Source organism: Zea mays, chromosome 6, assembly GCF_902167145.1.
Source record: "Zea mays cultivar B73 chromosome 6, Zm-B73-REFERENCE-NAM-5.0, whole genome shotgun sequence".
Taxonomy (NCBI): domain Eukaryota; kingdom Viridiplantae; phylum Streptophyta; class Magnoliopsida; order Poales; family Poaceae; genus Zea; species Zea mays.
Window position 1 is genome coordinate 60,105,107 of NC_050101.1, and position 72,089 is coordinate 60,177,195.

Below are 72,089 nucleotides of genomic sequence, written 5' to 3' on the forward strand. Positions count from 1 at the left end.
ATTCCGATTTAAGTGTGTTGCTGCCTTCAAGGCGTGACTCGGGCGCTTAAGCTGGAATAATCTGGGTGGTTCTACCACAGATGGTATTGGAGCAAATACCATTACAAAGGAGTCAATAAGTCATGAATACCAATCTTTCAACAATAAAAATTGCTTAGAAACTAGCGTTGGATCGTCAGGACTAGAATGCTAGACCTAGGACGAAAGGCCTTAAGAATAGTGGGGTAGATAGGTGACTAAATAAGTAGGCCATATAGGCCAACACTATGAAAGAAGGGATGACCTAGGAGCACCCCTATGATTGATGAGAAGACGTTCATTCAAGCATGCATGAATTGTAGTTAATCAGCACAAAAAAGGAAAAAGTAATTAATTAAAGGTTCAAGGGAATATATTGACTCATGACCCCTAAAATCATTAGTTAAGAATGGGTAACAGGAAGGTCGTTAAAATAGATTAATCCAAATTAATCATCCTCCTTTAACTTAAGCACGCCTATCTCCTTACCACTACCATAGCACTTACATTTACCCCACTTTCAAAGATAGCTTCACCTACCCCCGCCGATGGAGGAGACACCCGCTTCAGCTTTGACTACCTTTATCGAGAGGGCTTTCCCTCTATCTTGTGGGAGGTACTCTGCGTAGCTGGGTACCCCACACCCCCTCTATACACGGTGCAGTTGTACGAGGAGCACCGGGTGCCATGTTGTCGGGTTTGGCTAACCCTGGAGTCTCACCCTCTGTAGCTTGGGTGGCGTTCACTTGATTCTGAAACTGTCGGATTCAGGGCAGACGACACCACAGAGGCCGCGGCACTAACGGCTTTGACGACTTTCTGAGGATACCACCCACTGGAGATGGTGATGCACCCCACTTGGACTCTTCCCCGCTGAGAAGAGGGATGATCCGATGTGCTGCAACAGAGTGAGCCACGTCAAGGACGTGTGGGCCATGCATCCTGACTAGGTTGGGAGAATCACCGTACAGTGCATGAATGTGATGTACCGCCTATAGGCCCTACAAAGTGATGCCATGACGCACCTCACTGGGCTCGCTCAAACTGCAAAGACCACCCTCGACGATAGGGATGACTTCGTGGTCGATCTGTATTTAGAGTTGGTGGAGAAGGATCTATAGGTTGAATAGATGAGCAACCGCATCCAAGAGTTGGAGCAGTAGGTGGAAATCCAGGACAACACCATTGAGGTCCTGGAAAATCAGCTTCATGATGTGCAAGAGGAGCTTGATGAGGCCAACACTCACATAGAAATGCATCACCAAGACATGAACTGATGAGGACATCACCTGCAACATGAGTACGACTACACCAGCAACACCTCCACATCAAGCACCACTTCCTTCATTAGCTGGGCCAATCACTCGGGCCAGTTCCAGAGATCTTAACTTCGTCATGCTACTGAAGAATGAGGGCCCAGAAGAATAGACGACCAGCCCAACTGCGGCCCATAATGGATGACCTAGGGTTGGCCGCCCCCTAGGGTTGCGTTTCCCCTTTTGGCAGCCACTAGGGGCTGCGCCCCTTCTCTCTATTTATCCAGGAGCTGCGCCTCCCTTGTTCTTCGAGTTTTGTTTTACGTTAGCTTTAGCTACTCTCAAACACACGCAAATTAGTGCTGTCTTCGTGTATTCAGAACTCGACCCTCGAGTAATAAATTAGATTGCTCGCATCTTTTTCTTGTTCGTTCTTCGATTGCGCACAGGAAACGATCTTCGTGATTAGGCCGATCTCGCATCAGCAAGGTCGGTAACCACAGGGAGTTGGTTCAGTGATTGCATTGGCGCCTCGGGCTGAATCGCGAGGGTCATCTTCCGCCAAATCGGAATTATCTCCACTCACCGAAAGATCGGGCACTTCAGCTATATCAAGTGGTATCAGATTTCTAGGTTGATCGGTGAGTTTATCGAGTGTTTTTTTCTCCTACAGTCCACAAAACCACATAAAAATTCAGGTTAGACCTTATCCCAGCACCCTTTTGAGCCTCGCACTTTCTTTCAATAATCTGCATTGTTGAATTTGTGTGCTTGCGCGTCATTTGTTGCTGGTTGCATTGTGTTTTTTTCACCATCCTTCTTTCTTCCACCATTCAAACCCTAGCGCGCTGCCACCATCTCCCGTTTGATCACGCCACAAACCGAGTCAACGCCGCTTCCTTGTTTTTTTCCTTCGGTTACGTAAAAAAAACAGAAACAAAAAAAAAGAAAAAAAAGAAAAAAAGAAAAAAAATAGGAAAAGAAAGAGAAAGAGAAATGATAGAACCAGAGAACAAACAAAAAGAAATTGTCAAAAATATTCGTCAAAGCTCTTACACGCTTTTCAGAGAACTTGCTCTTTTTCTGTAGACCACACCTGATCTCTGTTTTAGGTGAAACTTGGTGTAGCTCCTATTTTCTTGCTTGTTGTGCTGAGAAAAATATCAAAAAATCATACAAAAAAGAAAAACAAAATCACCTGTGATTCCTACTAGTGCCTTTTTGGCCTCGCTAGTACAATATTTACGGTACTGCCATTCTGCTAGTTCCATTGTTCTTTGTTCCACCTTGTTGTGTCCTTTGCACTTGTGGCCAGCAATATAGTTTCGTGTTTTGCTCTATAATTCAACTTTGCATTATTGTTTGATCATGCTAATCCTTGACTTGAGTGCAGCCTACCCAGAACTCCACATATTTCTACGACGAGCAGGTTTCTGTGTCTCCAGGCAATCGCTCATCCAATCTTTCACTAGTTCCACCTGTTGGTTGCAGTTCACCCCTGTGGCTTGGTAAGAACGGATAAGAACTTGATAACAACATTCCATTGAGCGAGTTGTCACCACCATTCCCCTGTTGTCGTCGGTTTTTTTCCTTTTGGTGTTTTGGTGTTTGCGCTAAATATGGCAGGAGCACACGACACGGTGGATGTCCAGTTGCAGGAAGTAAGGGGACAAGTTGATGGACTTGCTGCTGACATTAGGACGATGCATGAACGGCTTGATTCAACGGTCACTTCGACGACCGCACGTTTCAACCAGCTTGACCTTGCTCAAACGGCGACTCGCACCACACTCGACACCATCCTAGCACGCCTTGATGCGTTGACCACAAAGATGGAGCAGGACTACGGCGGTGACACTGAGCAGGACGATTGAGATCGTCGTGGTCGTGCACGCCGTGTGGTTCGTCATTCCCCTAATGACTTATTTGCTAAGATTAAATTTATAATTACATCTTTTAATGGTAAATATGATCCTGCTGCATATCTTGATTGGGAATTGGAGGTAGAACAGAAATTTTCATGCCATGATATTCCTGCTAATAGCCAAGTGAAGCCTGCCATTAGTGAATTTACTGATTTTGCTTTAATTTGGTGGCGTGAGTATAAACAAAAACTTCCCATTAACAGTGTCACTACTTGGACCCAATTAAAAACTGCCATGCGCCACAAATTTGTTCCTTCCTATTATGCCCGTGATTTTCTTAACAAAATGCAGCGTTTTCAACAAGGTTCACAATCTGTTGAGGAATATTACCAGGAGTTACAAAAGGGTATGCTTCGTTGTGGTTTGGTTGAGTCAGATGACGCTGCTATGGCGTGTTTTCGTGGTGGTTTGAACAGGGAAATTCAGGATATACTTGATTATAAGGATTATTTTGATATAACCACATTGTTTGAATATGCTTGCAAAGCTGAACGTGAAGTGCAGGGACGACGATCAAAGACATATACTAACTCTTTTGCAGGCCGAGGTTCGACACACAGCTCAACTCCTTCCAGCCCTGCACCTTCTACGCCTAGCACTACACCGCGCACAAGGACGGCCAAGCCAGCGGCACCCCCTGCCAAAGGCGCCGTTTGATGAGGACATCACTATGAGTACGACTACATTAGCAGCACCTCCACATCAAGCGCCACTTCCTTCATTAGCTGGGCCAATCGCTCGGGCCCGTGCCAGAGATCTTAACTTCGTCATGCTACTGAAGAATGAGGGCCTAGAAGAACAGATGACCAGCCCAACTGCGGCCCATAGTGGACGACCTAGGGTTGGCCGCCCCTAGGGGCTGCGCCCCCTCTCTATTTATCCAGGAGCTGCGCCTCCTTTGTTCTTCGAGTTTTGTTTTACGTTAGCTTTAGCTACTCTCGAACACGCGCAAATCAGCGCTGTCTTCGTGTATTCAGAACTCCACCCTCGATTAATAGATTAGATTGCTCACATCTTTTTCTTGTTTGTTCTTCGATTGCGCACAGGAAACGATCTTCGTGATCAGGCCGATCTCGCATCAGCAAGGTCGGTAACCACAGGGAGTTGGTTCAGCGATTGCATTGGCGCTCGGGCTTGCTCGTCGTAGTCGGATCGCAAGGGTCATCTTCTGCCAAATCGGAATTATCTCCACTCACCGAAAGATCGGGCACCTCAGCTATATCAAGTGGTATCAGATTTTTAGGTTGATCGGTGAGTTTATCGAGTGTTTTTTTCTCCTACGGTCCACAAAACCACATAAAAATTCAGGTTAGACCTTATCCCAGCACCCTTTTAAGCCTCGCACCTTCTTTCAATAATCTGCATTGTTGAATTTGTGTGCTTTCACGTCATTTGTTGCTGGTCGCATTGTGTTTTTTCTCACCATCCTTCTTTCTTCCACCATTCAAACCCTAGCGCACCGCCACCATCTTCCTTGTTTTTCTCCTTCGGTTACGTCAAACCGAGTCAACGCCACAAACCGAGTCAACACCGCTTCCTTGTTTTTCCCCTTCGGTTACGTAAAAAAACAAAAACAAAAGAAAAAAAGAAAAAAAAGAAAACGATAGAGAAAGGATAGAACCAGAGAACAAACAAAAAAGGAACTTGTTGACTCATCTGGGTCATTTTAAACATAACTTGAGGTATCTTCCTTAAACGGGGCATAACTTTTCGCTCGATTGTCCAAAAAATCTGAAACTTTTACAGGAACTTGTTGACACCATTCTGAGGCCGGCCAAACTCGCCTACGGCCTGTTTGGTTTCGATAAAATTGTCAAAAAATTCAGGAAAATAAAGAAAAAAATTCGTCAAAGTTCTTGCACGTTTTTCAGAGAACTTGCTCTTTTTCTGTAGACCACTTCTGATCTCTGTTTTAGGTGAAACATGGTGTAGCTCCTATTTTGTTGCTTCATGTGCTGTGAAAAATATCAAAAAAATCATACAAAAAAGAAAAACAAAATCACCTGTGATTCCTACTAGTGCCTTTTTGGCCTCGCTAGTACAATATTTACGGTACTGCCATTCCGTCCTTTGCACTTGTGGCCAGCAATATAGTTTTGTGTTTTGTACTATAATTCAACTTTTGCATTATTGTTTGATCGTGCTAATCCTTGACTTGAGTGCAGCCTACCCAGAACTCCACATATTTCTACGACGAGCAGGTTTCTGTTTCTCGAGGCAATCGCTCATCCAATCTTTCACCGGTTCCACCTGTTGGTTGCAATTCACCACTGTGGCTTGGTAAGAACGGATAAGAACTTGATAACAGCATTCCATTCAGCGAGTTGTCACCACCATTCCCCTGTTGTCATCGGTTTTTCTCCTTTTGGTGTTTTGGTGTTTGCGCTAACTATGGCAGGAGCACACGACATGGTGGATGTCCAGTTGCAGGAATGGGACAAGTTGATGGACTTGTTGCTGACATTAGGACGATGCATGAACGGCTTGATTCAATGGTCACTTCGACAATCGCGTGTTTCAACCAGCTTGACCTTGCTCAAACGGCGGACTCGCACCACACTCGACACCATCCTGGCACGCCTTGATGCGTTGACCACAAAGATGGAGCAGGACTACAGCGGTGACACTAAGCAGGACGATGGAGATCGCCGTGGTCATGCACGCCGTGTGGTTCGTCATCCTCCTAATGACTCATTTGCTAATATTAAATTTAAAATTCCATCTTTTAATGGTAAATATGATCATGCTGCATATCTTGATTAGGAATTGGAGGTAGAACAGAAATTTTCATGCCATGATATTCCTGCTAATAGCCAAGTAAAGGCTACCATTAGTGAATTTACTGATTTTCTTTAATTTGGTGGCGTGAGTATAAACAAAAACTTCCCATTAACAGTGTCACTACTTGGACCCAATTAAAAACTGTCATGCGCCACAGATTTGTTCCTTCCTACTATGCCCTTGATTTGCTTAACAAAATGCAGCGTTTTCAACAAGGTTCACATTCTGTTGAGAAATATTACCAGGAGTTACAAAGGGGTATGCTTCGTTGTGGTTTGGTTGAGTCAGATGACGCTGCTATGGCACGTTTTCGTGGTGGTTTGAACAGGGAAATTCAGGATATACTTGATTATAAGGATTATTTTGATATAACCACATTGTTTGAATATGCTTGCAAAGCTGAACGTGAAGTGCAGGGACGACGATCAAAGACATATACTAACTCTTTTGTAGGACGGGGTTCGACACACAGCTCAACTCCTTCCAGTTCTGCACCTTCTACGCCTAGCACTACACCGTGCACAGGGACGACCAAGCCAGCGGCGCCCCCTACCAAAGGCGCCATTTCTTCCACAGGACGTACACGGGATATTCAGTGCCATCGTTGCAGAGTGTTTGGGCACATGATTCGGGACTTCCCAAACAAGCGCACCTTGCTTATACGTGACAATGGTGAGTACTCTTCAGCCAGTGATTCCGATGAAACTAGTCATGCTTTGATTGCCACTAACCATGCAGAAAATAAGGATGTCCACGTTGATCCCATCGACGCTGATAGGTATGAGAGTCTTGTTGTGCAGCGTGTTCTTAGCACACAGGTTGCCGAGGCCGAAAAAATCAGCGACACACTCTATTCTATACTAAGGGCGTTGTGCACGAACGATCGATTCGCATCATCATCGATAGTGGCAGCTGCAACAATTTGGCAAGTACAGCTTTGGTAGAGAAATTATCCTTGCCCACTCGTGCACACCCACATCCGTATCACATTCAATGGCTTAATGATGGTGGTAAAATAAAGGTAACACGTTCGGTACGTGTCCCCTTTTCGCTGGGTTCTTATTCTGATTATGCTGATTGCGATGTTATTCCTATGGAAGCATGCTCTTTGTTATTGGGTCGACCTTGGCAATATGATACTGATAGTTTACATCATGGTCATTCAAATCATTATTCTTTCATGTTTAAAGGCCAGAAAATAATTATACATCCAATGACCCCTGACCAAATTTTGAAAGATGATCTTACTAGGGCTGCTAAAACTACACAATAAGTCAAATCGACATCAGCCGCACCTATTAAATCTGAAATCAAGCTGCACTCTCCTGTTTTACTTACTACACGTGCTGATTTTGATGATCTCCATGAAGCTCATATGCCCTGTTATGCACTTGTATGCTCGCGCATGCTTGTTCCACTTGATGATGCACCGTCTTTGGATATACCCCCTGCTGTTGTTAACCTTTTGCACGAGTATGCTGATGTTTTTCCTACGGACTTACCACCGGGTCTTCCTCCGCTCCGTGGCATTGAGCATCAGATTGATCTCATCCCCGGCGCTTCTCTTCCGAACCGTGCCCCGTACCGTACAAATCTAGATGAGACAAAGGAGGTCCAGCGCTAGGTGTAGACATTGCTTGATAAAGGTTACATTCGTGAGTCTCTTAGCCTTTGCTCGGTTCCTGTTTTACTCGTTCCAAAGAAAGATGGGTCATGGCGTATGTGTGTAGATTGTCATGCTATTAATAACATCACAGTTCGTTATTGATATCCTATTCCACGCCTTGATGATATGTTAGATGAGCATAGTGGTGCCGTTATTTTCTCTAAGGTTTATTTGCGTAGCGGTTACCATCAGATTAGAATGAAACTCGGTGATGAATGGAAAACGACTTTTAAAACGAAATCTGGTTTATATGAATGGTTGGTTATGCCATTTGGATTGACTAATGCTCCCAGCACCTTTATGCGTTTAATGAACGAAGTTCTACGGGCCTTCATAGGTTTTTTTGTTGTTGTTTATTTTGATGATATCCTTATTTACAGCAAGTCTATAGAGGAGCATTTAGAACATTTGCGTGCTGTTTTTGATGCTTTACGTGCTGCTCGCTTGTTTGGTAACATGGAAAAGTGCACATTTTGCACGCAACGTGTCTCGTTTCTTGGTTATGTGGTTACTCTACAGGGCATTGAGGTGGATAGCAGCAAGGTTGAAGCCATTCAGGACTGGCCTACACCAACGACGGTCACCCAAATTCGGAGTTTTCTTAGACTTGCAGGATTTTACCGCTGTTTTGTGCGTGATTTTAGCTCCATCGCTGCCCCTTTGCACGAACTCACAAAGAAAGGTGTGTCTTTTGCTTGGGACCCCCCACAAGAAGAGGCATTCAACACTTTGAAAGATAAGTTAACCCATGCTCCACTCTTACAATTGCCCGACTTTCAGAAAGTGTTTGAACTTGAATGTGATGCTAGTGGTATTGGGTTAGGTGCTGTTTTGTTACAAGAAGGAAAACCGGTTGCATATTTCAATGAAAAATTAAGCGGTGCTAGCTTGAGATATTCTACTTATGATAAGAAACTTTATGCTTTAGTTCGCACTTTGCAAACATGGCAGCACTAGCTTTGGCCTCGTGAGTTTATAATTCATTCTGATCATGAGGCTTTAAAACATATTCGTACCCAAACAAATCTGAACAGTCGTCAAGCTAGTTGGGTAGAATTCATCGAGTCCTTTCCTTACATCATTAAACACAAGAACGGGAAGGAAAACATCATTGCTGATGTGTTGTCCCGTAGATATACCATGCTTTCACAGTTAGAATTCAGAATCTTTGGATTGCAAACTATGAAAGATCAATATGTGGATGATGCTGATTTTAAAGATTTCTATGTACATTGTAAGGATGGCAAACCCTGGGGAAAATTTCACATACAGGATGGATTTTTGTTCCGCGCTAACAAGTTGTGTATTCCAGCAAGCTCGGTTCGTCTTTTGCTTTTGTAGGAAGCTCATGGAGGCGGTCTCATGGGGCACTTTGGCGTTTACAAGACACATGAGGTGCTAGCCGCACACTTCTTTTGGCCTCGGATGCGCCGTGATGTTGAGCGTCTTGTTGCACGTTGCACTACTTGCCAGAAAGCTAAGTCACGTCTAGGCAACCATGGTTTGTATATGCCTTTGCCTGTCCCTTCTTCTCCTTGGCTTGCTATTTCTATGGACTTTGTTTTGGGCTTGCCTAGAACTAAGAAGGGGAGGGATAGTATTTTTGTGGTTGTTGATAGATTCTCTAAAATGGCTCACTTTATACCTTGTCATAAAACTGATGATGCTAGCATTGTTGCTGAATTGTTCTTTAGAGAAATTATTCGTTTACATGGTATTCCAAAACCAATAGTCTCTGATCACGATGCTAAGTTTCTAAGCCATTTTTGGAGATCTCTTTGGAATAAATTGGGAACTAAATTGCTGTTTAGCACTACTTGTCACCCTCAAACTGATGGACAAACTGAGGTAGTAAATAGAACTTTTTATACCATGCTTAGGGCTGTTTTAGACAAGAATTTGAGATGTTGGGAGGATTGCTTGCCTCATGTTGAATTTGCTTACAATCATGCCACACATTCTTCTACAAAGATGTGCCCTTTCCAGATTGTTTATGGTTACATCCCTAGGGCACCTATTGATATGATTTCACTTAATGCTGTGAACGCCCCACATGTAGATGCTGCTGCACGTGTTGAACAAATGATTACCATACATGAACAAACAAAACAGAACATTGCTGCTACTAATGCAAAAAATCAGGTTGCTGGTAGTAAAGGAAGAAAACTTGTTACTTTTGAGCCAGGTGATATGGTTTGGTTGCACTTGAGAAAGGATCGGTTTCCTACTTTGCGCCGTTCTAAATTAATGCCTCGTGTTGCTGGTCCTTTTAAGGTGCTAACAAAGATTAATGATAATGCTTATATCCTTGACCTGCCTACGGAATTTGGTGTTTCCACTAGTTTTAATGTTGCAGATTTGAAACCATATATGGCCGAGGATGAGAAGTTGCCGTCGAGGACGACTTCACTTCAAGAAGGGGAGGATGATGAGGACATCAGCTGCAACATGAGTACGACTATACCAGCAGCACCTCCACATCAAGCGCCACTTCCTTCATTAGCTAGGCCAATCACTTGGGCCCATGCCAGAGATCTTAACTTCATCATGCTACTGAAGAATGAGGGCCCAGAAGAATAGATGACCAGCCCAACTACGGCCCATAGTGGACGACCTAGGGTTGGCCGCCCCTAGGGTTGCGTTTTCCCCCTTTGGCCGCCACTAGGTGCTGCGCCCCCTCTCTCTATTTATCCAGGAGCTGCGCCTCCCTTGTTCTTCGAGTTTTGTTTTATGTTAGCTTTAGCTACTCTCGAACACGCACAAATCAGCACTGTCTTCATGTATTTAGAACTCCACCCTCGAGTAATAAATTAGATTGGTTGCATTTTTTCTTGTTCGTTCTTCGATTGTGCACAGGAAACGATCTTCGTGATCGGGCCGATCTCGCATCAGCAAGGTCGGTAACCACAGGGAGTTGGTTCAGCGATTGCATTGGCGCCTCAGGCTTGATCATCGTAGTCAGATCGCGAGGGTCATCTTCCGCCAAATCGGAATTATCTCCACTCACCGAAAGATCGGGCACTTGAGCTATATCATGAACACAATGGAGGCAGGCAGTGAAGAAGAGGAGGATCCCGAGGAGATTGAGCCAGCTTCCAGTCTGGACACGGCCTACTCCGGAGGGCCCCCTACACCTGGGGCCAGTGCTACCTCTGCTACTCAGGGTTAGATGGGTTAAAACTAAGCATGTTAGGAGAATGGAAAGACCACATAAGCTTAGCTTTTGGCACAAACATTTGAACTAGGATATAGGGTGGATCTCCTAGTATGTTGTAACCCGGGAAAAACCTGTATGAGCAATGCAATGAATGAACGATTATTTTCGTTTGGTTCGATATAATTTTGTGTCATTATTCCCCTCATGATAGGAAGTCACTACAAATCATGGGTCGAAGTAACAACGACAGAATTTCTGTTTTCAAATGGCAGCTAGACCGGTACCTCGTCGTGGACAAAACGAGCAAGTTCCCCCACCACCTCCCCCAGCTCCAACGATGCAGGAATTAATGGCTCAACATAATGAAATCCTGCGGCAGCTGGTGCAACGCCAGCCCTACCCTCAGCTGTTTGGTGGAGGGCAGCAACAACGCTCACAGGCTGCAGCTACTTATTAGGAATTCTTGAGCACACAACCGCCGCTGTTCACCAAGGCGGAAGACCCACTAGACGCCGATGTGTGGCTCAGGGTCGTGGAGTCTAAGTTTCCCCTTCTCACAGGAGCTTTCCCTGATGCCGGAAAGACTCGCTTCGCCGTGCAGCAGCTCCCTGGACCTGTAAGGACATGGTGGGACCATTTCCTCGCCATGCTGCCTTAGTAGGGAGATGGGTAATCAGGCTGCCTTAGCAGTAGCAAGCACCCAACCGTTTCCTCGCTCCCGCTCCAAGAAATAATCAGCCTCCGCGATAGCAACAACAGCAGCAGTTCTGACAAGGGAACAAAAACAGATGCTTCACGTGTGGTAACCCTGGCCACTACGCCAAGGATTGCCCACAAAATGAACCTAGACATGTGCCAGCTGCTAACCAAGAGAAAGGAAAGAAGCAAAAGGTACAAGTCAAGCAAGGGAGGCTCAATTTCACTACTTTGGAGGAGCTACCCGAAGGGGCACCTGTCATGATTGGTACCTTCTCAGTTTTTCATCAACCAACTTTAATTATTTTTTACTCCAGTGCATCACATAGTTTCATTAGTCAAAAATTCAGTGTCATATGCCAAATGCCCTTCTACCATACCCAAGGGGCTTTTATGATAGCAGCGCAGGAGGAAAAATTGCAACCAATCAATTAAATCGAAATGTCCCTATCCAATTGGGGAGCAAAACGGTCAAAACCACCCTCCTCATTTTGGGGATGGATAATGTGGATATCATTTTGGGAACTGATTGGATGACCCAAAACAAAGTAATACTACACATCACAAACCGCATCGTTGAAGTCCATTCCCCGACTTGCGGGAAATTTACCTTATATCTTCCTAGTCAAGAAACAACTCGGTCATTTGCTTTTTCCATGATAGAGCTACCTTTGGAGAAAATCCCAGTAGCCTGTGAGTATGCAGATGTCTTCCCAGACGAGTTGTCGGGAATTCCACCAGACCAGGATATCGAGTTTGCCATAGAATTACATCCAGGAACTGCACCTATATCCAAGAGGCCCTACAGAATGCCACTAGCCAAGCTTGCAGAATTGAAGAAACAATTACAAGAATTACTGGACAAGGGATTTATTCGACCAAGTATTTCACCTTGGGGATGTCCAGCCTTGTTCGTAAAGAAGGACGAGAGCTTAAGATTGTGCATAGATTACCGCCCACTCAACTCGGTGACTATGAAAAACAAGTATCCTTTGCCTCGTATTGATGTTCTTTTTGACCAATTGGTTGGAGCTAAGGTGTTTTCCAAACTAGATCTACGCTCCGACTATCACCAAATTAAGATATGGGCAAGTGATATTCCGAAGACGGCCTTCTCAACCAGATATGGGCTGTATGAATATCTGGTGCGGTCGTTCGGGTTAACAAATGCGCTCGCATACTTCATGTACCTTATGAATTCGGTCTTCATGTCCGAGCTAGACATGTTCGTGGTGGTCTTCATTGACGATATCTTGGTATACTCGAAAAACGAAGCAGAGCATGCCAAACATTTGCACACGGTACTCCAACGCCTGAGAGACCACCGCCTTTATGCCAAATTATCTAAATGTGATTTTTGGCTAAAGGAAATTAAATTCTTGGGTCACACCATCTCGCGAGAAGGAATAGCAGTTGATCCAGATAAAGTGCAAGAGGTGATTGATTGGAAGCCACCCACCACTGTCCGTCAAGGGATTGGCAGGGTATTATCAACGATTCATTTTGGATTTCTCTCGAATTGCTAAACCCATGATAGAACTATTGAATAAGGGAGCAAAGTTTGAGTGGGGTCAGAAATGTGAAAATGCCTTTCACACCTTGAGGCAGCATCTGACAACAGCACCCGTGTTAGCGCAACCTGACAACAGCAAGCAATTTGATGTGTATTGTGATGCCTCTGGCACTGGACTAGGTTGTGTTCTAATGCAAGACAACAGAGTCATTGCCTACGCATCAAGAGCACTCAGACCACATGAGCAGAATTATCCTATTCATGACTTAGAGTTAGCAGTCATCGTCCACACCTTGAAAATTTGGAGGCATTACTTGATGGGAGGTCGCTGCAATATCAATACAGACCACAAGAGCCTCAAGTACATCTTCACTCAGGCCGACCTCAACATGAGACAGAGAAGATGGCTGGAATTGATCAAGGATTATGACTTGGAAGTGCATTACCACCCTGGAAAAGCCAATGTGGTAGCAGATGCCCTAAGTCAGAAGTCGCAATGCAATTGTATAACAATGGATCCTCGCATCAATACCCTATGTGACGAGTTGAGTAAGATGAGGATTGAAGTAATTCCTTCTGGTATCTTGAACTACATCTCCATCGAACCAACCCTGTTAGACCAAATTATTATGGCCCAACTCGGTGACAAGGGAGTGCAAATCATTAAGGAAATCTTAACCAGAAAATTGAGAAGTATAAGTGCTTCCGCCAGGACAGTTTGGGAATATTATGGTTCGAAGACCGACTGGTAGTTCCTAAAAATGGGGACCTCAGGAAGAAAATTTTGGATGAGGCTCACCTCTCCAAATTCTCCATGCACCCAGGGAGCACCAATGCAATGCCCAAATTATAAAAGAGATGATCTTGTTACATGTGTGGCCATCTACTCATTATATCATGAGAATAACCATATTTAAAGTAAACAAATAAATAATGGCACATCAATAAGCTATGCATCATGTTGGAATTTTTTGTTTGCTTGTGCATTCAAATAACAATAACAATAATAGTAGAAATAAAAGAATGACTTGAAATGTGGAATTAACCCTAATTTGAACTTAGGGTTAAAATTAGAGAGGGAAGAGAGAAATACTATATAAATATAAGGAAAAGATATATAAATAAATAAATAAATGCACCTGTTCATAATGGTGCTTGAATTTGAGCAATTCACTTAAGCATGAACTTCACAACAACATTTGAATTGAAATTGAAATTGGAAATAAAGAAAAAAAGAAAAAGGGATAAAAACCATTTTTGGCCCGACTCCCTCCTTTTCAGCCCACTCCACCTTCTCCGTGTGGCCCAACTAGGTGAAGGGTTCACCGAAAGGAGGGCCCATGTCTCTAGTCTCGTGCGCGCCTGGTGTCCTCGCTCTGACTAGGGTGCCCCACTTATCAATCGCGTGTCATGCGCCACGCATTGCGCTCCTGCGCTGACTGCTGGGGCACTTACATCCAGGGCCTACCTGTCAGTCTGCACCACCTCAACAAACTCACGCATATGCCAGCGATGTGGAGCTCGGGTGGGTCCGTTTCTTCCTCCTCCCCTCTTTCCTCTCGCCTTACATAAGGACCTAGCCGCCAAGGAAGACCATTGTTTCCGTCGTCCCGTGTTCCACCAGAAGGACCGCTATGGGGTGTGGGAGAGAGGAGTTTGTGTGCGATTTGGGCCACCGTGGGTGATTCCCGTCGCTGCGAGGTGTCCGTCCTCGGTGAAGGGCCGAGGAGGGACGTCATCATCCAGGGTAGCCGGGCGTAACCACAATTGGGAGGCGAAGCCACTGAACCAGAAGCAATTCCTCGCCGTTGATCGATTTCCGCCGCGAGCAACTTCGCCCCGTGACCGGGTACTTCTACGACGTCAAGGCTGGTATGTCACCCATCCATGAGCTCACCATAGTCTTCGCATTGTGTCGATGTTGTCAAATTTGGGAATGGTTCCCGTGGGCGTGGGCGCGCTGCTCACCGGCGAAATCGTCGCCACGGTGGAGGCCTTGGCTGCTGTTCGCCCAATGTAGGGAGGAAGACGAGGTGATTTCCATTGATCAAGAGGTGTGCGGCCACGATTAGACCTCAGGTACCCCTTCGAGTTTTAAATCTGAACCGTCGATGAAGTAACGAGCGATGCAGATTAGATCTGGGCTTCATTAAATTGTGGGCATAGGATCTAGATCCTGTGGACATCGTCGCGTACCGGTTCAATGTAATGTGGATCTAATCTAGGTCGAAGAAACCAGATCGGACGGCTTAGATTGAAAGATACCCCTTCGGCCTGTCTGTTTCTCAAAAGAGTCCCTATTCTTTATTTAAATCAACCCGCCGTCCATGTACGACTGTTTCCTGAGTCTAGAAAGTTTTACCCCGAGGCCCTTGTCTTCCCTAGTAAATGAGGCCCAGTCCAGAGCCTATTTAAAATGAATGAATGAATTAGTAAATGCATTTTTAATACAAAAACAATTCCTAGAACTCCAAAATTCATAAAACCTTTGGAAATTCATATCTTAAAATCTATAACTCCAAAATTAACGAGTCCTGTTCTAAGGTTCTTATTTTAATGTGTAGATTTTTATTGTGTATTTTATTTACATGTTTGGTGTGATGTTAATTTTTGCTATACTATGTATGTATTGTGTTGATGCGAGTAGACGAGCAAGCTACTGTGGATCCTGAGGTTCAGCAGATAGAAGTTGCTGAGCAGGAGCTCATTGAAGGCAAGTTGTGCCCTTGACCACTTTCGTTGCCCAATAATGTTCTATATTATCACTTATTCATGCATAGGTTTAATATTGATGGGAGCCAATAGGTCACCCTAGACTGTTTATCTTTTTACCTTGTTTACCCCTCAATCATTGGGTAGTTATGTTATTGCTTACACAATTTTTGGGTTAATATTTCATTATATCCATGTTCCTATTATTCTGTTATGTTATTTATGTTCATGATAAGATCATTATGTTAATGGAAACATGGAGCGACCACCCAGGAAAACAGTGCTACCACAAGGGTAGTATGGAATGCCCTTGGCTGATTAACTAGGAAAGCTAGTGGATGACTACTTTACCCGAAAGGGGCAAGGGCAGTAGGGGAATGGTCAGTGTAGGGAGGTCCTTGGGTTGATTTTGCTGCGATGGCGGTCAGGCGAGGGATCCCTGCATTGGAGCTTCCTAGAAACTGTAGCGGGTTTTCTGAAGCTAGTGGAACTTTGTAAAGGCCTCATAGTGTTACCCTGCCTCGCCTCCTCGGTAGAGGTGTATGGGATTGGCCGTCTCTTGGCAGATGGGTAACATGACTTGTGGGTAAAGATGTGCAACCTCTACAGAGTGTAAAACTGGTATACTAGCCGTGCTCACGATCATGAGTTGCTCGGACCCTCACATGATTAATCTATGGAATTAAAACTCAATTTGTCATTTGCATCGCATTTGGGATTATTTTATTATTACTTTTACTTATTATTACTAAGGTTTGGTATTTACTTACACTTAGTAACTACTAATAAAATTTTGACCAACTTATAAAAGCAATGCTCAGCTTCAGCCTTTATTTTGTTGATCAGCCTTACACTTCACATGAACTCCCACCTTTGGTGAGTTCATGCACATTATTCCCCACGACTTGTTGAGCTATGAACTTATGTGAGCTCACTCTTGCTGTCTCACACCCCCCCATAGGAGAAGAACAAGTGGTCGAAGAGGAGCCGCCTAACACTGAGGCTTTCGACTTGATCTAGGTGGCGTCTCCGAGTCAGCTTTGTGGCGCCAGGGAATAATATTTAGTTCGCTTTATTTTATCATTTATTTTTGTAAGACTTCCGCTATGTAATAAGTACATTTATGATAATTATGACATTTATTTCTATGCATTCTGATATTATATGTGTTGTCTTCTCTGGCGCATATATGAGATGCTGTCACACCCGGGTTTCAGGGCACCAAGACCCGGGCGCGAACATAATCACCAGGTGTGCTGGGACCAAGTCTCACACATATGATGAATCATGGCATAGGATCGAATGTCACATCTTTACTATATAATAGGAGTTCTATACAAAATAAATAAGTAATTACATTATAATGAGACAACGGTCCAGCAACCCAAAGTTGACTGGGAGACGACGGCCTAGATCTCTCACGAACACATCACAACATCCTCCATGCGCCTCATCCTGTGGTACCTGTTCTTGACCTGTGGTGGTGTGAGACAGCAAGAGTGAGCTCACATACGTTCATCGCTCAACAAGTTGTGGGGAATAATGTGCATGAACTCGCCAAAGGTGGGAGCTCACGTGAAGTGTAAGGCTTACCAAAGAGAATGGTTAGACTGAGCATTGCTTTTAAAGTTGGTCAAAATTTTATTAGCAGTTACTAAGTATAAGTAATTACCAACCCAATTAAGAAAAGTAATAACATCACCTGCGATGCAATGCATATGACAAATTGAATTTAGTTCCATAGATTAATCATGTGAGGGTCCGAGCTGCTCATGACCGTGAGCACGGCTAGTATACCAGTTTTACACTCTGCAGAGGTTGCACATCTTTACCCACAAGTCATGTTACCCATCTGCCAAGGGATCGCGACTTCCCATACACCTCTACCGAGGAGGCGAGGCAGGGTAACACTACGAGGCCTTTACAAAGTTTCACTAGCTTCAGAAAACCCGCTACAGTTTATAGGAAGCTCCAATGCAGGTATCCCTCGCATGATCGCCATCGCAGCAAAATCATCCCAAGGACCTCCCTACACTGACCACTCCCCTACTGCCCTTGCCCCTTTCGGGTAAGGTAGTCTTCCACTAGCTTTCCTAATTAATCAGCCAAGGGCGTCCCATTAAACCCTTGTGGTAGCACTTTTTTCCCGGGTGGTCGCTCCATGTTCCAATTAACATAATGATCTTATCATGAACAGTAATAATAAATAGATAATAAAAGTGTGATCATGAATAATGTATCTTCATACCCAAAACCACATAAAGCACTAGCAAGTACTACCCAAAAAGTTCAGTGGTAAACAAGGTATAAAGATAATCAAACTAGGGTAACCTATTGGGTCCCATCAAAATTAACCTATGCAGATCATTATGATTAATTAGAACATGAGTGGGTAAAAAGAAGTGATCAAGGGCACAACTTGCCTGGGACTTGAGGTTCCAGGTACCAGGATGATCTTCATATGACACGTGTCCTCACTACTAGTCGTAGCAATACAAACAAACATGACATAGGCAAAATTAACATTACATCAAACATAAGTACAAACTGAATAATAATGATCTACACGTCGTAACGAGATCGGAGAAACAAGAACCACTAAATTCGGAGCTACGGTTATTAAGTTATGAATTTACGAAATTATTTAGTGCTTAGAATAGATAAATCCTAATGAACAATTTTAATTCAAGTTTCATGGCTAAACAGTGTTACTGGTTGGTAGAATATATTAATACAAAATTAATGCCACAAGAATGGACCAAAAAAAATTAAAATGAATTTTCTATGAATTTATTAAGTTTCTAGGTTTATTTATGTACTAAAAAGTATTTACTATATTATTTTTACTATTTTCTTGGTTCACTGGACCGGGCATCAAATTCCAGAAAGGTTAGGGGCTAAGATATAAATTTTCCCAGACACAGCTTTAACTCGCGGTGGACGGCAGGTTTATTTTTCAAAAACCAGAGGGCTCTTTAGCAATTAGGCCACGACGAAGGGGTATCTTCGATCGCCAGCCATCCGATCCCGATCCAAAGGCTCAGAATAGATCGTGAAGCGATACACGGCAGGCACCACAGGATCCAAGATCCCCGGTCCAAAATCTCTCCCTTGCATTAAACCGTTCTAGCCTTTGGATTTTCAATCTACGGCCGATACAACCCCTCTTACCTCAATCCTTCATCGCGGATCCAACGGTCCTCCACCATCTTCTTCACACGAGGCATCAGGCAACTGCGTTGTAGCTGTTCCCAGCCCGCGACGGTGTCCGCCGGCCAGGAGTCCGTGCAGCACCTGCGCCAGAGCTCCCAGTCGATCGTTGAGTCCACGGCAAAGTCTTCCCCCGTCGATCAACGAACCGAGGCCAACCATGTCACGCTCGTTGAGGATCCGCACTGGCGCACATTATCTCTCTCCATCACGGCGCCTGGATCTTTGGATTAGTATTACCAGCGCCGGATGCACCTGGGAATGGTGGGTGAACGGTGGCCAACCAACCCGTACTCCAGTCCATGGCGGCAACCCACAACCGAGCTCAATGGTGGCGGCGGATCCCGAGGTGGAGTAGGTACTCCGGCGAGCAGTTCTGTGATCTCCCACCGTCGAAGCCACCCACAGAGATCTCGGCCATCCCCCAGGCGCCACAGGGAGCACTTCTAGTTGTCGTAGGGGTCATGCCGTCGGAGTACGAGCACGCCAACGGCGGTGGATTTCTCTGCCATGGCGACGGCGACCAGAACCACTGCGGCGGTACCCCCCAGTACGCTGTTTGCCCATGGCGATGGTGGCTCGAAGGTGCGGCACATGGCTTTATATAGGGGCGGTTAGTGCCCATGCTTAAGAATCGCGAAGACTCGTAACCACATCAGCCAGCACAGATCATGGAGCCCCGCCGCGACCTTTGGTTCCAGCTTCTGCGCGATTCTGTTTTAGGCTGGAAGAAGCCTCCGACCGATTAGTCCCACACATCAGTGAGAGTGAGGGTTTGGGTGAGCGAGGCCCACCAGTCATCCACGAGGCGATGGAGCAAGGCAAGGCTGAGGAGCGCGCACGCCAGGGGAGATGGGCCGCACGGGGAGAACGCGGTGTGGCAGACATGGAGGAATCCTGGGCCGAGGAGAAAATCGGCCCAAGCATAGGTTTTTTTTATTTTCACTTTGAACTCAAATTTGAATTCTTATTTGAGTTTAGCACTTCAAATATAAATGAAACAAACAATTAATCCCAACATTATATGCAATATATATTTATGAATATATTTTTTACTATTTATTCCTTGTTTTATTTAGGTAAATGTTTTAGTTATGCAGCACAAATAATCTTAAAGTTAAGAGTTTAATCCAAATAAACATTGATTAAAGATTTCATTTTTTAAAAAGCAATGTTTAATATAAAGAATCACTTTAACTTGGATTTTGGAAGCATTTCTAACTTTATAGTTTATTCAAACAGTAAGTCAAGTCATATGATTATGGTTTATCAATTCTCGCATTTTATATATTTTTTTCTTCTCTCTAAATCCCCAAAGACAAGATTTACGGTGTTACAAATTCTACCCCACTTAACAGAAATCTCGTCCTCGAGATTTGTAAGGACAGGGATGTAAAAAGCTCTATTTATAGTTTAGCCTTTAACTTCTAATTAGTTTTAGAATTAATAAGTTTCATGTTATTTAGATAGTGGTTATGAAAGCATGGGTATGTATATCCACTTTATTATGTAGGATAATAAGATGTCTTTAAAGTATATATAGGTTTGGGTAAAAAGAGTAGGGTAAGGAAAGACTCCATCCAAGATTTGTGGATCTTGATTCATCTGATGATCTAGCTTGATCTTTGAAGGCTTGAGTTGATGCTTATCCTTCTTTGACGTGGTTGGTCTTCTTTGGTCTTTCTTCTTGGAGTTTCCATCCGAGTTAAGGACATATAGTTAGGATAGTCGGGGTACACGAGGTAGGTAGGTTTGAATAGAGTTGTATTTTGCTTTTCGAACAAATGGACTAGGCAGCCTGTGATGTAGGTTATATTGTTGTTTACGGACAAGTTGGTATATGACATTAATTTAGGTTAGGTTATGTTTGTTGAAGCAGTGTCTAACCCATATCACTAGATTAACTAACCTGTTAATAACTCACTTTAGATTGGATAATATTAGACTAGATGGGATCTAGATTATATCGGTTAAGATATGAGGTCAGTTAGATCTATTAGGATAAGATAACATCTTTTCAAGATAAGATTAATTTATTAAGGTGAGAGGGTACCTTTTAGGATAAGATGAAGCTATTAGGCTTGTTATATTTTAATGTGGGTATTCTTAGTTGGTCTACTTTATCTCATAAACCAATTATGAGAATAAAATATTTTTTTATAAGATGAACATGTTAGGATAGGATGGAATCCTTTAAGTTAAGAAGGATCTATTTAAAATAGATACATTTTAATGAAGGATAATTTAGGTTGTTTAGTTATCTTATCAATTTTATTTATTTATCTTTATGCCTATATGCAGATGCAATTGTGGAGATTACTCCACAACTCATCACACTCAATCAAAGATCCAAATCAGACAAGTTTCATAAGAACAAACACTCAAGCATATAAATACCTATAAAAAATAGTTTTGTTTTTGTTCCTAAGATTTGGTCTCCTATTCCTAAAGGTCACTTAAGGCACATGATTTCAAAGCGTGAAATCCACTTTTGTCTTTAGAAGTGAAAAGGTAAGAATAATCAGAGTAAAGCGGAAATAGATGAGAAAAGATTAAGATGAATTTAGAAAAGAATCAGAGTAAGGTAACTAAGTATTGGTTGTCCAGTTCTATCTAGGTTTCGTCCTACAGTCAATATTCCTCTGATACCACTTCTGTCACACCCGGGTTTCGGGGCACCAAGACCCGGGCGCGAACATAATCACCAGGTGTGCTGGGACCAAGTCTCACACATATGATGAATCATGGCACATGATCGAATGTCACATCTTTACTATATAATAGGAGTTCTATACAAAATAAATAAGTAATTACATTATAAGGACACAACGGTCCAGCAACCCAAAGTTGACTGGGAGACGACGACCTAGATCTCTCACGAACACATCACAGCATCATCCATGCGCCTCATCCTGTAGTACCTGTTCTTGACCTGTGGGGGTGTGAGATAGCAAGAGTGAGCTCACATACGTTCATCGCTCAACAAGTTGTGGGGAATAATGTGCATGAACTCGCCAAAGGTGGGAGCTCACGTGAAGTGTAAGGCTTACCAAAGAGGATGGTTAGAGCGGAGCATTGCTTTTAAAGTTGGTCAAAATTTTATTAGCAGTTACTAAGTATAAGTAAATACCAACCCAATTAAGAAAAGTAATAACATCACCTGCGATGCAATGCATATGACAAATTGAATTTAGTTCCATAGATTAATCATGTGAGGGTCCGAGCTGCTCATGACCGTGAGCACGGCTAGTATACCAGTTTTACACTCTGCAGAGGTCGCGCATCTTTACCCACAAGTCATGTTACCCATCTGCCAAAGGATCGCGACTTCCCATACACCTCTACCGAGGAGGCGAGGCAGGGTAACACTACGAGGCCTTTACAAAGTTCCACTAGCTTTAGAAAACCCGCTACAGTTTATAGGAAGCTCCAATGCAGGGATCCCTCGCATGATCGCCATCGCAGCAAAATCATCCTAAGGACCTCCCTACACTGACCACTCCCCTACTGCCCTTGCCCCTTTCGGGTAAGGTAGTCTTCCACTAGCTTTCCTAATTAACCAGCCAAGGGCGTCCCATTAAACCCTTGTGGTAGCACTGTTTTCCCGGGTGGTCGCTCCATGTTCCAATTAACATAATGATCTTATCATGAACAGTAATAATAAATAGATAATAAAAGTGTGATCATGAATAATGTATCTTCATACCCAAAACCACATAAAGCACTAGCAAGTACTACCCAAAAAGTTCAGTGGTAAACAAGGTATAAAGATAATCAAACTAGGGTAACCTATTGGGTCCCATCAAAATTAACCTATGCAGATCATTGTGATTAATTAGAACATGAGTGGGTAAAAAGAAGTGATCAAGGGCACAACTTGCCTGGTACTTGAGGTTCCAGGTACCATGATGATCTTCATATGACACGTGTCCTCACTGCTAGTCGTAGCAATACAAACAAACATGGCATAGGCAAAATTAACATTATATCAAACATAAGTACAAACTGAATAATAATGATGTACACGTCGTAACGAGATCGGAGAAACAAGAACCACTAAATTCGGAGCTACGGTTATTAAGTTATGAATTTACGAAATTATTTAGTGCTTACAATAGATAAATCCTAATGAACAATTTTAATTCAAGTTTCATGGCTAAACAGTGTTACTGGTTGGTAGAATATATTAATACAAAATTAATGCCACAAGAATGGACCAAAAAGAATTTAAAATGAATTTTCTCTGAATTTATTGAGTTTCTAGGTTTATTTATGTACTAAAAAGTATTTACTATATTATTTTTACTATTTTCTTGGTTCACTGGACCGGGCGTCAAATTCCAGAAAGGTTAGGGGCTAAGATATAAATTTTCCCAGACACAGCTTTAACCCGCGGTGGACGGCGGGTTTATTTTTCAAAAACCAGAGGGCTCTTTAGCAATTAGGCCACGACGAAGGGGTATCTTCGATCGCCAGCCATCCGATACCGATCCAAAGGCTCAGAATAGATCGTGAAGCGATACACGGCAGGCACCACAGGATCCAAGATCCATAGTCCAAAATCTCTCCCTTGCATTAAACCGTTCTAGCCTTTGGATTTTCAATCTACGGCCGATACAACCCCTCTTACCTCAATCCTTCATCGCGGATCCAACGGTCCTCCACCATCTTCTTCACGCGAGGCATCAGGCAACTGCGTTGTGGCTGTTCCTAGCCCGCGACGGTGTCTGCCGGCCAGGAGTCCGAGCAGCACCTGCGCCAGAGCCCCTAGCCGATCGTTGACTCCACGGCAAAGTCTTCCCCCGTCGATCAACGAACCGAGGCCAACCATGTCACGCTCGTTGAGGATCCGCACATGCGCACATTATCTCTCTCCACCACGGCGCCTGGATCTTTGGATTACTATTACCAGCGTTGGATGCACCTAGGAATGGTGGGTGAACGGTGGCCAACCAACCCATACTCCAGTCCATGGCGGCAACCCACAACCGAGCTCAATGGTGGCGGCAGATCCCGCGGTAGAGTAGGTACTTCGGCGAGCAGTTCTGTGATCTCCCACCGTCGAAGCCACCCACAGAGATCTCGGTCATCCCCCAGGCGCCACAGGGAGCACTTCTAGTTGCCGTAGGGGTCATGCCGTCAGAGTACGCGCACGCCAACGGCGGCGGATTTCTCTACCATGGCGACGGCGAGCAGAACCACTGCGGCGGTACCCCCCAGTACGCTGTTTGCCCATGGCGATGGTGGCTCGAAGGTGTGGCACATGGCTTTATATAGGGGCGGTTAGAGCCCGTGCTTAAGAATCGCGAAGACTCGTAACCACATCAGCCAGCGCAGATCACGGAGCCCCGCCGCGACCTTCGGTTCTAGCTTCTGCGCGATTCTGTTTCAGGCTGGAAGAAGCATCCGACCGATTGGTCCCACACATTAGTGAGAGTGAGGGTTTGGGTGAGCGAGGCCCACCAGTCATCCACGAGGCGATGGAGCAAGGCAAGGCTGAGGAGCGCGCACGCCAGGGGAGATGGGCCGCACGGGGTGAACGCGGTGTGGCAGACATGGTGGAATCTTGGGCCGAGGAGAAAATCGGCCCAAGCGTAGGTTTTTTTATTTTCACTTTGAACTCAAATTTGAATTCTTATTTCAGTTTAGCACTTCAAATATAAATGAAACAAACAATTAATCCCAACATTATATGCAATATATATTTATGAATATATTTTTACTACTTATTCCTTGTTTTATTTAGGTAAATGTTTTAGTTATGCAGCACAAAAATAATCTTAAAGTTAGGAGTTTAATCCAAATAAACATTGATTAAAGTTTTCATTTTAAAAAAAACAATGTTTAATATAAATAATCACTTTAACTTGGATTTTGGAAGCATTTCTAACTTTATAGTTTATTCAAAAAGTAAGTCAAGTCATATGATTATGGTTTATCAATTCTCGCATTTTATATATTTTTTTCTTCTCTCTAAATCCCCAAAGACAAGATTTACGGTGTTACAGATGCACTTGCTTTGTTCCTTAAATCCAGGTGTGACGGAAGTGGTATTAGACAAAATGTTGACTGTAGGACGAAACCTAGATAGAAATGGACAAAACCCTTACCTACTTACCTTACTCTGATTCATTCTATACTTATCTCACTCTGATTCTTTCTATACTTATCTTGATCCTGTCTCACCTTCTACTGTTCTACTCTGATTATTCTTACCTTCTCTACTATGAGACAAGATGGATTACACACTTTGGAATCCTACATTTATGACCTTTTTAAGAGATAGGAGGCCTAAGACAAAATTATTACTATTTTCTATATTTTAAAAAAAATGTTGGTTGATTGTTTTGATGATCAATGCCTGATTTGCTTCTTTGATTGATTGAAATAGTATAGACGGACATCTTAGCATGTACCACCATAAGGTAATAAGTTAGCTTTAGTAGGTGACACGCTTAGCTAATAAATCCCCCAAAGTAACATGCTTCGTAATTACTGTCTTGTCTACAATCCTTCCTTTCTTACCCTGTGTTTCTAACCTAGATGGGCTACCCCTATAGTGTTAGAATAGAGCAGTATAGACGTGATCCTTGGTATGTCATGGTTAAGAAAGGCAAAGGCAGTTTATACACTGTGCTAAAGGAACCATAGAACTCACCAGTTCCAAAGGAGAAAGATTTGAAGTTGGAATTGCAGTAACTACCGCCACCAGACTAGCGACATTCTTAGTAGATGGGAAGTTTGTTGGTGACAACATCCGTGTGGTTAAGGAATTTCCGGATGTCTTTCCAGAGGAGTTACCAGGGATGCCACCAGATAGGGAAGTTGAGTTTGTCATTGATCTCTTACCTGGGACTACTCCTACTTCCAAACGGCCATACATGATGTCTATAGAAGAGTTAAAAGAACTTAAGAAGTAGTTAACGGAATTGCAAGAGGCTGGGTACATTCGACCGAGTTCTTCACCTTGGGGAGCGCCGGTTCTGTTTGTACAAAAGAAGGATGGATCACAGCGGATGTGTGTGAATTATAGGTCCTTTAATGATGTTACCGTGAAGAACAAGTACCCATTACCCTGCATTGAGGATTTATTTGACCAGATGAGAGGTGCTAGGGTATTCTCGAAGATTGATCTCCGATCGGGTTATCACGAAGTGAAGATTAGGCCATCGGATATTTCCAAGACAACTTTCTCAACCCGATATGGTTTATATGAGTTCACAGTTATGTCATTTGGACTAACTAGTGCACCAGCCTATTTTATGAATATGAAGAATAAGGTGTTCATGATCTGGACAGATTCATCGTGGTTTTCATCGACGATATTCTTATTTATTCCAAGAGTGACGGTGATCATGAGGAACATCTGAGATTGGTGCTACAGAAGCTATGAGATAATCAACTCTACGCCAAGTATAGCAAATGCGAGTTCTGGATTGACGAGGTGCCATTCCTTGGACATATCATTTCTAATGGGGGGATATCAGTGGATCCTGCTAAAGTCAAGGAGATAGTGGCGTGGAGCATACCCACTATAGTTACTAAGGTTCGGAGTTTCTTGGGACTTGCAAGATATTATTGGAGATTTATTGAAGGATTTTCTAAGATTGCTAAGCCTATGACCTCACTTCTGGAGAAGGGAAGAGAGTTTAAGTGGGACGAGAAGTGCCAAGATAGTTTTAGCCAACTGAAGTTGAGATTGATGTCACCCCTAGTATTGGTTATGCCAGATCTACAGAAGGGACTTGACATATATTGTGATGCATGCGACCAAGGCATGGGATGTGTACTTATGCAAGAAGGACATGTGATTGCCTACGTGTCTCATCAGTTGCGGAAACATGAGTTGAACTACCCCACTCAAGACTTAGAACTGGTAGTCGTAGTGCATGCGCTAAAGATATGGAGGCATTATATCATGGGAACCAGGTGCCAAGTGTACACGGATTATAAGAGTTTGTAGTACATATTCACTTATAAGGATCTCAATCTTAGGCAACGCCGATGGTTGGAGCTTATTAAGGGTTATGATTTGGAAATTCACTATCACCCGGGCAAGGCGAATTTGGTTGCAGATGCCTTGAGTCGAAAGGAGCACCTTCATTCAGCTATTGTTGCCCAGCTACCCGATGAGATTGTTGAGGATTTCAGGAGACTTAACTTGGGGATAGTTACTCACATTGAAGGAGTTACTATTGATGTGGAACCTACCTTGGAACAAGAAATCCGCAAAGGACAGACTAGCGATGCTAGGATACAAGAGATCAAGAATCTTATTACTGAAGGTAGATGTCCGGAATTCATGGAGGATGAGCAAGGCACCGTATGGTTCAAGGACAGGATATGTGTTCCTGAGATTGATAACCTTCGTGAGACTATACTAAAGGAAGCCCATGACTCAGATTATTCTATTCATCCTGGGAGTACCAAGATGTATCAGGATTTGAAGCAGAAATACTGGTCGTATGGATTGAAGAGAGATGTGGCTGCACATGTGGCTATGTGCGATGTGTGTCAAAGAGTTAAGGCTGAACACTAGAGGCCAACTGGACTACTGCATCCACTAAAGATACCCGAGTGGAAGTGGGAAGAGATTGGTATGAACTTCATTACTGGATTGCCTCGCACCTCGAAAGGATATGATTCTATATGGGTTATTGTGGATAGACTGACCAAAGTGGCTCATTTCATTCCGGTCAAGACTACTTATAAGGGATCTCAATTGGCAGAGTATATATGGCTCGGATTGTGTCTCTACACGGTGTACCGAAGAAGATCGTTTCGGATAGAGGATCACAGTTTACCTCCAGATTTTGGAAAAGTTTTCATGAGAATATGGATATGAAGTTGAATTTTAGTTCGGCCTACCATCCTCACACTAATGGACAGACTGAAAGGACTAATCAAGTATTGGAGCACGTGTTGAGAGCTTGTGCCCTTCAGCATGGTAGTAGTTGGGACAAGAGTCTACCTTATGCTGAGTTCTCATATAATAATAGTTACCAGGCCAGTCTGAAGATGTCACCGTTCGAGGCTCTATATGGCAGGAAGTGCAGGACTCCTCTATATTAGGACCAGATTGGAGGAAGACAGTTCTTTGGACCTGAACTTATTCAAGAGGCAGAAGAACAAGTATGTATAATCAGGGAGAACTTGAGGGTAGCTCAGACCAGCCAAAAGAGCTACGCTGATAATAGAAGAAGACCACTGGAGTTTGAGGAAGGTGATCATGTGTACCTCGAGGTGTCACCACTTCGTGGAATGAGGAGATTTAAAGTCAAGGGCAAATTGTCCCCTCGCTTTGTTGGACCATTCAGAGTTTTTAAGCGAGTTGGAGAGATGGCCTATCAACTCGAGCTACCTGATAATCTATCTGATGTGCATAATGTATTCCATGTATCTCAGCTGAAGAAATGTCTCAGGGTACCTGAAGAGCAGCTGCTAATGGAGGATCTTAGTGTTCAAGATGATCTTACTTATGCTGAGTACCCTATCAAGATTCTTGATACACTGACTCATGTCACAAGAAATAAGGTGATAAATATGTGCAAAGTACAATGGAGTCACCATGGAGAAGATGAAGCTACTTGGGAGAGAGAAGAAGAGCTTCACATAGATTTTGCCCATCTTTTCCCTAGTCCTTCCTAAATCTCGAGGACGAGATTCTTTGTAAGAGGGTAGGATTTGTAATGCCCAAATTATAAAAGCGTCGATCTTGTTACATGTGTGGCCATCTACTCATTATATCATGAGAATAACCATATTTAAAGTAAACAAATAAATAATGGCACATCAATAAGCTATGCATCATGTTGGAAATTTTTGTTTGCTTGTGCATTCAAATAACAATAACAATAATAGTAGAAATAAAAGAATGACTTGGAATGTGGAATTATCCCCAATTTGAAATTAGGGTTAAAATTAGAGAGGGAAGAGAGAAATACTATATAAATATAAGGAAAAGATATATAAATAAATAAATGCACATGTTCATAATGGTGCTTGAATTTGAGCAATTCACTTAAGCATGAACTTCACAACAACATTTGAATTCAAATTGAAATTGGAAATAAAGAAAAAAAGAAAAAAAAAGGGTAAAAACCATACTTGGGCCGACTCCCTCCTTTTCAGCCCACTCCACCACCTTCTCTGTGCGGCCGAACCAGGTGAAGGGATCACCGATAGGGAGGCCCATGTCTCCAGTCTCGTGCGCGCCTGGTGTCCTCGCTCTGACTGGGGTACCCCACTTGTCAATCGCGCGTCATGCGCCACGCACCACGCTCCTGCACCGACTGCTGGGGCCCACGATTCCATCACCACCACATAGGGGCACTTACATCTGGGGCCTACCTGTCAGCCTACACCACCTCAACTAACCCGCGCATATGCCGGTGATGTGGAGCTCAGGCGGGTCCATTTCTTCCTCCTCCCCTCTTTCCTCTCACCTTACTTAAGGACCTAGCTGCCAGGGAAGACCATTGTTTCCGTCGTCCCGTGTTCCACCAGAAGGACCGTTACGAGGTGAGGGAGAGAGGAGTTTGTGTGTGATTTGGGCTGCCCTGGGTGATTCCCATCGCTGTGAGGTGTCTATCCTAGGTGAAGGGCCGAGGAGGATCGTCATCATCCAGGGTAGCGGTGCGTAACCGCAATTGGGAGGTGAAGCCGCGGAACCGAAGGCAATTCCTCACCGTTGATCGATTTCCGCCGCGGGCAACTTTGCCCCATGACCGGGTACTTCTATGGCGTCAAGGCCGGTATGTCACCCATCCATGAGCTCACCATAGTCTTCGCATTGTGTCGATGCTATAAAATTTGGGAATGGTTCCTGTGGGCGTGGGCGCGCACTCACCGCGAAATCGCCACCGCGGTGGAGGCCTGTGCTACTCTGCGCCCAACATAGGGAGGAAGACGAGGTGATTGCCATTGATCCAGAGGTGTGCAGCCACGATTAGACCTCGGGTACCCCTTTGAGTTTTAGATCTGAATCGTCGATGAAGTAACGAGCGATGCATAATAGATCTGGGCTTCATTAAATCGTAGGCGTAGGATCTAGATCCTGTGGACATCGTCGCGTACCAATTCAATGTAATGTGGATCTAATCTAGGTCGTAGAAAGCAGATCAGACGGCTCAGATTGGAGGATACCCCTTCGGCCTGTATGTTTTGCAAAAGAGTCCCTGTTCTTTATTTAAATCAACCCACCGTCCATGTACGACTGTTCCTTGAGTCTAGGAAGTTTTACCCCGAGGCCCCTATCTTTCCTGGTAAATGAGGCCCAGTCCAGAGCCTATTTAAAATGAATAAATGAAATAGTAAATGCATTTTTAATCCAAAAACAATTCCTAGAACTTATTTAATTCATAGAAAATTCATACGAGCTCCAAATTGATTAATTCCAATTTCTAAAATTTTGTAATATTATTGTTTATCACCTAGAGTCTCTGTTTTGGCATGAAAACAGTAAGAAAAATAATTTCTCAATTAATTCTATTTCAAGCACATAAAACCTTTGGAAATTCATATCTTAAAATCTATAACTCCAAAATTAATGAGTCCTATTCCTAGGTTCTTATTTTAATGTGTAGAGTTTTATTGTGTATTTTATTTATATGTTTGGTGTGATGTTAATTTTTGCTATACTATGTATGTATTGTGTTGATGCGAGTAGACGAGCAAGCTATTGTGGATCCTAAGGTTCAGCAGATAGAAGTTGCTGAGCAGGAGCTTATTGAAGGCAAGTTGTGCCCTTGACCACTTTCGTTACCCAATAATGTTCTATATTATCACTTATTCATGCATAGGTTTAATTTTGATGGGACCCAATAGGTCAACCTAGACTGTTTATCTTTTTACCTTGTTTACCCCTGAATCATTGGGTAGTTTTGCTATTGCTTACACGGTTTTTGGGTTAATATTTCATTATATCCATGTTCCTATTATTCTGTTATGTTATTTATGTTCATGATAAGATCATTATGTTAATGGGAACATGGAGCAACCACCCGGGAAAACAGTGCTACCACAAGGGTAGTATGGGATGCCCTTGGCTGATTAACTAGGAAAGCTAGTGGATGACAACCTTACCCGAAAGGGGCAAGGGCAGTGGGGGAGTGGTCAGTGTAGGGAGGTCCTTGGGTTGATTTTTCTGCGATGGTGGTAAGGCAAGGGATCCCTGCATTGGAGCTTCCTAGAAACTGTAGCGGGTTTTCTGAAGCTAGTGGAACTTTGTAAAGGCCTCGTAGTGTTACCCTGCCTCGCCTCCTCGGTAGAGGTGTATGGGATTGGCCGTCTCTTGGCAGATGGGTAACATGACTTGTGTGTAAAGATGTGCAACCTCTGCAGAGTGTAAAACTAGTATACTAGCCATGCTCACGGTCATGAGCAGCTCGGACCCTCACATGATTAATCTATGGAATTAAAACTCAATTTGTCACTTGCATCGCATTTGGGATTATTTTATTATTAGTTTTACTTATTATTACTAAGGTTTGGTATTTACTTACACTTAGTAACTGCTAATAAAATTTTGACCAACTTATAAAAGCAATGCTCAGCTTCAGCCTTTATTTTATTGATCAGCCTTACACTTCACATGAACTCCCACCTTTGGTGAGTTCATGCACATTATTCCCCACGACTTGTTGAGCTATGAACATATGTGAGCTCACTCTTGCTATCTCACACCCCCCAAAGGAGAAGAACAGGTGGTCGAAGACGAGTCGCCTAACACCGAGGCTTTCAACTTGATCTAGGTAGCGTCTCCCAGTCAGCTTTGTGGCGCCAGGGAATAATATTTAGTTCGCTTTATTTTATCATTTATTTTTGTAAGACTTCCGCTATGTAATAAGTACATTTATGATAATTATGACATTTATCTCTATGCACTCTGTTATTATATGTGTTGTCTTCTCTAGCGCATATATGAGATGCACCCTGCTTTGTTCCTTAAATTCAGGTGTGACAACCAAGATGTACCATGACCTAAAACCCCTATATTGGTGGACAAGGATGAAGAGGTAAATAGCCAAGTATGTGTCCGAATGTGATACATGTTAGAGGATAAAGGCAAGTCACCTAAAGTCGGCCGGTGCCTTGCAACCCCTATTGATACCTTCATGGAAATGGGATGACGTCATCATGGATTTTATTGTGGGTCTACCCAACACCTCTCGACATCACGATTCAATCTGGGTTATTGTGGACCGATTAACGAAAGTGGCCCATTTTCTTCCAGTGCACACCACAGATAAGGCACAAAAGTATGTGGAATTGTATATTGACCAAATTGTGTGTTTGCATAGATTACCCAGACAATCATCTCTGACCGAAGAGCTCAATTCGTAGCCAGATTTTAGGAACCATTGCAAGAGTCCTTGGGAACCAAGCTGGTAAGAAGTTCGACGTACCACCCACAAACCGATGGTCAAATAGAAAGGGTAAATCAGATCCTTGATGATATGCTGAGAGCTTATGCAATCGACTATGGCAAGAATTGGGACAAGTGTCTCTCCTTGGCAGAACTTGCCTACAACAACAGCTATCAATCTAGCCTGAAGATGGCACCCTTTGAGGACCTATGTGAAAGGAGGTGTCGAACACCCTTAAACTGGTCACAACCAGGGGAGAGAGAAATTTTTGGACCCGACCTAGTGTTGGAAGCCAAAAGAAAAGTCAAGATAACCAGGAAGAACCTAGAGGCTGCTCAGGCCAGGCAAAAGAGTTATCACGACAAAAGAAGGAAACCCCTACAGTTTGAAGTGGGAGATCACGCGTATCTAAAAGTATCAGCCACAAAAGGAGTGCAAAGATTTGGGATCAAAGGCAAGCTAGCCCCTCGCTACATTGGACCTTACGAGATCATAGAGGCATGTGGACCTGTGGCATACAATGTGGAGTTACCACCGAAAATGTCTATCATACACAATGTGTTCCATGTGTCCCAACTGAAGAAGTGTATTCGGTTACCAATGGAAGTCATAACCGAGCCAAATATAGAGATAGAACCGGATCTATTGTCTCAGCCGGGTTTTAGGGACCCGGGCGTGCACACAATCACCAGGTGTGCTGGGACCAAGTCTCACACAAATCATGAGTCATGGTATAGAAACGAATGCCACATCTTTACTATATAATAGGAGTTCTATACAAAATAAATAAATAATTACATCGTAATGAGACAAGGATCCAGCAACCCAACGTAGACTGGGAGCCGATGGCCTAGACCTCTCACGAACACATCACATCATCCTCCATGCGCCTCATCCTGTGGTACCTGTTCTTGACCTGTGGGGGGTGTGAGACAGCAAGGGTGAGCTCACATACGTTCATAGCTCAACAAGTTGTGGGGAATAATGTGCATGAACTCGCCAAAGGTGGGAGATCATGTGAAGTGTAAGGCTTACCAAAGAAAATGGTTAAATCTGAGCATTGCTTTTAAAGTTGGTCAAAATTTTATTAGCAGTTACTAAGTGTAAGTAGATACCAAACCAGAGTAATAATAGAATAGAATTAATAAGAAATCCCATGCAATGCAAATGACAAATTGAATTTAGTTCCATAATTTAATCCTGCGAGAGTCCTGAGCTGCTCATGACCGCGAGCACGGCTAGTATACCAGTTTTACACTCTGTAGAGGTTGTACCCTGTACCCACAAGTCATGTATGTCATGTCGCCACGGTTAGCTAGACCCTTAGACACTTCTGAGGTGAATGGCTAGGGATCCTCTATGAGGCCTTTATAAAGTTCCACTAGCTTCCGAAAACCCGCTAAAGTTTCTAGGAAGAGCAATGCAGGAATCCCTCGTCTGACTGTCATCACAGCAAAATCAACCCGAGAACCTCCCTACATGCCTACTCCCCTACTGTCGTTGCCCCTTTCAGGTAAGGTAGTCTTCCACTAGCTTTCCTAATTAGTCAGCCAAGGGCGTCCCATTAAAATGTGTTATAACTTGGTTAGTGTAAATCATATGAGAGATTATTTTATAAATAATAAACTCAACTTTAATTTTAATTATACTTAACTAGAGATCATGTTTTAACCAAATTATAATTATGATCAGGTTGGTTTTGATTTAGAAGAGCTAATCTAGTAGATATAGGATAAATAAATATCTAACTATATAAGTATGCGACATGGTATAATTTATGGTATACTGTGTAGTAAATATTTATACGAAGCTAACACAACTAAAACGAGTCAATTCGGAATTAAAACAGAGGAGTTATGAATTTCCGATGTTTTCAGTGTTTGGTATGGAATAAACTACGTGGACAATTTTAATCTATGTTTCATGATAAAACAGATTTACCTGGTGATAAACAATATTAAAGTAAAATTATTGCAACTGGAATGGGTCATAAAGGAATTAAAATGGTCAAGTTATGAATTTTCTAAACTCCTTAAATTTGTTTTTATACTAAATCAGTTTTCTCTATTTATTTTTACATTTAACTGATTTTTTTGGACCGAGGGCATTAATTCCAGAGAGTACAAGGGTGGCTTTATAAAATTCTAGGGCTTATCCTGTATTATTCTCCACTGCATACGGATGGCAGCTTAATATGACAAAAGGACAGTGGTTCATATGTAAGTATGCTCAGCCGAAGGGGTATCTTTGGTTTCTGGCCGCCAGATCACGCGTGGACGACCACGATTAAATCGGCGAGGTTATGAATAAGTGTGCGTTTTCGGCCATCCGATCCTACGTGGGTGGTTCATTTCAAAATGCAAGGGCGACGAAACGGTACGCCCCATGGTTCATTGGATCGCAAATCAGTGATCCACATCAACCGTGACCATGTAAGCGATCAGGGTCGTCTATCTCTAGATCAATGCCCCGGTATGATTAAGCCGGAAGGGTATTCGAAGATCTAATCCTGGCCGCCCCATCTAAATCCAACGACTCAAGATACTCCTACCCAATTTGCCACCGGCGACGACGATGAGACACGCGCCCATGGTGGCGCCATTGATGTGCACGGCGCGCCGACATCCTGATGCCAAATTTCTTTCCTGATAGTAATAGAAATCGTTTAGGAGACCCTTACAGACCAGGGGCACGGCTGGTTACCCCGTATTATTGTGGCTATGACCCGATCCAGGCGACACCGCGGCACAGCGACAGTGGCCGAGCGCCGATGAGAAATTCCCGCCATCTAGGGTCACGATTACGGGTGTTGGTCGGTGCAACACAAGGCGAGGCCCTTAATTTCATATTGGGATGAGGATTACCTGGTTAAGATAGCGTAGAGGCTCTAGACCACGGTGACACGCGGCCGCGGCCAAAATCCCGCACCGCCGATGTGCTTCAACCGGCCACGCGTGGTTGCCTCCATTGGTTGGGAAAATGGCAGGCCCCCAGAGCAACCCGAGCACCCCAGAGTCGCACACGAACAATTGGTCATGAATTTGGCAAGCGGCTGCGGCAATGGCTCCGTGCGGTAGCAGCGGCACCCAACTTCCGAGGTGACCCGAGGACTATGGGGGATGAAGAAGGGGTGAGGGACGCCGGGCGTAGGGTTTTATGCCCCGGAGGGGTCGGTGGCATCTGGCCAGAAGGGAGCGCACAACGCGGCACGTTCAGCCGAGATTGTCGCGAGGTGGTTGAGAGGATGGAGCTGACGGGAGTGGTCCACCCGGTAGCGAGAGTGTAAGAGTCACGCAGTGCGCAGATAGCAGGTGGAGCCCATCAATCGTGATTGAGAGCGATCTAGCGCGCGCGAAGCAATCGCAGGTAAGTGGGTCCGATGTGACAGTCCATGGTGGCGCGCGGGCGAGCGGCTGACCGGGGCGGCCCACATGTCGGCGCCACCCAACCGCTGGGCTGACACGCAGTGGAGCGTTAGTGGGCCGATTTCCTTATCTCTGGCCCAATAAGATTTTCTTTCTTCTTTTCTTTTTATTTTCCTTTATTTTCTTTTTCTTTTATTTTTGAATCTACATTTTTGAATTCAAATTCAATTGAGCACTTGCACTTATTTTAATTATAAAGGCTGAGCATACTAGTAGGGAAGGGTTTTGCCCATTTATATAATTTTTTTCTTTGTTTTGTATAGTATTATCCTTCTCTTGCTCAAAATTCTAAATTGTATATTTCATCCTAAATTCCAATTTGGATAATAATGTGTTCCCATTAATAGGATTATTATTAGTATTAAATGCGCACATGAATAAAATCCAACATGATGCACAAATTAGTCATGTGTCATATGTTAATTATTTAATTTTAGATGTCGGTGTTCACATGTGCTAATAGGAGTCACTCAAATATGGAGATCAACTCCATTCTCATTATTTACAACTAGGTATGTGCCCGTGCGTTGCCACATACGCACAATTACATAAAAACAAACATATATATCCTCGGCATCAATATACCACAAATCATTTGCACAAATGAATACCACCACAACTATAGATAAGCCAAATCACACACTACAATCCACTGGATTTTTGTCGCCCCTTGCAACAATACAAAAGTTGTTTGATAAAATTATAGTGTGCAACGATTACATAGAAATAAACAACATATATATTCTCGACATCAATATATCAAAATCATTTGCACAAATGAATGCCACCACATGTATAGGCAGACAGATCACACCCTACAATTCACCGGATTTTTTTCCCTTCCCTATGTGTCCAATGTAATACAACAATAATATAGGCTTGATATGGCAAGACACCTATGCGACCTATGCGATGGCCGATTCGATCGATCAGATGGTCACCTTAGTCCAGAGAGCTCCATGGCTTCTACACCAAGCGAGCATTCGTCCGCTGCAAAATCCATGTACTTTTGAAGTAGGAGCTCCGATGAGACGAACTCTGGCGTGTCCACGTTCTGCGACACCTCCCATCTCTCTGTGAGCCTGTCTCCTTCCAGCATCCTGATCACCTCGAACATTCTAGGCCTGTGAGACAGGTGGTACTGACTCAACCCTGTCCTAGTTGCTACCCAGGCCTTTGTCCACCATCATGCCTAGCTGCTTTTCTTGATGGAGTTTCTTAACCTGGAAACATGGTCATGGCAATGACAAAAGCTTGCAATTCTCAAAGAACTCTCAAGAGACTGAACTGAAGGGCAAAGCAAAACAAGGTATAAAATATAATAAAGGAAACATAGGCGATTTTCATCTATAAGTTTTAAAGAAAATCTGAAATTGGATAAATAAACACAAGATGCATGCTTACCGAGTCGAGCACTATACCTTTCTGTTTTGCTACTCTTCCAAAATCCAACGCCTTCTAACCAGTGATCAACTTGACTAACAGAACCCCAAATCCAAACACATCAGACTTCTTTGATGACTGGCCGTATCTGGGATGCTGAGGTGAGATGGGTCACAATGATGCTTATGGTTTGTTGTTTTCAGGGGCCAATAATCATGGCTATTTTTTTCTTATGATGCAAAAGCAGCATGATCTAATTTCTAAATAAGAATATGAAAAAGACAAGTATTTTTTGGAAGCATGTTGTAATGGCCTGTTTGGTTTGAGGAATGGAGTGGGCCATCCATCGTCTTCTCGCTCCTTCTTGTTTGGTCTGTGGGATATTCACTCCTTGAGACCGTTGCAGAATGTGATCTGTTAGTGTTCAAGATGCCACTTGTCGACTCTTCCCTCTTTGCTCATCTTTGAATGAGGAAACCAGAATATGAACCAAGTCAAGATAATTGCTCTGAAGTTTTATTTTAACTGTATCAATAGTCTGAAGTTGTGTCGTTCTGTTAGACCACACCAGTTTGAGCTTTATTGCTGCTTTGCTGGTGACAGATCTGACCAAACCAGGTGTAGATACACGGTTGCACCCCATTTGTTTCTTGTAAGACTGTTACTTTTACGTCCACATAAATCAATTGACACTCTAGTTGAATGGTGATAATTGCGTGTTCTGAAGCTTTCTTGTACTATCTAAACTCTGAATTCACGATATTGCATAATGCAGTCTGAAACATGGAATGGATACAGAAAGCCACCATCAGAACAAAAGTACTCTGAGGATGTCAGTCATATTCACCAAGGACTCAATTTCGAGCCCACCAGGGAGGAGCTGAATAGCTTATCGAAAGCGTGTAGCCGACTTTGGGAGCTCGATATGAACCGTATCGTTCCTGGTAGGACTACAGAATCGACTGTGGAGAGGGGAAGAAAGTTTATCAGAAGGGTGATATGGCATCTGAAAGCTTGTTCACCTGGCTAGGCGACGATGTGCTAAGAAAACCCACCTACTCACGTTTCTGCGTAGCTCTGGATAACTATAACCCCCACCAGGATAAGCACGAGGAAATAGCTTTTGTTGAAGAGATCGCCAGAACATCGCCAATTAAGTACTTGCACCGGTACTTAGTGCAGAAGGGGGTTGTGCCTCAGGACTACGAGGACTTCAAGAGAATGCTGACATCCCTATGGTTTGATTTGTATGGAAGAGGTGGCAACTCTAGCTGCTCTACTGCCTTTGAGCATGTGTTTGTTGGTGAGATCAAAGGACGGGGACAAGGGGAGAGTGAGGTATTAGGCTTCCATAACTGGATACAGGCAAGTTCTCGTGTTGTTAATGAAATCTAATTTCCTCATTTGGACATTTCTAACAGGTATTCTGTGACTAATTTGCAGTTTTACCTGGAAGAAGCCAAGGGAAATGTGGATTACCAAGGTTATATATTTCCAAGGCGCCGTGGTGAATCGTTGAGTATATTACTATGTAGCTAAGAATTGATGCAACGCTGCTGTGCATACGAATAATGTTAGCTAAAATGTTCTACCTTGGTCTTGGCAGCCTGATTCAGAGATACACCCACATCGGCCGTGGTTAGAGTCGCCCTAGAAGAAGAGCCCCAGAAGAAGAGCCACTTCCCGTCAAGGCACCGCCACGACGCATCGGCCACAAAGAGCTTGAAGGAGCAGTGCGCCGAGTACACCCACCCGTTGCTCTCCAGCGCGCCGAGCGGCCCGTCGCACCATGGTGCCTCGCACGGGTGGTCCAACTCCAAGCACCGGTACCGCCCCGCTGCGTCTGACGCCCAACCACCGGATACGGTCACCAGATGCCAATGGGAAATTTCTAGGATCCGGCTAGGTTCTAGAATTCGGCTGGGTTCTGCGCCAGGTACCTTGCTGGTGAATAGATAGAAGATGCGACACAAGCTGTGGAGGAAGGGGGCGGATCCGAGAATTTTAGGAAGATGTTGGGATGGGGTGCTGGATCCGCTTTGAGCATGGCAACGACTACCGCAGCAGGCCAGGCGGGCACCGCGGAGGCCGAGGTCGAGAAGGCGGAGTAGTACCTGGCGCCGCGCGTCGCGGGGAGTGGGGCGAGGATGGCAGGGGCGACACCTTCCATCGATGGAGTGCGGGCGCGGTGATGGCGGGAGCGGCGATGGAGGATCCCTTGAAGGGCGCGACGAAGAGCAGGGTGGGCGGGGCACGGTGCACCAGGGGAGGGGTCGCTTGCGCGAGGGCACACGGGGGCACAGCTCCATGGAGAGGGCGGACGCGGAGAGTGCTGAGCGCGGCGATCCAGGGCGGAGGATGTCGCGGACGCGGGATCTGGGCGGATTGCGGGAGAGAGCGGCGATTGCGGGAGACAGGCGGGGGCGGTTGCCGCGGGGCGAGCAGGCAGAACCGTGCTGAATGTGGACGCCTACAATAGAGGCTTAAGGGGTAGTAGAGATTTGGGTGCTACAAATTCTACTTTTCAAACTTAAGCTTGTCTCAAAAATTTTAGCACAAAGGTAAAAATGCAAGAACTCCATCATAAGGTGCATAAATCTATATCTTTTTATTTTGTTATTTGGTTAGCTTAATTCCATTCCATTAGACATTCAAAAGCATGAGAGTCCCAATATTATCCAAAGGTTTCAAAAATTTCTAAAACACTATCTTAAATATATTCATTTATTTATTTCATCATTATTATTTTTTTCTCATACCAATTTTGGGCATTACAAATCCTACCCCCTTAACAGAAATCTCGTCCTCGAGATTTGTAAGAAAAATAATGTATAAACATATTGTCTCAGAACATATGCACAAACAAAAAAAAAATCTTGGCATGATGCGTAACTTATTAGCACCACATAGGGTCAATTAGACCTTATTATTACTCCTAAAATAGTAAAGTACTAGCTACTAAATAATATTTAGGTCTTACAAATAGTTATATATATATATATATATATTTATTTATTTATGTAGCTTGGTGGAGATGCTGGTGGTGGTGGAGGTAGTGGGTGTTGTTGTTGTCTTTCCAACCGTGCTTGCCTCATTTATTGACGCATCTCCAGCCGGTCTTGATGCATTTCCTGGCGTTCTTGCCTTATCTGATTTTGCATTTCGTTAACCATGTTCGTCATTTGTTGTAGTACCAACATTTGGGCGGCAACCACTAGATCTGTTCCAGTCGGTGGAGGATTTGGAGGATTCATTTCTATTTGCTGTTGCCTGATAATCTTCCTGTTGTGGGGGTTGGCTGGTGGATCAATTCTTTTTCCCTTCCTAGTATTGACCACCTGAGTTAGAAGCATATGATAAGATAGTTTTGCAAGGAAAATTATTTGGTAGGCAGAATGAATAGGCTAATAGCTGGTTATGAACTGAAGATTCTTTGGCAGGACTTAATATGTTGTTTTATGTCTAGATTGGGGTAACTAGTCGTATAACAGAAATATCCAAAGGTAAGATAGAATCTCTCAAGATGAGATAGACTACATGATGTAGGTCAAGAGTTTGTTTGATGTTAGGTGAGGATAGACAGATTATACAATCCATCACGACTCTATTGGTTGGGTTAGTTCCTTTGCTCATGGTTGAGTTGGTCTAATGTGCTAAGTTAAGTTAACACCTGGCTAGTAGGGTCTAATCTCTTCTACCAGTATCACTAATCTGTTTAAGTAGAGCACCTTAGATTAGATCACATTAGATTAGATCGCAGTACATTCTAAAATCCCATTTAAGAATATCATTTGGTTAAGCATATCAAGCTGACTTTATCTTTATGAAATTCTAGTATCTTTTTATCTAAGTGGAACTCCCAATTAGTTTTTTATACACCTAAAATTTTCATGCCATTAGCAGGTGTGGCATAGAAAACAAGGGTACATCAGATTTTAGCTATTAGGTGAGTGTAGAGAGGATTTGGGGGATGAGGAAAAGATAGGTAAGGGAGACTTTTATTCCGGCTGGTGGATCTTGATTCATCTGAAGATCTGTTTGTACTCATATCCTTCATTGCCGAAGTTAACCTTCTTCTTGGGTCTGATTTAGAGACCATCGGTCGTGGTGTTAGATGCCATTATCTGAGTTGGGATAACAATTGCGGGTACATGTGATAGGTAGATTAAGCAGAGTTTTACTTTGCTTTTGGGATAAATGGGTTTGGTAACCTTTAACATAGGCTAGGTCGTTGTTTCACGGATGAGTTGGTCTAAGACACCAATTTAGGTTTTAAAACCCATTTATAGGAATATGGTCTAATCTGTGTTACCAGTATTAACTAACTTGTTTAAGTAACTTCCTATAGATTGGATATGACTAGATTAGACTAGTTTCAGTTAGATAGATCTACCAGGGTAGGATATATATTATTAGGATATGTTAGAATCTTTTTGAGATAAGATGGATTATATGGTGTAGGTAATTTAGAATCTCTGTTAGATTAAAACAGAGGGGTTATACATCCATCGGATGGTTAAGGTAGTTGCATGAGGCCGAGTTGGTCTGTCATTCTTAATTTAGTGTAGAGTGAATTAAGTTAAAACATATTTTATAGGAGTAGAGTCTCATTTATTTCATCAGTATTATCCTTCTTGTTAAGCAACTTACATTAGATTAGCCCAACTTGAGGTTAACATTTGTTAGGTTAGATTAATCTATCACATTAGATCAGATCTAAGTTATATTTTTGTGACTAGATTAGACTAGATAAGATCCTATTATTTTGGATTAGATCCTAGTTGTTACTTTAGGATGAGAGAGTCTTTCAAGATAAGATTAATCTATTAAGATAAGAGAGAGCCTTTTAAGATAAGATGGATCTATTAGGCTTGATATATTCTAATGGGGGTATTCTTAGTTGGTCTAGTTTATCTTATAAACAATTTATGAGAATAAGATAATTTTTTTCTTTTTAACATAAGATCAACATTTTAGGATAAGATAGAATTTTTTTCTCAACTTAAAGGATTCTATCTAAAATAGATACACTTTAGTGGAGGATAATCTAGGTTTTTTAGATATCTTATAAATTTTATTTATTTATATTTATGCCTATATATATGTAGATGTAATTGTGGATATTACTCCACAACTCATCACACTCAATCAAAGATCCAAATCAGACATGTATCACAAGAACAAACTTTCAAGCATACAAATATTTACAAAAATAGTTTTGATTTTATTCCTAAGAGTAGGTCTCCTATTCCTAAAGGTCATTTTAGGCACAAGATTTCAAAGTGTGAAATCCACATTTGTCTTTAGAATGAAAAGGTAAGAATAATCAGAGTAAAGCGGAAATAGATGAGAAAAGATTAAGAAATGTTTAGAAAGGATCAGAGTAGCAAAGGAAAGTAGACAATGGTTGTCCAGTTCTATCTAGGCTTCGTCCAACAGTCAACATTGCTCTGATACCACTCATGTCACACCCGGGTTTTAGGGACCTGGGCGTGTACGCAATCGCCAGGTGTGCTGGGACCAAGTCTCACACATATAATGAATCATGGTACAGAAACGAATGTCACATCTTTACTATATAATAGGAGTTATGTACAAAATAAATAAATAATTACATCATAATGTGACAACGATCCAGCAACACAAAGTAGACTGGGAGACGATGGCTTAGACCTCTCACGAACACATCGCAGCATCCTCCATGCGACTCATCTTGTGGTACCTGTTCTTGACCTGTGAGGAGTGTGAGACAGCAAGGGTGAGCTCACATACGTTCATAGCTCAACAAGTTGTGGAGGATAATGTGCATGAACTCGCCAAAGGTGGGAGATCAAGTGAAGTGTAAGGCTTACCAAAGAAAATGGTTAAACCTGAGCATTGCTTTTAAAGTTGGTCAAAATTTTATTAGCAGTTACTAAGTGTAAGTAGATACCAAACCAGAGTAATATTAGAACAAAATTAATAATAAATTCCATGCAATGCAAATTACAAATTGAATTTAGTTCTATAATTTAATCATGCGAGAGTCCTGAGCTACTCATGACCGCGAGCACGGCTAGTATACCAGTTTTACACTCTGCAGAGGTTGTACCTTGTACCCACAAGTCATGTATCCCATGTCGCGAGGGTTAGCTAGACCCTTAGACACTTCTGAGGTGAATGGCTAGGGATCCACTACGAGGCCTTTATAAAGTTCCACTAGCTTCCGAAAACACGCTACAGTTTCTATGAAGAGCAATGTTCGAATCCCTTGTCTGACCGCCATCGCAGCAAAATCAACCCGAGAACCTCCCTACAGGCCTACTCCCCTACTGCCCTTGCCCCTTTCGAGTAAGGTAGTCTTCCACTAGCTTTCCTAATTAGCCAGCCAAGGGCGTCCCATTCCACCCTTGTGGTGGCACGTGTTTCTCAAGTTAAGCTCCATGTTCCAATTTAAAATAATGATCTTGACATACATAAATAAAATAATAGTTTAATTGGAACATGAAGATAATGTAATATTAACCCAAAACCATAGAGAGCAATAGCAAAGACTACCCAAATAGTTCAGAGGTAAACAAGGTATAAAGATAATCAGACTAGAGTGACCTATTGGGTCCCATCAAAATTAAGCCTATGCATGATAAAAATGATTACAAAGAGCATTATTGGGTAATAAAAGTGGTCAAGGGCACAACTTGCCTGGAACTTGAGATTCTAGGTGTCAGGATGATCTTCAAGTGACTCGCAACCTCGCGCTAGTCGTAGCAATACAAATAAACATGGTATAGACAAAATTGAAATCACACCAAACATCAAAACAAACTGCATAATAATAATCTACGCGTTGCTACGAGATCGTGGGTTCAAAAAACTACCAAAATCGGAATTATGGTTATAAAGTTATGATTTATGGGAGATCTATGTGATTTATCCATTCAACTGTGTTATAACTTGGTTAGTGTAAATCATATGAGAGATTATTCTATAAATAATTAACTCAACTTTAGTTTTAATTATACTTAACTAGAGATCATGTTTTAACCAAATTATAATTATGGTTAGGTTGGTTTTGATTAAGAAGAGCTAATCTAACTATAAAAGCATGCAACGTGGTATAATTTATGTTGTTACTGCGTAGTAAATATTTATACGAAGCTAACACAACTGGAACGAGTCAATTCGGAATTAAAACAGAGGAGTTTTGAATTTCCGAAGTTTTCAATGTTTGGTATGGAATAAACTACGTGGATAATTTTAATCTATAATTCATAATAAAACAGATTTACCAGTTGATGAACAATATTAAAACAAAATTATTGCAACTGGAATGGATCAAAAAGGAGTTAAAATGGTCAAGTTATGAATTTTCTAAACTCCTTAAATTTGTTTTTATACTAAATCAGTTTTCTCTATTTATTTTTACATTTAACTGATTTTTTTACCAAGGGCATTAATTCCAGAGAGTACAAGGGTCGCTTTATAAAATTCCAGGGCTTATCTTGTATTATTCTCCACTGCATACCAACGGCGGCTTAATATGTCAAAAGGACTGGGGTTCATATGTAATTATGCTCGGCCGAATGGCTATCTTTGGTTTCTGGCTGCCAGATCAGCGTGGACGACCACGATTAAATCGGCGAGGGTATGAATAAGTGTGCGTTTTCGGCCGTCAGATCCTACGTGGGTGGTTCAGTTCAAAAAGCAAGGGCGACGAAATGGTACGCCCCATGGGTCATCGGATCGCAGATCAGCGGTCCACATCAACCGTGACCATGTAAGCGATGAGGGTCGTCTCTCTCTAGATCAACGCCCGGTTCGATTAAGCCGAAAGGGTATTCGAAGATCTAATACTAGCTGCCCCATCTAAATCCAACGACTCAAGATACTCCTACCCAATTCACCGCCGGTGACGACGTTGAGACACGCACCCACGACGGCGCCATTGATGCGCACGACCAGAAGGGAGCGCACGGTGCGACACGTTTAGCCGCGATTGTCGCGAGGTGGTTGAGAGGACGGAGCTAACGGGAGTGGTCCACCCGGCAGCGAGAGTGTAAGAGTCACGCAGTGCGTGGATGACAGGTAGAGCCCATCAATCGGGATTGAGAGCGATCTGGCGCGCGCGAAGCAGTCGTAGGTAAGTGGGTCCGATGTGACAGTCCATGGTGGCGCGCGGGTGAGCGGCTGACCAGGGTGGCCGACCTGTCGGCGCCACCCAACCGCTGGGCTGACGCGCACTGGAGCATTAGTAGGCCGATTTCCTTATCTCTACCTAGTAAGATTTTCTTTCTTCTTTTCTTTTTATTTTCCTTTCTTTTCTTTTTCTTTTATTTTTGAATCTACATTTTTGAATTCAAATTCAATTGAGCACTTGCACTTATTTTAATTATAAAGGTTGATCATACTAGTAGGGAAGGGTTTTGCCCATTTATATAATTATTTTCTTTGTTTTGTATAGTATTATCCTTCTCTTGCTCAAAATTCTGAATTTTATATTATATCCTAAATTCCAATTTGGATATTAATGTGTTCCCATTAATAGGATTATTATTAGTATTAAATGCGCACACAAATAAAATCCAACATGATGCACAAATTAGTCATGTGTCATATGTTAGTTATTTACTTTTAAATGTCGGTGTTCACATGTGCTAATAGAAGTCACTCAAATATGGAGATCAACTCTATTCTCATTATTTACAATTTGGATGCTATAAATTCTACTTTTCAAACTTAAGCTTGTCTCAAAATTTTTAGCACAATGGTAAAAATGCAAGAACTCCATCATGAGGTGCATAATTCTATATCCTTTTATTTTGTTATTTGGTTAGCTTAATTCCATTCCATTAGACATTCAAAAGTATGAGAGTCCCAATATTATCCAAAGATTTCAAAAATTCCTAAAACACTATCTTAAATATATTCATTTATTTATTACATCATTATTATTATTATTTTTCTCATACCAATTTTGGGCTTTACATCTATCATACCAAGAACACCCTTCCAAGATTCTGGACTGGAAGGAAAGATCCACTCGTGCGAAGACAGTCAAGATGTATAAGATCCAATGGAGCAACCATACGGAAGAAGAGGATACATGGGAAATTGAGGATGACCTACGCAAATACTACCCCGATTGTCTACCTAAGGAAGTTGGTACGTAACCAACCCCCCGTGCCATTCGATTCCAGACATAGGAAAGATACTCCTAAGGAAAACCGAATTAAGAAATGAAATTAATCAAAAAGGGCTTCCTTCTGAAGTTGCAAAGAGGATGACATTCGAAGAGCAGAAATTCTCATAAACTTTTAAGGGTTAACTAGTATTAGGCAAGCAAGCTATGACCCCTTTCTCACCCTTGGAGGATCTCGGCTCGAATCTCGAGACGAGATTCTTTTAAGGGGGAGGGCTATAACACCCCTAATGTTACTTAGGGTTTTCCCTCAGTACCCCCTGTGACCTATTATCACATGTGGTTTGGACTGAGAAAAAGGCACCAAAATCTAGGAGCCAAGCCCTAACTAGGTTGCACCACCCTAAGAGATCAAACCTTAACCATACCAAGCTTAGAGAAGGAGGTGAAGTGCTAAAACCCTAGATTTCCCCTCTTGAGTACATTAGAGCACCAAAGAAAAGCTCAGTGAAAAGAACAAGTAAATCACATTGTCATGACTTGGGCTAATTATAAAAGTTGTAATACACTTAATAACCTACAAAAGATAGTAAGAAAGTTGGCTCAAAAAGATTTTGCAAAATCACTAAATAAGCCACTCAAGTTGAGAGCCCCAAGAAAAATCAGGATTCCCTAACTCAAATTTTAGCCCCTCTTGCAAAGATCACCCACGTTCATGGAGATTTCGAATTCAAAACCATGGGCTCCCATTGACAAAGTTGTAATAAACTAACCCCTCTACAACATAAATAGAGATGCATCGAGATTTGGAATTTTGACACGACAAAACCAGAGATTTGCCTCGGGTTTGGGCTGTGTGACAGATCCCACTTGAGTGCACCATATCTCAGGATTTAGTCAGCAAAATCCCTTGACCACCACACAAGATCGGTTGCTTGAGCGGAGGGGAAGAGGTCTTGTGCACTAACCAAGGCAAGAGTAGGCCTGGACGAGTGACTACACGCGCGAGAACTCGGGTAGAAACAACGCCACCACGTGTTCGACCCTGGTCGGCAGGCCATAGTTCACCCAACCTGCGCGCGCTCGGCCCCGCGCACGGTCAGTCCGCCCACGCGCCCTTGCCGCTCGTGCACCTATAAAAGCCCCTGAGGCCCCTCAGGCATCCTTGCCTCAGCCCCTTACACTCGCCCGCGCTCGATCACCGGAGTTCTGCCCGTGAACCGAGAGCTCCGCCGCCCGCTAGAAGCCACTCGAGCACGACCACCGTGGACTGGCCACTCCGGCCCATCCTGCCCCAAACCCGCTTCTCGGCCGACCTTCCCAGGGTTACGTGAAGCTTCCCGACACCTCAAACCGAGCGTTACCTCACCGGAAACGCTAGATCGCCCTCGCCGGAATCCTTCCGCCCACCAGAGCACATGAACCGGGCCAAGCTCCTCGCCGTCGACGAGCTCATCCGCCCTCGCTCCTAGCCAGGACGACTTCGACAACCACCGACCGCCATGCAACCATCGACAGGTTCACCAGGACCTCCCCAATCTCCACGACCACTTCACCGCAGCTAGACCGCCGCCATTAAGTCCTGCCGCCCTTTTCGCTACCACGGCTATTGTTCTGATGGGGTGGGAGCGCGGGTTGGAATGTTCACAAGCCTAGGGGGGTTTCGCAAGGTCAGTGACTCGTATGAATAGTTGCCTAAGGACTCGTTTGTAAGAGCGCAGGGGAAAATAAGCTAGGGATCCGAGAGCAAGATTGATTTTCTTTTCCATTTTGAAATTCTAATTCATTGTAATTTATAGCAAACTTAGAAAAACATAACTTAAATAATATTCATCCAAATTTGGTCAAACCAATTTTGATAGACTCTGCATAATATAATCTACCAAGCAAAATTAGTAGACCCCATATTTCCTATGTTACTTTTTAGAGTTTTGATTTAAATGAGAAAACTACTTAAAACTTAAAATAGGGAAAATGGTAGGAAAACTTTTAGACTGAGGTTGGGAAATTTAAGGAGATACTTGACCAGTAGTTGCAATGTTTAAAAATGATAAGCACCCCAGTACCTAAGATTAAGCAAATTTTATTCCCTAAAACTTGTTTTTACTCAAACTTGGAAAAAATGGAAAAGGACACCAAAACTAGAAACCAGAGAGCAATATTATTTTTCCTAGCATGCCTAAGTGATAAAGTTCAAGGGAAAATATATGGAACCCTAGTCTAGTCCTGTTCTAGAATTTGTGATTTAATTTAGGTATTGACTATTTAAGTAAGATAATGATTAAAAATAATAGTACATATGCAATAATATTAAGAAAAATTTAGTAGACCCTTGACTACTAATGTACCACTACAAAAATAGTAACCACCCCAGACTATCAGATTAAGTGGGTTAAACAAATAAAACTAGGATTTTGCCAATACCTGTAGAAGATAAAAAGGGACCAAAAGTAGAAAACATTAAGCAACCTTATTTTTCCCTAAGCACTTGAGATATGTGTTATAAGGGAAAAATATAAAAACGAGGTAGTTACACAGTAGAATATACCCCACCCCTGCCCCATGAGAAAGCTTATAGATTTTAAGAAATCATACAACCCATCCCCTATAAGTAAAAATAACCAACTTTAGGAATGATTGCTCTTGCGCAAAGAAGAAACTAGAAAAAATGGAAAATCTGTTGTTTGACATTTTTTTCAAATAGAGTGTTAGTAGAAAGCACCCACTAAGCTCCCAAACTTTAGAAAATAACCATTAAATAACCATTAGGTATCTTTGGTTGCAATTTGGCACAGGAGTATAATATTACCCATAAACATCAGCAAAAATAAGTTATAGGGCAGAAGCCACTTCTACACAAGGGTTGTAGTTTAAAGTGCCCTCTCTGCCCTAAAGCTTGTCATTTTTACAAAGATAACCACTCCCACTTTACACCCCAAATCTTGAGAAAAACTTTAGTATGTCAATAAGAAGCCACTGTAATTTTTATAGGATTTTTAGAAATTTGTAGAACATAAGCGCAGTTCAACCTACCCCATAAAAGCCCTAAAAAATAAAAGATGACAAATCCTTGAATCCTAGTATGCACCATGGACATGTACAAATATATATATATAAATATGTTGCATTCATACTCATGCATTTGCATTCATTAGATAACAATCTTGCGGATGGAGAGTACGTCTTGATCCAAGAGCAAGAGGCACGACAGGAAGAAGCCCAGGAACCAGCTCCCGAAGTCGTCACCGAAGAACCCTCCGCCGCACCCGCATTTGAAGGCAAGCCCCGGTTTATGCATAACCGTTATATATACTATTTTACTGCACTTAATGTTTGTAGGCTTGTATTGTGCACTTAAGTGTAGGAATTACTTGGAAACCCTAGTTGCATGAACTCAGGATTCCTGTGAGATGGATACTAGTATGTTAGGTCGAGTAGCTGCTATGCTAATTGAGGTTCTCGATAGAAGTTGAGTGATTTTTCTAGCACTCGTGAGAGGTCAGGAATTTATTGTATTCATCTTGATAACAGGATCTATGATGGTCTATGGACATGGATCCAGGGTCGATGCCTTGTCTATGAGACAGGAATGGACTTAAGGATTAATGTGCGGATACCTGAGTCAAGCATTTGAACGTACTAGACACATGTTGGGAAAAATGGTAACCGAGAAGCCTAGTACCTGATTGAACCTGCCCACAGACTTTGCTCCTCACTGGACCTGAGACGTAGTCTCCCATGCTAGCTATGGTGGGTACAAGTGCGGCCGTTGCACGACGGTGGCTGGGGACAATTGGAGCATTGTACGCCATGGCCGTGAGCCCTGATCTATTACTAGGGAATCGATGGGGACGGCTGACGTGTGTGGGGACAGAATGCCCCTACATGTCGTGTGTTTAGGTTTACCTTGCAAGGTTAAAACTCGATTCGAATCATCTGCTTCTCGCAGCCAATGAGACTACTTGACCCCTTGTACTACATCGAGTAAGAAGTGAAATGAGGTTTCTTGAGATAATATGTTGATTGCACTAAATGATTGTTACCATGTATGCTTAGAAAGGAGCAAACCTAGTGTTGGATATGCTAGAACTTGAAAAGCTAAAACTGGTTCTAGACTCAGCTAGTGCTTATGGCAAACCAAACCCCATCAGCCAAACAACTTCATGGTCTAGAGGTAGAGGAGTAGACTTGATATAGCTGAGGTGCCCGATCTTTCGGCGAGTAGAGATAATTCCGATTTGGCAGAAGATGACCCTTGCGATCCGACTACGACGAGCAAGCCCGAGGCGCCAATGCAATCTCTGAACCAACTCCTTGTGGTTACCGACCTTGCTGATGCGAGATCGGCCTGATCACGAAGATCGTTTCCTGTGCGCAATCGAAGAACGAACAAGAAAAAGATGCGAGCAATCTAATCTATTACTCGAGGGTGGAGTTCTGAATACATGAAGATAGCGTTGATTTGCACGTGTTCGAGAGTAGCTAAAGCTAACGTTAAACAAAACTCGAAGAACAAAGGAGGCGCAACTCCTGGATAAATAGAGAGGGGGCGCAGCCCCTAGGGGCGGCCAACCCTAGGTCGTCCACTATGGGCCGTAGTTGGGCTGGTCATCTATTCTTCTGTGCCCTCATTCTTCAGTAGCATGACGTAGTTAAGATCTCTGGCACGGGCCCGAGTGATTGGCCCTTGATGTGGAGGTGCTGCTGGTGTAGTCGTACTCATAGTGATGTCCTCATCATCCTCCCCTTCTTGAAGTGAAGTCGTCCTCGACGGCAACTCCTCATCCTCGGCAATATATGGTTTCAAATCTGCAACATTAAAACTAGTGGAAACACCAATTTCCGCAGGCAGGTCAAGGATATAAGCATTATCATTAATCTTTGTTAGCACCTTAAAAGGACCAGCAGCACGAGGCATTAATTTAGAACGGCGCAAAGTAGGAAACCGGTCCTTTCTCAAGTGCAACCAAACCATATCACCTGGCTCAAAAGTAACAAGTTTTCTTCCTTTACTACCAGCAACCTGATTTTTTGCATTAGTAGTAGCAATGTTCTGTTTTGTTTGTTCATGTATGGTAATCATTTGTTCAACATGTGCAGCAGCATCTACATGTGGGGCGTTCGCAGCATTAAGTGAAATCAAATCAATAGGTGCCCTAGGGATGTAACCATAAATAATCTGGAAAGGGCACATCTTTGTAGAAGAACGTGTGACATGATTGTAAGCAAATTCAACATGAGGCAAACAATCCTCCCAACGTCTCAAATTCTTGTCTAAAACAGCCCTAAGCATGGTAGATAAAGTTCTATTTACTACCTCAGTTTGTCCATCAGTCTGAGGGTGACAAGTAGTGCTAAACAGCAATTTAGTTCCCAATTTATTCCAAAGAGATCTTCAAAAATGGATTAGAAACTTAGCATCGCGATCAGAGACTATTGTTTTTGGAATACCATGTAAACGAATAATTTCTCTAAAGAACAATTCAGCAACAATGCTAGCATTATCAGTTTTATGACAAGGTATAAAGTGAGCCATTTTAGAGAATCTATCAACAACCACAAAAATACTATCCCTCCCCTTCTTAGTTCTAGGCAAGCCCAAAACAAAGTGCATAGAAATATCAAGCCAAGGAGAAGAAGGGACAGGCAAAGGCATATACAAACCATGGTTGCCCAAACGTGACTTAGCTTTCTGGCAAGTAGTGCAACGTGCAACAAGACGCTCAACATCATGGCGCATCCAAGGCCAAAAGAAGTGTGCGGCCAGCACCTCATGTGTCTTGTAAACGCCAAAGTTCCCCATGAAACCGCCTCCATGAGCTTCCAGCAGCAACAAAAGACGAACCGAGCTTGCTGTAATACACAGCTTGTTAGCGTGGAACAAAAATCCATCCTGTATGTGAAATTTTCCCCAGGGTTTGCCATCCTTACAATGTATATAGAAATCTTTAAAATCAGCATCGTCCACATATTGATCTTTCACAGTTTGCAAGCCAAAGATTCTAAATTCTAACTGTGAAAGCATGGTATATCTACGGGACAATGCATCAGCAATGATGTTTTCCTTCCCGTTCTTGTGTTTAATGATGTAAGGAAAGGACTCGATGAATTCTACCCAACTAGCATGACGACGGTTTAGATTTGTTTGTGTATGAATATGTTTTAAAGCCTCATGATCAGAATGAATTATAAACTCACGAGGCCAAAGGTAGTGCTGCCATGTTTGCAAAGTGCGAACTAAAGCATAAAGTTCCTTATCATAAGTAGAATATCTCAAGCTAGCACTGCTTAATTTTCACTGAAATAAGCAACCGATTTTCCTTCTTGTAACAAAACAGCACCTAACCCAATACCACTAGCATCACATTCAAGTTCAAACACTTTCTGAAAGTCGGGCAATTGTAAGAGTGGAGCATGGGTTAACTTATCTTTCAAAGTGTTGAACGCCTCTTCTTGTGGGGGGGTCCCAAGCAAAAGACACACCTTTCTTTGTGAGTTCGTGCAAAGGGGCAGCGATGGAGCCAAAATCACGCACAAAATGACGGTAAAATCCTGCAAGTCCAAGAAAACACCGAATTTGGGTGACCGTCGTTGGTGTAGGCCAGTCCTGAATGGCTTCAACCTTGCTGCTATCCACCTCAATGCCCTGCGGAGTAACCACATAACCAAGAAACGAGACACGTTGCGTGCAAAATGTGCACTTTTCCATGTTACCAAACAAGTGAGCAGCACGCAAAGAATCAAAAACAGCACGCAAATGTTCTAAATGCTCCTCTATAGACTTGCTGTAAATAAGGATATCATCTAAATAAACAACAACAAAACAAACCTATGAAGTCCCATAGAACTTCGTTCATTAAACGCATAAAGGTGCTGGGAGCATTAGTCAATCCAAATGGAATCACCAACCATTCATATAAACCAAATTTCATTTTAAAAGCCATTTTCCATTCATCACCAAGTTTCATTCTAATCTGATGGTAACCGCTACGCAAATCAACCTTAGAAAAAATAACGGCACCACTAAGCTCATCTAACATATCATCAAGGCGTGGAATAGGATATCAATAACGAACTGTGATGTTATTAATAGCACGACAATCTACGCACATATGCCATAACCCATCTTTCTTTGGAACGAGTAAAACAGGAACCGAGAAGGGATAAGAGACTCACGAATTTAACCTTTATCAAGCAACGTCTGCACCTCGCGCTGGATCTCCTTCGTCTCATCTAGATTTGTACGGTACGGGGCGCGGTTCGGAAGAGAAGCGCTGGGGATGAGATCGATCTGATGCTCAATGCCACGGAGCGGAGGAAGACCTGGTGGTATGTCCGTAGGGAAAACATCAGCATACTCCTACAAAAGGTTAACAACAGCATGGGGTATATCCAAACACGGTGCATCATCAAGCGGAACAAGCATGCGCGAGCATACAAGTGCATAACAGGGCATATGAGCTGCATGGAGATCATCAAAATCAGCATGTGTAGCAAGTAAAACAGGAGAGTGCAACTTGATTTAATAGGTGCGGCTGATGTCGATTTGACTTGTTGTGCAGTTTTAGTAGCCCTAGTAAGATCATCTTTCAAAATTTGGTCAGGGGTCATTGGATGTATAATTATTTTCTGGACTTTAACCATGAAAGAATAATGATTTGAACGACCATGATGTAAACTATCAGTATCATATTGCCAAGGTCGACCCAATAACAAAGAGCATGCTTCCATAGGAATAACATCGCAATCAGCATAATCAGAATAAGAACCCAGCGAAAAGGGGACACATACCGAACGTGTTATCTTTATTTTACCACCATCATTAAGCCATTGAATGTGATACGGATGTGGGTGTGCGCGAGTGGGCAAGGATAGTTTCTCTACCAAAGCTGTACTTGCCAAATTGTTGCAGCTGCCACTATCGATGATGATGCGAATCGACAGTTCGTGCACAATGCCCTTGGTATGGAATAGAGTGTGTCGCTGATTTTTTTCGGCCTCGGCAACCTGTGTGCTGAGAACACGCTGCACAACAAGACTCTCATACCTATCGGCGTCGATGGGATCAACGTGGACTTCGTCATTTTCTGCATGGTTAGTGGCAATCATAGCATGACTAGTTTCCTCGGAATCACTGGCTGAAGAGTACTCACCATTGTCACGTATAAGCAAGGTACGCTTGTTTGGCCAGTCCTGAATCATGTGCCCAAACCCTCTGCAACGATGGCACTGGATATCCCGTGTACGTCCTGTGGAAGAAACGGTGCCTTTGGCAGGGGGCGCCGCTGGCTTGGCCGTCCCTGTGCGCGGTGTAGTGCTAGGCGTAGAAGGTGCAGGGCTGGAAGGAGTTGAGCTGTGTGTCGAACCCCGGCCTGCAAAAGAGTTAGTATATGTCTTTGATGATTGTCCCTGCACTTCACGTTCAGCTTTGCAAGCATATTCAAACAATGTGGTTATATCAAAATAATCCTTATAATCAAGTATATCCTGAATTTCCCTGTTCAAACCACCACGAAAACGCGCCATAGCAGCGTCATCCGACTCAACCAAACCACAACAAAGCATACCCTTTTGTAACTCCTGGTAATATTCCTCAACAGATTGTGAACCTTGTTGAAAATGCTGCATTTTATTAAGCAAATCACGGGCATAATAGGAAGGAACAAATCTGTGGCGCATGGCAGTTTTTAATTGGGTCCAAGTAGTGACACTGTTAATGGGAAGTTTTTGTTTATACTCACGCCACCAAATTAAAGCAAAATCAGTAAATTCACTAATGGCAGCCTTCACTTGGCTATTAGCAGGAATATCATGGCATGAAAATTTCTATTCTACCTCCAATTCCCAATCAAGATATGCAGCAGGATCATATTTACCATTAAAAGATGGAATTTTAAATTTAATCTTAGCAAATAAGTCATTATGGGGATGACGAACCACACGGCGTGCACGACCACGGCGATCTCCATCTTCCTGCTCAGTGTCACCACCGTAGTCCTGCTCCATCCTTGTGGTCAACGCATCAAGGCGTGCCAGGATGGTGTCGAGTGTGGTGCGAGTCGCCGTTTGAGCAAGGTCAAGCTGGTTGAAACGCGCGGTCGTCGATGTGACCGTTGAATCAAGCCATTAATGCATCATCCTAATGTCAGCAGCAAGTCCATCAACTTGTCCCCTTACTTCCTGCAACTGGGCATCCACCGTGTCGTGTGCTCCTGCAGTAGTTAGCGCAAACACCAAAACACCAAAAAGAGAAAAACCGACGACAACAGGGGAATGGTGGTGACAACTCGCTCAATGGAATGCTGTTATCAAGTTCTTATCCGTTCTTACCAAGCCACAGTGGTGAACTGCAACCAACAGATGGAACCGGTGAAAGATTGGATGAGCGATTGCCTGGAGAAACAGAAACCTGCTCGTCGTAGAAATATGTGGAGTTCTGGGTAGGCTGCACTCAAGTCAAGGATTAGCATGATCAAACAATAATGCAAAGTTGAATTATATTGCAAAACACGAAACTATATTGCTGGCCACAAATGCAAAGGACGGATGGAACTAGCAGAATGGCAGTACCATAAATATTGTACTAGCGAGGCCAAAAAGGCACTAGTAGGAATTACAGGTGATTTTGTTTTTCTTTTTTGTATGATATTTTTGGTATTTTTCTCAGCACAAGAAGCAACAAAATAGGAGCTACACCAAGTTTCACCTAAAACAGAGATCAGATGTGGTCTACAGAAAAAGAACAAGTTCTCTAAAAAGCGTGCAAGAGCTTTGACGAATTTTTTTCTTTATTTTCCTGAATTTTTTTGACAATTTTATCGAAACCAAACAGGCCGAGGGAAAAGTTATGCCCGGTTTAAGGAAGGTACCTCAAGTTATGGTTAAAAACAACCGAGATGAGACAACCGCTTTGTTTCCTTTCCTTATTTTTTGTTTGTTCTCTGGTTCTATCCTTTCTCTTTCGTTTTCTTTTCTTTTTTTGTTTCTGTTTATTTTTTGACGTAACCGAAGGAGAAAAACAAGGAAACGGCCTTGACTCGGTTTGTGGCGTGATCAAACGGGAGATGGTGGCGGCGCACTAGGGTTTGAATGGTGGAAAACACAATGCGATCAGCAACAAATGACACGAAAGCACACAAATTCAACAATGCAGATTATTGAAATAAAGTGCGAGGCTCAAAAGGGTGCTGGGATAAGGTCTAACCTGAATTTTTATGTGGTTTTGTGGACTGTAGGAGAAAAAAACACTCGATAAACTCACCGATCAACCTGGAAATCTGATATCACTTGATATAGCTGAGGTGCCCGATCTTTCAGCGAGTAGAGATAATTCTGATTTGGCGGAAGATGACCCTTGCGATCCGACTACGACGAGCAAGCCTGAGGCGCCAATGCAATCGCTGAACCAACTCCCTGTGGTTACCGACCTTGCTGATGCGAGATCGGCCTGATCACGAAGATCGTTTCCTGTGCGCAAACGAAGAACGAACAAGAAAAAGATGCGAGCAATCTAATCTATTACTCGAGGGTGGAGTTCTGAATACACGAAGATAGCGCTGATTTGCGCGTGTTCGAGAGTAGCTAAAGCTAACGTAAAACAAAACTCGAAGAACAAAGGAGGCGCAGCTCCTGGATAAATAGAGAGGGGGCGCAGCCCCTAGGGACGGCCAACCCTAGGTCGTCCACTATGGGCCGCAGTTGGGCTGGTCGTCTATTCTTCTGGGCCCTCATTCTTCAGTAGCATGACGTAGTTAAGATCTCTGGCATGAGCCCGAGTGATTGGCCCTTGATGTGGAGGTGCTACTGGTGTAGTCGTACTCATAGTGATGTCCTCATCAAGACTCCTCACACCGGGTAAGTCTAGCTGAGTATTAGTATACTCAGCCTTGCTTGTGGCATCAATTTTACAGGTTCATTGCAAGACATGATTGATGGTGTGATTTGGCCATCCACCCTGCCACCGGGTCGGACGGTCGAGTGGGATGCCGCCTCGACACGAGAGGACCAGGAGGAGTAGTGGGCCAGGCCTTGCCCTATTCCTCGTTATCGACGATACTTATTATCCGCTGCAACATTAAGAACACTGTTATCTTTTGTCAAACTCCATTTTATGTAATAACTTAAGTACTTTAACTTCTGGTTTCATGTTTATTGCATTCTCTCTGAGTCTCACCATCGTGTGAGCTAATGGTACTCGATCCTTGGTAAGTGGCTCTATCGGACTAGATTCGAAGAACTAACGAGTTATTCCGATTTAAGAGTGTTGCTGCCTTCAAGGCGTGACTCGGGCACTTAAGCTAGAATAATCTGGGTGGTCCTGCCACAGCTGGTATCAGAGCGAATACCATTATAGAGGAGTCAATAAGTCATGAATACCAATCTTTCAACAATAAAACTTGCTTAGAAACCGTCAGGACTAGAACGCTAGACCTAGGACGAAAGACCTTAAGAATAGTGGGGTAGATAGGTGGCTAAATAAGTAGGCCATATAGGCCAACACTATGATAGAAGGGATGCCCTAGGAGCACCCCTATGATTGATGAGAGGACGTTCATTCAAACATGCATGCATTGTTTTAAATCAGCACACAAAAAAAGGAAAAAGTGACTTATTAAAGGTTGAAGGGAATATATTGACTCATGACCCCTAAAAACATTAGTTAAGAATGGGTAACAGGAAGGTGGGTTAAAATAGATTAATCCAAATTAATCATCCTCCTTTAACTTAAGAACGCATATCTCCTTACTGCTACCGTAGCACTTACACTTACCCCTCTTTCATAGATAGCTTCACCTACCCCCACCAATGGAAGAGACACCCGCATCAGCTTTGACTACGTTTCCCGAGAGGGCTTTCCCTCTATCTTGTGGGAGGTACTCTACGCCATTGGGTACCCCACACCCCCTCTATACACGGTGGAGCTGTATGAGGAGCACTGGGTGCCACGCTATCGGGTTTGGCTAACCCTGGAGTCTCACCCTCTGCAGCCTGGGTGGAGTTCACTTGATTCCGAAACTGTCGGATTCAGGGCGGACGACACCATTGAGGTCGTGGCACTAAAGGCTTTGATGACTTTTTGCGGATACCACCCGCTGGAGATGATGATGCACCCACTTGGACTCTTCCTCGCTGAGAAGAGGGATGTTCCGATGTGGTGCAATTGAGTGAGCCACGTCAAGGACGTGTGGGCCATGCATCCTGATGAGGTTGTGAGAATAACCGTCCAGTGCATGAGTGCGCTGTACTGCCTGTAGGCCCTGCAAAGTGATGTCATGACGCACCTCACAGGGCTCGCTCAAACTCCAAAGACCACACTCGACGATAGGGAGGACTTCGTGGTCGATCTGTCTTCAGAGTTGGTGGAGAAGGATCTACAGGTTGAACAGATGAGCAACCACATCCAAGAGCTGGAGCAGCAGGTGGAAATCCTGGACAACACCATTGAGGTCCTGGAAAATTAGCTCCATGATGTGCAAGAGGAGCTTGATGAGGCCAACACTCACATAGAAATGCATCACCAAGACATGAACACAATGGAGGCAGACAATGAAGAGGAGGAGGATCCCGAGGAGATTGAGCTAGCTTCCAGTCTGCACACGGCCTACTCCAGAGTGCCACCTACACCTGGGGCCAGTGGTGCCTCTGTGTAAAGCCCAAAATTTGGTAGAAGAAATCTGAGCAAAGTACCCTTGATAAATAATTAGACTTTATAACTCACCCTTTTAAAGGTAAATGATCACAATAAGATAATGATAGTTAAAATAAATCATAATAAAGATTAGTTCTTAAAATAAAACCTCCGATGGATGCGATGTATATTAAAGAACATTTATTTGAATAAATAAAACAATAAATAATAAGTTAAATAAAGTTGCATCATGCTAGATATCTTGATGGTAATTTTGACCCTAAGTTGAAACTAACTCACAAGTGTATCACACATTCAAAAAAATACTATAAGAAATGTTATATGATTCAATTTTGCAACATTTGCCTAAATAAATTAATAAGGGAATATATTTAAAATAATTGCATCCATGCTGTCATTTTTGATTGAACATTTGATCATGAGTTTAAAATTCAAAACAAATTTGAATTAGAAATTGGAAATGAATTAAAAGGGAAAGAAAAGAAAAATAAAAAGAGAGAGAAAGGAATAGTGGCTGGGCTGTTTCCACGCCAGGGCCGCCCAACTCCCCACTCCAAGTGGCCTAGCTCCCCTAACCCGCGCTGACCGACTGACGTGCGGGCCCGCCTAGTCAGTGTCTTTCTTTGCCGCGCAGGTTGCATCCAGTGGCTGTCTTGCAGGCCCCCTTTGTTAGGTCGTTCTTCCCAATCAAACGACAGAATCCATGGGCGGGGATCTCGCGACTCCTCAACCATCTAATGACCGTCGAATTCCTCGGTGCATGTGCCCGACCTTGGAGCATAAGTATTTGGATCGTCTTGCCTTGGCTCATTACCTGAAGTCGCAACCCGTCGTGAAGCCACCGTCGTCGTCGTGATGGGGCCACTGGGCCGCTGTCGACCGCCGCTGTAAGGAAGAAGTAGTGTGGCCCATTGATCCTCCCCTGGACGGCTCTGATTACATCTGGGAGGTACCTTTTCGCGCAACAAACTGCGATCGTCTGATCTGGATTGGACCGTCCACGTAGTGTACCGGTTCATTAAGCGCCCAATCTAATCCGCACCATCGGATCGAAATCTAACGGCTCTGGATGCTTGGTACCCCTTCGCCGAGCCAGTTTCACAGATTAGCCCCTCAGTTTATTCGATATGAACCCGCCGTCCTATCTGGTATAGTAGGGCCTTCTATTTAAATGTCCAAATTACAAACAAGTCCCTGGGTTTTTGCAGTTAGCCCATTAGAAACTATTTTAGGAATAAAAATAATATTTATATGTTCAGAAACTTGTAAAACTGATAACTCCCTTTGTTAACTTTGATTTGGTTCGTTGAAATTGCACTAGATCCATAATAATTTTGTCTACATAATACAACACTGATCTATGCCATATCCCATACTTTTATAATTGGAAAATCATTTAACCTATGTATGATAGGTTAATCTATCTAATTAAAGTAATATGATCATAATTATAATGCGATGAAATTTAACTAAGATAGGATCCATATTAAAGTCAATCCTTAAAGTGTATCTCACATGATTTATAGAATCAATCTGAGGTCTAATTTTACTTATTTAATCATAGATCTTCCATAAATCATAACTCGTTCACCATGACTCTAATTTTAGTAGTTCTCGATCCCACGATCTCATAGCAACATGTAGATTATTATTATTCAGTTTGTTCTTATGATTGATGTGATGTTAATTTTGCCTATAACATGTTTGTCTGTATTACTACGTTTAGCAGTGAGGACATGTGTCGTCTGAAGAGCAAGTTGGTACCTGGAGTCTCAAGTCCCAGGCAAGTTGTGCCCTTGATCACTTATTTTTACCCAGTCATGTTCTTATTAATCATAATGATCTGCATAGGTTAATTTTGATGGGATCCAATAGGTTACCCCAGTTCTGGCTATCATTATACCTTGTTTTACCACTGAATATTTTTGGGTAGTACTTGCTATTGCTTTATGTGGTTTTGGGTATGGAGATACATTATTCATGATTACACTTTTAGTATGAGTTTATTATTATTGTTCATGTTAAGATCATTATGTTAACGGGAACATGGTGCGACCACCTGGGAAAACAGTGCTACCACAAGGGTAGTATGGGATGCCCTTGGCTGATTAACTAGGAAAGCTAGTGGATGACTACCTTACCCGAAAGGGGCAAGGGTAGTAGGGGAGTGGTCAGTGTTGGGAGGTCCTTGGGTTGATTTTGCTGCAATGGCGGTCAGGCGAGGGATCCCTGCATTGGATGTGATGTTAATTTTGCCTATACCATGTTTGTGTGTATTACTACGTTTAGCAGTGAGGACACGTGTCATCTGAAGAGCAAGTTGGTACCTGGAGTCTCAACTCCCAGGCAAGTTGTGCCCTTGATCACTTATTTTTACCCAGTCATGTTCTTATTAATCATAATGATCTGCATAGGTTAATTTTGACGGGATGCAATAGGTTACCCCAGTTTTGGCTATCATTATACCTTGTTTTACCACTGAATATTTTTGTGTAGTACTTGCTATTGCTTTATGTGGTTTTGGGTATGGAGATACATTATTCATGATTACACTTTTAGTATCAGTTTATTATTGCTATTCATGTTAAGATCATTATGTTAACGGGAACATGGGGCGACCACCCGGGAAAACAGTGCTACCACAAGGGTAGTATGGGATGCCCTTGGCTGATTAACTAGGAAAGCTAGTGGATGACTACCTTACCCGAAAGGGGCAAGGGTAGTAGGGAAGTGGTCAGTGTTGGGAGGTCCTTGGGTTGATTTTGCTGCGATGACGGTCAGCCGAGGGATCCCTGCATTGGAGCTTCCTATAAACTGTAGCGGGTTTTCTGAAGCTAGTGGAACTTTGTTAAGGCCTCGTAGTGTTACCTTGCCTCGCTTCCTTGGTAGAGGTGTATGAGACCCGTACAACCCCATGGCAGATGGGTAGCATGACTTGGGTAAAGATGCGCAACCTCTAAAGAGTGTAAAACTGGTATATCAGTCGTGCTCAAGGTCATGAGCAGCTCGGACCTTCACATGATTAATTTATGGAACTAAATTCAATTTGTCATATGCATTGCATTGAGGGTGTTGTTATTACTTTTGTTCTACTACTTACTTGGGTTGGTATTTACTTATACTTAGTAATTGCTAATAAAATTTTGACCAACTTTAAAAGCATTGCTCAGCTTCAACCATCCTCTTTGGTAAGCCTTACACTTCACGTGAGCTCCCACCTATGGCGAGTTCAGGCACATTATTCCCCGTAACTTGTTAAGCTATGAACGTATGTGTGCTCACTCTTGCTGTCTCACACCCCCCTCCAGGTCAAGAACAGGTACCACAGGATGAGGCGCATGGAGGATGTCGTGACGAGTTTGTGAGAGGTCTAGGCCGTCGTCTCCCAGTCAACTTTGGGTTGCTGGACCGTTGTCTCCTTATAATGTAATTATTTATTTATTTTGTATAGAACTCCTGTTATGTAGTAAAGATGTGACATTCGATCCTGTGCCATGATTCATCATATGTGTGAGACTTGGTACTAGCACACCTGATGTTTATTTCGCGCCCGGGTTTTGGACCCCTAAAACCTGAGTGTAAAAGAAGTGGTATCAGAGCAATGTTGACTGTAGGACGATACTTAGATAGAACTGGACAACCATTATCTATTTACCTTTGCTACTTTGATCTTTTCTAAAACCTTTCCTTAATCTCTTCTCATCCACTGCTGCTTTACTCTGATTACTCTTACCTTTTCATTCTAAAGGCCAACGTGGATTTCACACTTTGAAATCCTGCACCTAAAGTGACTTGTAGGAATAGGAGACCTCACCTTAGGAACAAAAAAAAAACAAAACTATTTTATTATATAGATATCTATGAACTTCAATGTTTATTCTTATGATACTAGTTTGATTTGGATCTTTGATTTAGTGTGATGAGTTGTGGAGTAATCTCCACAATTACATCTGCATATGCATATAGAAAAAATGCTTATAAAAATAACTAGACAAACTAGATTATCCCTCATTAAAGTATTTAGCCTAACAATATCCATCTCATCTCAAAAGATCCTCACATATCCTAATTAAAATATGTCTAGCTTAATAGATTGATCTTATCTTAAAAGATACTCTATTACCCTAATAGGTTCATCTTATCTTGAAAAGATTTTATGTCATCCTAATAGATCTAACTAATCTCAAAAGATTCTACTTATCCTTATGGATTCATCTTGCCCTAATAAGCATATTTATCCCACACTAGTGTAACAACCAGGATCTAATCCAAAATAATGAGATCTTATCTAGACTAATCTAGTATAACTTAAATCCAATCCAATCTAATAGGTTAATCTAACCTAATGAAGTCTAACCTTAAGTTGAGCTAACCTAAGGATAGTCACTTAACCAGTTAATAGTGGTAAAATAAATGAGACTCTACTCCTATAGAACATGTTTTAACTTAATTTACTCTGCACAAAATTAAGAGCGACTGACCAATTCGGCCTTATGCAATCACCTTAACCATTTGATGGTTGCATAACCCCTCTGTTTTAATCTAACAGAGATTCTGACGTACATACACCTTATAATCCATACTATCTCAAAAGATTCTAACATACCCTAATAATATTTATTCTACCCTAGTAGATCTATCTAACTTAAACTAGTCTATAATCCGGTTATATCCAATCTAATCTAGGTCCTACCTAATCTAGAGTGAGTTACTTAATGCTGGTACAAAGAATAAGGCCATACTCCTAACTCACTTAAGCCTATATTGGTGACTTAGATTAACTCGGTCATACCCAACAACTTGACCTACAAAATAGGATACATAACCTATCCAAACCATTCAGAAGCAAAATAACCAAACCAGATTTGGGCTAATCTCATTCAACCTATAGCCATCTACTAAACTAATCTAATGTGGTCTACTTAAATACATTAGTGTTACCGGTGGAAGAGATTAGATTCTACTAGCCATGTGTTAACTTAAAATAGTACATTAGACCAACTCAACCGTGAGCAAAAAAAAGAGCTAACCCAGCCAATAGTCATGATAGATTGCATAATCTATCAACCCCCACCTAACATCAAACAAACTTTGATGTACATCATGTAGTTTATCTCATCCATATCTATCTTCACCATATTCCCCAATCCTGATAATATACACTAACCTCGAAATCAATGAGACCAAGATCGGAAAAGAAAAAGATCAACCTCATCAAGAAAGGAGAGAAGTGAAACTTGATCTTTAGATGCATTACCATCCAACACGGAGTTCTTCTCACCATAAACTGTCTTACCCGAGGTGATTCTTGCCCTAACCTTCCTATCTTTTATCCTACCAAATAAAATGGCTAAACATATAGACAACCATGCTTTCCTAACCACTTTCTAATTAACAAGAAACTTATTATTCTTAAACTAATTAGAAACTAAAAGTAAACTATAAATAAGGCTTTTTACATCCCTTTCTCACTAATCTCGAGGACGAGATTTCTGTTAAGGGGGGTAGTATTTGTAAAGCCCAAAATTTGGTAGAAGAAATCTGAGCAAAGTACCCTTGATAAATAATTAGACTTTATAACTCACCCTTTAAAAGGTAAATGATCATAATAAGATAATGATAGTTAAAATAAATCATAATAAAGATTAGTTCTTAAAATAAAAATCTTCGATGGGTGTGATGTATATTAAAGAACATTTATTTGAATAAATAAAGCAATAAATAAATAGTTAAATAAAGTTCCATCGTGCTAGATATCTTGATGGTAATTTTGACCCTAAGTTGAATTTAACTCACAAGTGTATCACACATTCAAAAAAATACTATAAGAAATGTTATATGATTCAATTTTGCAACATTTGCCTAAATAAATTAATAAGGGAATATATTTAAAATAATTGCATCCATGCTGTCATTTTTATTGAACATTTGATCATGAGTTTAAAATTCAAAACAAATTTGGATTAGAAATTGGAAATGAATTAAAAGGGAAAGAAAAGAAAAATAAAAAAGAGAGAAAGGAATAGTGGTTGGGCCGTTTCCACGCCAGGGCGGCCCAACTCCCCACTCCGCGCGGCCCAGCTCCCCTAACCCGCGCCGACTGACTGATGTGTGGGCCCGCCTAGTCAGTTTCTTCCTTTGCCGCGCAGGTTGCATCCAGTGGCTGTCTTGCGGGCCCCCTTTGTCAGGTCGTTCTTCCCAATCGAACGACGGACTCCATGGGCGGGGATCCCGCGACACCTCAACCATCTAACGATCGCCAAATTCCTCGGTGCATGCGCCCGACCTCAGAGAATAAATATTCGGATCGTCTTGCCTTGGCTCATTACCTAGAGTCGTGAGCCGTCGTGAAGCCACCGTTGTCGTCGTGATGGGGCCCCTGCGCCGCTGCCGACCCGCCACTGTAAGGAAGAAGCAGCGTGGTCCATTGATCCTCCCCTGGACGGCTCTGATTACATCTGGGAGGTACCTTTTCGCGCAACAAATCGCAACCGTCTGATCTGGATCGGACCATCCATGTAGCGTACCGGTTCATTAAGCACCCAATCTAATGCGCACCATCGGATCGAAATCTAACGGCTCTGGATGCTTGGTACCCCTTCGCCGAGCCGGTTTAACAGATGAGCCCCTCGGTTTATTCTATATGAACCTGTCGTCCTATCTGGTATAGTAGGGCCCTCTATTTAAATGTCCAAATTACAAACAAGTCCCTCGGGTTTTTGCAGTTAGCCCCCTGGAAACTATTTTAGGAATAACAATAATATTTATATGTCCAAAAACTTTTAAAATTCGTAACTTCCTTATTTTAACTTCGATTTGGTTCATTCAAATTGCACTAGGTCCATAATAATTTTGTCTACGTAATACAACACTGATTTATGCCATATCCCATACTTTTATAATTGGAAAAACATTTGACCTATGTATGGTAGGTTAATCTATCTATTAAAGTAATATGATCATAATTATAATGTGATGAACTTTAACTAAGATAGGATCCATATTAAAGTCAATCCATAAAGTGTATCTCACATGATTTATAGAACCAATCTGAGGTCTAGTTTTACTTATTTAATCATAGATCTTCCATAAATCATAACTCCTTAACCATGATTCTAATTTTAGTAGTTCTCGATCCCACGATCTCGTAGCAACCTGATAAACCCAACGGGTAGAAGGGTGCCCGATCTTTTGATGAGAGATGATGGAGGTGGAAAACTTGTTGGAGAACGATGTTGGCTGCCCGACTCCCACAACCAAGATGGTGTGGCGCCTTGAGCGACAGGTACACCATCTCCTGATAAATACGATTTGGCACTACTAGAAATATACTTATTTAAGACACACATTTTAAGACAGATACATGTGCATTTTATAGAAGCGTCTTTTATGATATGGTGATGAATAAGGTAAGATAGTTTGTTGGAGATCCGTCTTTAATAAAGAAGTGTTTTGAGACGATTACATCGTAAGAAATGTCTTATGTTGATTTAAGACGGATTGTTATTGAAAACCATCTTAAATAAATATACCTTTTGATTCATTATGATTTTAAGAATTGTCTTAGATTTTGGTTAGTATATTAGACACTTCCATATATGAAACCATCTCAAATAAAGATATTATTAGAGTCGTCTAGACTATAAGAACTGACTTAGATGTTAGTGGGTATACTAGACACTTCTAAATATGAAACTATCTTAGTATGATATTTCTGATAAGTCATATTGTGAAAAAACACAGTGAATAGTGAATTCGACTTAGTTTGATGATATATATGATTTAAAATGTAAAACTTATCTATGTAAATAATTCCTTCTAATCTCTTTTATTAAATCTAGGGAGGATTTTTTATACCCTCTCCACACTCTGCAGCCTGCTTGCCTCTATTTCTCTGTGACCAATTCCTGCTCCCGCGCTCTACACCAGCGCCCAAATCGAGCGGAATCACTGCTCGCGGACGGGATTGCTCCACTGCCACCTCCAGTCCACTTCGTCTTCCTCCCTTCCCCAGTTCAGATCTACTCCACTGCCACCTTCCTCCCCCGAGCCGCTTCTCATGACGTCTCTGAGCAAAAACCCTAACCCTAATCCTAATACACCATTTGAGATCGGGAAGCTTTTCAGGCCAACGAATCACATGTCCAACGCCACCCCAACCCCATCTTCCCCGGCGTCACTGGAGGCCCGGCGCCATCCGGCCCCTACTCCTACCCTCCGGTGACCCCGCCCTTCCACCGCGGACCCTACATCCACTATCCGCAGGACCCCCACGCCATGACCCGCCCAGTTGTCTCCTTCCCCATGCCAAACCCAAACCTCAACCCCAACCCGAACACTAACCCCAACGTCGTCGCCCTGGGCGCCAACCCCGGCGCGCGCCTCATGCAGCTGCTCGGGAACTCCGGCCGACACAGTTCGAGACCGTCGTCTCCATGCCGCCGCCCACATCGGAGTTCGCACAACTGCAGTCGCTCCCAGCGATGCCATCCGCGCCATCGGCCAGGATGCTGAGCAGCACCAGCAGCAAGGTGCCCAGGGGGCGGTTACTTGGCACCGGGGAACGAGCGGTGCACGATGTTGACTCGAGGCTTCCCGGGGAAGGGCAGCCACCACAGCTGGAGGTGACACCGATTACCAAGTACACATCGGATCCCGGGCTCGTGCTGGGTAGACAGATCGCTGTGAACCGGTCGTGTATGGGCTCAAGCTCGGTAACACCCGTGTGCTGAACATCAACACCGCACTCCATTCACTCCTCCATGGTCACACACAGGTATGCGCATGCAGGTTAAGGATATGCTTGGATTGAAGAGTGTTTAAATCTCCAATAGTTCAAAAACTCCTACAATACATCTCAATCCACTCCAATCCCTCTCATTCCTAGATTACCCAAACTAGGCCTAAGAGATATAATCGTTGGTTAGTATTGTGTATAAATGTTCAGACTAATGACCAGCCAACAGTTTCATCTTATGTACTTAGTCCTCACTGAGTTAAAAGTGGCATGGCCTTGTGGTGAAATCTTGAAGAGGAACCTGTTGCCATGAGATAGTCACACAATTTGTAATTAAGCATATTGATGCACATCTTGTTTCTTGTGCCATGCTCAACTGCATGTGTCGTATATGGCTTCATATTATAGATTGTTACTTCTGTTTTGGCCTTTTGGGTCCATTTCTTGTTTGATTCCATTATGAGATTGATAAGTTAACTGTTTCGAACCGATTAACAGGGAGGCTCGATTCATTTTTTCCCGTTTGCTTGTGTGTTAGTATAATAGAGCTGAAATAGTGTTGTATGTGTGTGTTGTGAGATTGATAAATTAACCGTTTCGAACCGATTAACAGGGAGGCTCGATTCATTTAACCGGAAGGTCTGCGCATTCACCTCCTTCCGCACCTTCAATGGAAGCCAGATCTCCAAACACGCGGTCCTCGCAATGTCGATTGAATCCAATCCAATCCACAGCAAACAATGGTGTCCAACGACAGCGACATGATGATGATGTACGGGACACGGCGTTGCTGGAGCCGTCCAAGCAGCCCAAGTCAGCGACTTTCTCCGTCAAGGTGAGCCTAGTGCAGATGCTCCGTGGCATGATCATCATGGATGTGGTCACCCTGGAGCAAGCACACACATCGCAGATTCGTAGTACACAGCTCTAAGGTATTAAAAAATGATGCATCAACATCGTTTGTTCTTTTTTCACTCATAATGCAGGAAACAGAAATAGGGCATTTGATTTTTATGCATATATTAAGTACAATGATAAATCATGCAATGTGCCAGTTTTTGCCCAAATGATGCCTATTCCGTTGGCTTCATTAAGCCATATGGATTTCATACCTTCATATCTGAACATTTGCGAGGATGGCATCCCACATTGGATGATGCGACAGGCAGGGCAGTACATGGCGGAGTACCAGGCGTCGGCTAAGGGGAAACTCACATTCAGCCATCGGGTTTAGGGAGATCCCAGCTGCGAGGTTTTGAGGTGGGATTTTGACCTCATGGTCCAAGGAGATGCTTATGGCGTCGATGTCAAACATCGAGACAACAAAACAGGGCAGCATGTGGGAACTGGATCAGAACCTTGATCAGGCCAAAGACAAGGATGTCAGTCAACTGAAGGACATGTACAGATAAAAGGTATCGTTTTCGTCCTGCTATGATCGGTCACATGCATCTAGATTTTTCTCCAAGCTTCAGCATGTAGTACATAGGGCTAGGTGTCGATCCGGATTGTGGCGCCCGACGAGGTGGGGGCGTCGTTTGAGAGGGACAATGAGGTGATCTTCGAGGAGGAAGATGATAGACAGACAACGAGGACACGTCCCGAGGACCCCTCACCTATCACTAGCGGCGTGGAGAGTGGCAGGGAATCCTCATCGTTGTACTGACGGTACGATATACAATAGGTATGTACTGTCTTTGATTGTGCTTTCGTTTAAAAGGTAGTTTTGTCAGTTCACATTACCCTGCAACTTGTTAATTACTATATTTGTTGAAAGGAGTTGTCTATTATCTGCAACTTCACACAGCAGGTCAATACAGACAAGACAAAAAAAACTAAACAAAGCATTGCCAATGGTGACCTACCACAAAAATATATTCTTAATAGACAATAAGATTATTTCAGGCTCTGTTCATCCTACTAACATTGTATTTAGACATATACCGCTAAGCTTGTAATTACTATGGTGCTTATCATCTTCTAGCCCATTGGAAGTTTTCTTCTCATCTCTGTTATCAGGGAAGCATTTGAGCCTTCTCTATCATCAAGCTGGGATCCCTTGAGTATTTGGAGAGGTATTCAGGAGATCAGGGATGAAGAAATGGAAGATGTCATAGTCAAGGCTGTGGACTGCTCGAAGCAATCAGAGGTGATAAATCAGTGCTAGTTATTGCTTTATATTTCTGAACAAGACGTTTCTGTCTGTTAGAAATTGTTGCGACATTTGCTTAGGGATTCCCATGTGCCATGTTACTAGTTACACTGCTATTGCTGGTCTCATTTAGTTTAACATACCACTGTTAGATCTTAGAGGTATATATTGCTAAAAAGAATGTATGATCATTGATTCATTGTGATACCACCTGTGCTAACTTATTTTGAGCTCCTCTTAGTCGTGTGTAGGGCGAGTTGCTGCCATGGTGGCTTTTTCTTGCGGGCGTGAGCTCCGCTCGCCGCCGGTCTTGGACGCCGTGGCTAGGCTCCTACCACCCCTCCCTCCACCCAGGACTCCACGCCGCCACCGCCACACGACAGTACGCATACACTCTTCTTCCTCCCCTCGCTCTCGATGGCTGGCGTCTGTTCCCTCAGCGCCTCCGCCCATGCCTGGCTCCCGCACTTGCCAGCTCCTCGATGGAGATGAATGAAGAAAGGAAGGTCAGCTTACTAGGACTAGCAGATATATTATCAGCCTCAATTGGAGGATTCTCATGGGCTCCCTTGATTTCAAAGATCTGCAAGAATAAAGTCGAGGCGGAGGCTTGGTTTACTGGTCTTAGTGCCTGAATATGTCGAGGACAGCATGGATCCCAGGTCCAACATATAGATGGAATCCGGATCGCTGGACTTCCTTTTGATGTAAGCTCTTATGCTGAAACAAAGTTCACTGTTACCCACATTTTTCTGATTAATATTTAGTTATTTTCATAGTCTATATTTCACATCACTACCTGACTCATTGCTTCTTATCAGTATGTTCTGATATCTTGATGTTGATTTTTTGCTGCTCAAATTTGTCACACGCTATTCTTGTAGCTATATACGACATTCAATAATTAGAACCAGAATGAAATCTTTATCCATGTTGGAGCATTTGGTTGAGCCTAACCATCGTCGAGTTGTGGAATTGTATCCTCTTTGTCATAGTTACACTATTTTGTGTGCTAAAGAGAGATATTACAACCTGCAGTCAGAATTATATGACATTATGATCATCAAATTGACTTGAATGTAAGTCTTACGTCATATATAATGACTGGAGTCTGGAGATAGTATTATTACATAAATACGCATCTGCAACCTGGTCGTGCCTTGCTCTATTTTTCAGCCTTTATTTTATAGTTATTTGTAGCCTGATAAACTTAAAATTTGGGTTGGTAAAGAATGCCTTTTTTATATTCAGTAAATTAGTTCAGTTGTTTTGGTGGAATGCATATCCATAACATTATTTACTTGAACGCACATGCTACTTTAGATGATATGATTGCCTCCCAGGGTCAGTTTGTTGATCTTCCTTTGTTATTTGCCTTAATCTAGTCTTAGAAACTTCCGCATTTGTTTGGTTTATGAACTAGTTTCAAAGATCAGAGATGCAATTTCATATTGTGCAAAAGCAATTTCGCTATGCAAGTCACGCATATAGAACCTGAAAAGTTCCAAGGATGCTTTGTTGGCTGGTATAGATGGTGGGATGCATCTACTGCTGAAGGAGGCTCAGAAAAATCTACCGTTGAAAAAGAGCTAGAGCAGCTTACTAGCATATTGCCTGATCTTGAGAAGAAGGTAAACAGTTACAGATGCAATTTATTTTGCTTCATGTGCCTCTTACTGTATCGATAATGAAGATGATTTATCTTAGCTCTAAGGGCCAATGACATCTCTAATTTGTTTTGCATTTAGCTTGAGGACCTGTCTGAAGCAAACCCAAACGCTGACATGGATGAGATGGTGAAGGCAATTGCGTCCAGGGTAACTAAAGTGATGCCAAAAGTTGCATCTTTTACTTCTTCCCAGATAGCAACCTCAAGCAATGGATTCGACTCCTCGGTTATGTCTACGGTAGCGACAACTGGAAGCTCTGGAAGCACTGTGACTGACCTTGGGGTGGTAGGCAGAGGCGTCAAACGAGCTAGCATCAAGCCGCTCTCTGCCGAACCTGCTGCTAAGAAACCTGCACTTGATTCACCATCTCTCCAAGGTGACAACAGCATCAACTCTGAGGTTGTCCCTGCAACGCAGACTGATGAATCCAGCTAAAGCTCTACATTTGAAACGAACTCTTTCTGACGGGGGCACGACGATAACACGCCTTCTATTCTAGTATGCTTAGATAGATTCAATGTTTGCGCAAATGACTGATGATAAGTTTTTCAGTTAGTATTTTAATTTGGATTTAGAGTACACTTATGTATGATTTATTTGACAATGCTTATTTATGAGACAATGAATTGTACTTATCTATATTACATTAAGTAT

The 72,089-nt window shown here is 42.8% G+C and overlaps 3 pseudogenes; 2 read left to right on the forward strand and 1 right to left on the reverse strand.

The window, feature by feature from the left end:
* Positions 1-36,363: 36,363 nt before the first annotated feature.
* LOC109940411 (protein NSP-INTERACTING KINASE 3-like) lies at positions 36,364-37,280 on the reverse strand (annotated as a pseudogene).
* A 5-nt stretch (positions 37,281-37,285) lies between these two features.
* Positions 37,286-38,504, forward strand: LOC103631059 (poly(U)-specific endoribonuclease-B-like; annotated as a pseudogene).
* A 31,990-nt stretch (positions 38,505-70,494) lies between these two features.
* On the forward strand, positions 70,495-72,051 carry LOC103629336 (histone-binding protein N1/N2-like; annotated as a pseudogene).
* Positions 72,052-72,089: the final 38 nt, after the last annotated feature.